The sequence below is a fragment of the Zootoca vivipara genome, chromosome 3 (assembly GCF_965207765.1).
Source record: "Zootoca vivipara chromosome 3, rZooViv2.hap1.1, whole genome shotgun sequence".
Lineage (NCBI taxonomy): Eukaryota > Metazoa > Chordata > Lepidosauria > Squamata > Lacertidae > Zootoca > Zootoca vivipara.
This window is the reverse complement of record NC_142586.1, coordinates 59410210-59482298: the sequence shown is the minus strand read 5'-3', so window position 1 is coordinate 59482298 and position 72089 is coordinate 59410210. Positions and strand designations below refer to the sequence as shown.

The 72089-nt window shown below is 42.5% G+C and overlaps 2 protein-coding genes and 1 long non-coding RNA gene across 3 annotated transcripts; 2 read left to right on the top strand and 1 right to left on the bottom strand.

Moving 5' to 3' along the window:
* Nucleotides 1-20255: 20255 nt before the first annotated feature.
* Nucleotides 20256-27359, bottom strand: LOC148686268 (uncharacterized). The gene is made up of 2 exons (XR_015948979.1): nucleotides 27089-27359; nucleotides 20256-20385 (listed from the first exon to the last, which is right to left on the bottom strand). It is a non-coding gene; the product is annotated as an uncharacterized LOC148686268 (long non-coding RNA).
* On the top strand, nucleotides 26454-30437 carry CITED2 (Cbp/p300 interacting transactivator with ED-rich tail 2). Its single transcript, XM_035108859.3, has 2 exons — nucleotides 26454-27784; nucleotides 28457-30437. Exon 2 carries the CDS (start codon nucleotides 28464-28466, stop codon nucleotides 29172-29174), a length of 711 nt encoding a protein of 236 aa, XP_034964750.3. The 5' UTR covers nucleotides 26454-27784; nucleotides 28457-28463; the 3' UTR covers nucleotides 29175-30437.
* A 12575-nt stretch (nucleotides 30438-43012) lies between these two features.
* TXLNB (taxilin beta) lies at nucleotides 43013-70893 on the top strand. The gene is given in 12 exon segments (XM_035108860.3): nucleotides 43013-43439; nucleotides 47538-47993; nucleotides 49004-49095; nucleotides 53140-53310; nucleotides 58563-58757; nucleotides 60462-60581; nucleotides 63916-63990; nucleotides 65061-65153; nucleotides 67346-67441; nucleotides 69099-69143; nucleotides 69145-69202; nucleotides 69205-70893. Coding segments are annotated over 11 exon segments (1869 nt in total). The 5' UTR covers nucleotides 43013-43439; nucleotides 47538-47551; the 3' UTR covers nucleotides 69687-70893.
* The last annotated feature ends 1196 nt before the right edge of the window (nucleotides 70894-72089 follow it).

Sequence of the window (72089 nt, the reverse complement as noted above, 5' to 3'; positions counted from 1 at the left end):
GAAGTTGGGTGGCTATGTGTCATGGATGTTTTAGTTGAGATTCCTGCATTGCAGGGCATTGGACTAGATGATCCTCAAAGTCCTTTCCAACTCTACAATTCTGTGATTCTGTGAATATGAATACATCAACCCAGAGTGTTCCCACAACACAGCTGCCTAGTATTCTTATGTGGCATGATGAGCGGTTGTCAACAATGCTGTTTCAATGCGAACTGAAGTGCATGGATATGGTTTTTAAAAAAACAATACTTACCTGTCATATGTTTAAACCAGACCCTAGTATAATCTATGTTCTTAAAAGTACTCTACAAATGACTGCTCACTAGACGTTAGAATAAATAAATGAAGTTAAAGAAGCTGTTGTAAAAATATTAATACAAAAGTCTATTTCAATGAGAACTGGTTCTCTCTGTTGTTTCTTTGTGTCATGTTAATAGGTGTTTAAACTGAGGATGTTAAATTAAATGAATTCAAGTGAAAAAATCTAGCTATTTGAACATCTCATTAAACTACATCTTGAAGGTGCTATTTCATCTGAATAACAGACAGAACTTACATTGTACCAAAATAGAAATACAGCAGCCAAAGCTACCTTCTGATTTATCAATCTTTTCTATAGCTCTGTTGATGTGGGCATGACACTTTTTTAAAAAAGCTCTGGATAAGGACTGTTGCTGGGAGAGGTGAAGGTCAAGAAGGAGCCAGACAGTGGCTCCTTCTCAAAGAGAAATAGGTGTCCTGCTTCTGAACTTTTTATTCATGGGAATGTTGCCAGAGTAGAGTCTGCTCCACTTCTTCCCAGCATATTAACTTAACAAGACAGTGTGAGGAAAAGCCTTAGTTCAAGTTTCACCTCAACAACAAACTTTTAATCAGTAGATAAGATGTGAAACCCCTGTGGTGTCCATAGAAACAGAACCTTGCAGAACACCTTTCCCCATATGAGATCTGATCATCTCCTATGTCCAGCAATCCAAAGGATGGCTATTAGAGAACAGCCTTTTCAGGAGTAGCCCTTCTGTCTATAGAAGCTCTCCTGCAGTTGACCTGGACGTATTTTTGGTGTCATGCAAAATTCTTCTTCTCCCAGGTGTTTGAAGGTATTTCAAGGGTCCTTGGTGCTTCAGTTTATGTTGGAGAGTGAGTAAAGGGATTGGTTTTATAGTTAGACCAGCTTCTCATCTGTATTGTATCAGTTTTAAACATCGTACTGATGTTGAGAGAAATTTACACTAAAATGCTGGTGCATTTTCATGAAGATTTGTTTTTTTTTTAAAAAAAAGCATTGCAAGCTGAAGTGGAAATGTGAACAACTGAGCTTATGATTGGAAAAATGAGAGTGACAGAAGCTGAAAGTGACAGATTTGCCCACCCCTACACAGGACCAGAAATCCTCTTCTAGACTGGGAATGAAGAACCAGTACCAACTATAATGACATGTTTAGCCGTGTAGCCTCTGACCACAATACTGTACAGCTCCCTCCTTTCTTTCTAGGTCATCGCTTACTAGTACTGGCACATAGGCAGCTTTATGAAATGGAAGCAAACAGTGTGAGAAGGGCAAATTGGTCAAGGGAGTTAAAGTTCATTTTTACTTAACCTTATGTAATGTGTTGTCCATTGAATACAAAATATTGGATTTGGATGTGGGCAATACAGGCTCAGATTCCAAATCAGTCACAGCTTCACAGGTTAGGAAAATGACTGACACTTATTTAAAAAAAAATACAAATCATTTTTTTAACAGATCTATCAGGGAGGAAAACTCTAAAAAAACTCTGGTACAGCAATCTCCTTCTGGCATAATACTTGCTTTCGGATGTGACCATAGATCTAATAATTTAAAACAATGCAATGTGAGAATCAGCTCTTGAACTAACCTAGCCATGCAACTGTAGCAGACTGAATCTATATCTCAGAGGGAAAGTATTTTGATGCAGTAGCCTCTTGATTAACCAGGAAGAATAGTTCTAAGAAAAGCAATCTTTTGTTAAAGACTTCAATTTGTGATAGTTATGAACTGTTGTTTTCCATGCCAGACTATCTGTTCTAGACACGATAGATATGAGAGGATTATTTTCAAAAGGGTTGTGTTGAGAGAGAGGGGGGGGAGTCTTTCCTTATTGAGACTAGTAGTATTTTTGTATTCAGGCAGAACAGTACAGGAGTGGTTATAGCTGATTTGTGAATATTAAAAATAGAGGCACATGGATGTTGGTACAGATACATTTTGATTTTCTGCAGTTCTAAATCAAAAAAATGCAGCAACTTTTTTTAAACTTCACATACTTAGGTTGCTATATTTTTAATCATTAAGAAACTGGCATTCATATGACACATAACCCAATATTCCACTGACCTTGGCAGCATTCTAGAGCAATCAGTCAAGAGATAAGCATGCAATGTTCTTGAACAATTGCCTTAGGCACTGAACATACTTTCTTCAATAGCAGGCTAAAGCATATTTTTGTTCCTTCCCTTATTTTGAACATGGACTTTTTCTAGCTTAGTGGAAAATGCCATGCTTTAAGTTCTACCAGAAAAAGAAAAAAAAAGAATCGGGTCTCCAGTTATTTAATAATATTCTGCAAAGGTGGTATCTCTACTCCTGTTTTAGCTGGTTGTGTCTTTTAAAGCATGTGGAGAATCTATAGACCTCCATATGTTGCTGGTCTACAAGTCCCATCAACCCTGACCAACCATGAACCAAGCTGAATGGGACTGATGGGAACTGGAGTCCAACAACATCTGAAGGGCTTCATGTTCCCCACTCCTGCTGCAAAAGCTATAAAAGGGGTAATTTCCCATATTTCCTGCTTCTTCCATGACACCCAGGAAAGGTCAAACAATTTGTCCATCTAGCCTGGTATGCTGAGTAGCAGCAGGGTATTTGGCAGAGCTGTTTCCCATCCCCTGCTATCTGAACCCTTTAAATTGGACATGATTAAATGAGGGACCTTCTAAATGCAAAGCTGCAGTCCCTACCATAGGGCAGGGCTTCAAGGGTTGACTCAAACAGTTTCACATCACCAGGAGCACTTTTCTTCCCACGAGAAGTAATTCTTGTGTTCAGCTGCTAACATCTAGTGGTTAGACATTTAGGGCAGGCATCCCCAAACTGCGGCCCTCCAGATGTTTTGGCCTACAACTCCCATGATCCCTAGCTAACAGGACCAGTGGTCGGGGAAGTTGGGAATTGTAGTCCAAAACATCTGGATGGCCGAAGTTTGGAGATACCTGATCTAGGGTAAAATGTAACAGAGAACTAAGGCAACCATTCTGTCAGTGCTTGGCTCAACAAAATATTTTTCCCCTCTCCTCCTGCTGCATGCCCTCTAAATTTGTTCTAGGGGTTCCCCCAACCCTCTGGAGCAGATTTGGTGAGGGCATGGATAGGCTTGGGGACAGGGAGGAAGTCCCATTGCACAGGCAGAAATCCTTGCATTGGCAGGATGAATTAGAATGCTGCTCATAATAATGTAGACAGGTATATCAACCTACCCCATAGTCATTTCTGTCCGTTACTATTTTTGTCCATGTGAATGCACATAACTTCTAGTAAAGTCACTGGAACCTATGTATGCAACACAAACAAGTAAAGTTCTGTTCCCTAAAATTCATGACATACTTATGAAGGACATACATATGAAACAAACATTGTTAAAGGGCATTACAGATTAAACCAGTATGTTCAAAGACAGCACAAAACTTGGAATGAAGCTGAAGCAGACATTTGTCATTTTGTCATTTCACTCACTACATCATACTTACCTCTCCATTAAAGTGTGGAGGACTCTAGCTCAAGTCATCACACTTGTCCGCATTTGCTGGGTGGGCTTATTTTTCCTGCCTTGATGTAAACACCAAATGGTCCCAAAACTCTGTTCAGAGTGTGAAAGGGAAACAAAGTTTGCTTGTTTGTTAAGAGGAAGCCACATCATTTGCTGCTCTTTTGTTACTTCCTTCATTCCCTCAGGATTATGTAAATGCCACACATGTAGTAGCACTGACTTATGTATCATATCAAGCACGACTAGATCCCTATCCATGCAGTCTAGTGTATAGGGCGCTCCAGCATAGAAGGAGTGGGACTGTGACAGTGATCCCACCCCAGATATCATGTGGCAAGGCTAGACACCTTCGATGAGTTTATTTATTACTTCCATAATTTATATACCACTTAGCACAGTGGTGGCCAAACTCGGTCCTCCAGATGTTTTGGGACTACAATTCCCATCATCCCTGACCACTGGTCCTATTAGCTAGGGATCATGGGAGTTGTAGTCCCAAAACATCTGGAGGGTCGAGTTTGGCCACCACTGACTTAGCACCTTAGTTTCTAAGTCAACAAACCTTGATTTCCCAATCATGGTTTGTTTGAGAGAAACCAGCAGCTCTGTTTTGCACATAATAAAAAGTCAGCCTGTATTATATAAGCTGTTATTCCCCACTTCCCTTATTTTCATGGAAAAGAAATAATATATCACCCTTTGGTTCGGATAAGGTCACATTCATGTCTGTTGATTGAACCAACAAAACTTGCATTTTGAACACTACTCTTTATAGTCATTACTTGCTCAGAACTGAAATATCACTATTCAAAATACAGTATGGTGTATTTTGAACACACAATGGGTGTTTTTTAAAAATGAAATATGTAGCAGGCATGAACAGGCACAATTCTGACCTTAGGAAACATCCCACTGGGTTGTCTTCAATAGGAGTCAACACTAATTTACTCATTATAATACTTCTGTAATTATTAACACAGCATTCCTTCGACATAACATTGCTTCTAAGCTGCTAAAAAGTGCACAAAAACCTTGCCCAGAGTGGTTCATTCATATTATACCCAATTATCAAAACAATGTGAGAGCCAACCATAGTGCAATAGTGCAGTGGCAGCAACTAGCCCACTAAAATATATAAATTGGCCCTTATATTGGGATATAAGCAAAATAATTCTCACGATAAGGCGCTGACCAAAGCCATATCTAGGTGTTTTCTATAACATATCCCAATGATGACTCCAACAGCCCCATGGAAGGTGATGCACTGGGGTGAAAATCGTCTGCACTGTAGTACTATTCCATGTGCCGAGTCTCTTAAATATAGAACTAGTGCACTAGTTTTGTCATGCTGAAGTGGTTTCTAAACAGCAACCCAGTTAAGCATATGGAATATATACTTGTTCCTTTAACCTTTCCCCATATAATATGGCTTAGGCCCAGGCTCTCTGGAGGACCATATTCTCCCATATGAACCTGCCTGTGCTCTGAGATCTTCAGGCCAGCCCTACCACTCTCACAGGGTCATTGGGTGGGGACGCAGGACAGGGCCTTCTGGGTGGCTTTGGAACTCCCTTCCTAGAGAAACTGGACTGCCTCCCACATTGTGGGCCATCAGAGGAAGACTGTTTCATTCTGGCCAGCTTTGGAGAACTGACTACTAATAAGGATAGGGCTTTTAATAGTGCTGTGCTGTTTTCACTACCTGCATCTTCATAAATTTGTTTCTACATTATCTTAATTCTATTATAGTTTAATTACTTTTTAACTACATGTTTTTAGCTATCTGTGTTTTATCCATATTTGCTTTAATTTTCCTTGAGTCCCGGTTCTGGAGAAAAAGGTGGGACAACAACAACAAAACCACAGCTTGCCTTCAGGAACTTGATTCCTCGGAGCTTTCTTTTATCAACAATTTAAGTATTTATTGATCATGGCCATAAAATATATTCCCCACTGAGGCCAATAGGACACTCAAGGACTTGTTCACATCAACATTAGCAATGGGCAGCAAGGTAAAGTGTCTCATTAACATCTCATTACATCCCTGCTGCTGCAATAGATTGTGTAACTGGAGAAGCTATAGTTTAATTTCATAATTGCTTCTAAGGGAAAGAATAACTTTCACTCAAACCTGGAATTATTTGCTATGGAGCAAATTGACCCACAGCAAGTTATACTTACATACTTCATCTTCAGAAGCAAGAATGATATGAGACTAACAAAATATTTCTCCCTTAGTAGGTAAATCAGATATTGTCAAGGTTTGTACAAATGAGAAGAGTGTCTTTTTCTAACCATGTTTACCAAGAGGTGCTAGTCTGCATTGTGCTCTAGCAATTATTATTATTATTATTATTATTATTATTATTATTATTATTATTATTCTATACCTATACCTAGGGGTCTCAGGGCAATCCACCTGCAAAATAATTGTAATAGGAATATAATGCAAAAAAGGTTTGAATCTACATATATTAAGGCAGCAATCTTCAACACATGCACCCCAAATAAGAACTCTCCTTCAATGGGACTACTTTATAGATACTAAATGGCCTATAATAACCCAGTGTTCATATATCAAGGAACTAAAAATGCAATAATTTCTTACTATATAATAAAAACATAAGAAGTGTGTCACGCTGCTTGACCACAGAGAGGGGCTGCTGTAAGCTAAAGTGTGACGACAGTCTTGGGAGAGCTGCTGGGCCATCTCAGCAACAATGGAGGACAGAAGCAGGCAGCCCAGGCAACCCATGAAAGAACAGTCAAGATAGTTCTTCAGCAATCATCCTGCTCTGCTGCGGCCACCATGACTACATGCCTCATTGTTGTTTCCAATTTCCCCCACAAGGAGGACTGTTGCTGAGGAGCCCCCCCCACCTGTTCACAGGCCCGGCTCTAGGGGTAGTCTCGGTGGCGCAGGGCGCTGGGCCGGCAGGAGGGCGCGCTGCGCCCGCCCACCAGGGCGGGGGCGTCGGAGCGATCTCTGTGCCACGGTGCCAGGGCGCCCGACCGGCTTGAGATGGCCCTGCCTGTTCACCAGGCCACCCACCACTACCTTCCTCTTTCTCACTGGAGAAGGTCTAAAGGGAGTGGGATGGTTCCTCCACTGCTCACCCGGGCTTCTGCCACCTGCCTCCCCCTCTCAAAAGGTTTAAAGAGAGTCAGGTGAGAGCCAGTGTGGTGTAGTGGTTAAGAGCGGTAGACTTATAATCTGGTGAACCGGGTTCGCTTCCCCGCTCCTCCATATGCAGCTGCTGGGTGGCCTTGGGCTAGTCACACTTCTCTGAAGTCTCTCAGCCTCACTCACCTCACAGAGTGTTTGTTGTGGGGGAGGAAGGGAAAGGAGAACGTTTGCTGCTTTGAGACTCCTTAGGGTAGTGATAAAGCGGGATATCAAATCCAAATTCTTATTCTTATTCTCTACAGACTGCATGTGCACCGCCTCCCACTTCCTCCTGGGAAGATCTAATGGATTACTGTGGGGGGAGATACATACAGAGTATGGGGAGGTAGGAATCAGGAGGGGAGTATGTGGGAATAGTGAGTAAAGTGAGCAGGGCACAGCACCTAGTAAATATTATATCAATTTCAAAAGTAACATTACCTTTTCTCAATAGTAAACCCAAATCTTTTCCCTTCCACCCATTCATGATGAAAAATACAATCATCTTTTGTATGGCAGGAAACTAAATCAAATATTTCAGTCAGAAACCTTCTAGTCACTCAGAAAAGATGGTATTATCTTTTTCCCCACTTTTGTCCTTCATAAATAATATGTTCCTTGTGAGACTTTTCCCCCTCCTCTGAAAGACACACATACCACACACAAAACTCTAGAAGCAAAAGAGGAAGATAAGAGCTCAGAACGAAGCAAGATAGAATATTAGCATGAGGAGATAACTACAGTAAAAGCATTTATTCCCATTGCATGGGGATATTCAGGTGATCAGACAAGAATTTTGCCCATGAATGCAGACCCACTGCAGCACAAGAAATTAAAATGGGCACACTTCTATTAACTATAGCTCCCCACTTCATCCGAACCAGTTGTTTCCATAGCCTGCTTTCTTCCAGAGTTTGGTAACCATAGTATACTGGGTGCTGATTATCAAGAACTCAACATGCAACATCTTTGGGAAACAATACAGTAAAAGAAAAAATGTATTTATTTTACAGGAGCAAAGTCAAATTTGGAGATTTTCACATTTGTTTTGCATTATAAATTAGTACCATTGCTTCCTACACCCTGATCTATGATGGACACCTTAATTGTATAATCCTTTCTGCGGGTGGCGCTGTGGGTTAAACCACAGAGCTTAGGGCTTGCCAACCAGAAAGTTGATGGTTCAAATCCCCGTGACGGGGTGAGCTTCCATTGCTTGATCCCTGCTCCTGCCAACCTTGCAGTTCAAAAGCATGAAGTGCAAGTAGATAAATAAGTACCGCTCTGGTGGGAAGGTAAACGGCATTTCCTTGTGCTGTTCTGGTTCGCCAGAAGCGGCTTAATCATGCTGGCCACATGACCCAGAAGGTGTACGCCTGCTCCCTCGGCCAGTAAAGCGAGACGAGCGCCGCAACCCCAGAGTCGTCCACGACTGGACCTAACAGTCAGGGATCCCTTTACCTTTCCCTTTATCTGCTCAGAAATCAAATCACATTGGGTTCAATGGAGCTTATTCTTAGATAAGTTGGTATAGAACTGGACATTCTTCCCTAGCAAATTCATGTCACTGAAAACAGTAGCATAGGCAGTGTAAGAGTACAGAACATGCCAACCTGTGGGCAGAACTGATTTGAGGGTCTCCCCAGGACATTACAGTAACTTCCCATCCCAGAGAAAAACAAGCAGAGAGATCACCTGATGGGAAAAGAGTCTTTAATCACTCACTTTCTACCCCAAACAAGTATTCTGAACAGCCTGGCCATGTCATGAGTCAGGCTAGGTGTGCAAGATGTTGAATCGCTGCCTCTCCTGCAGGTCAGAGCAGCTTTTTGGTTTGTCTTCATGATAAATTCAACAACTGAGCCTTTTCCCAGCAGGAAAAAGATCCACCATTGGGAATTCCTGCGTGCAGTGTATTAATAAAAGGCAAGAGGAGCCTCACTTAGAAGCGGGTGCTCCCCTTCTACTTCAAACATGGGCGAAGAATTGTTATAAGAAGGGGCACACAGCAATCGAGGCTGTGAATGCAAACTATATATTCAGGATTCATGGATTTGGCAAATGAGGACCAAACAACATGCACTTTGCATATATTACATGTGTGCCTGAATCGGATTAACGACCTGTTCTCCCCTGCTCCACACACACTCCAGTAAATCATGGGGAACTTTTCTCTTCCCCGCCCCCCTTTTTGCCCTGTGCAGGGAGGAGAAGTGAGCAGCTTTTCTCTTTTTGCTCAGAGACCATTTGGCCTGCCACCCCTTCCTCAAGCAAGCGCTCTTCGACCGCGGTTGCCTGCAGACTCGACGTGTCCTACGTGTCCTCTGCACAGCGGTGCTTTTCCTCCTGCCATTAGCAAGGATGCTGATTGCTGCCGCCGCTGCTGCTACTGCGAACATCTGCTACTGTTACACAACGAGTCAACAAGGGAGCGAGCAAAGGGCGGGTGGCAATTGCATTGCCGCCCAGGAGCAGTTGCTCACAGTTCTTGCTGATATCTTTCTCGGCAGAGAGAGAGCGCGCGCGCTAGTTTAAGAAAAAGGAAAGCGCCCCCCAAAGTGTAATATGGTGCAAATCCCACCCTACTCACAGGGAGCCTTCTAGTGAAGGCAAGATAAAGAGCAGAAGGAAGTTATGGGAAGAAGGAGGGCTGATGAGCATAGCTGTGACCACTTTCAGACTCAGGGAAAAGCTGCACGTTTGGGAAAGGGAGGCTAATGGGGGTAAAAGCCTACCAGCAATTTTTTTCTGAGTGAAGGAAACGGTGTGTATAGGAACTCTTGGCAGAGCTGCAGTTGAAAGAGGGAGAGATTATCTGCAGGTTTTTAATAAGGGTATGCAGTGCCGGAGTTAGGTATAATAAGCTAAACAAGCTATAGCTTAGGGCCCCACTCTCTTGCCCCCCCCCAAAAGGAAAAAAAACTGGATGTACATTTCCAAAATATAATACTTCTTCTTAATTGTATTTCAGTTCAACAATTACTTTGATAAAATACATATTTTGTTATGTGCAAATGGCTTTAGATACCTATTAGGTCCATAAATTGCCATATAGCATATATTCAACACAAAAAAAAACAGTGACAATTTGTTGTTGACAAAGGACAGCTGGACATATAAAGGGCCCCATTACCTGGGGCCTAATCAAACCTTAATCCAGCCCTGGGTATGAGAAAGGAGTTTCTGCTCAAAAGAACTATTATTTCTTATTAGATAATTAGGGCTTCTCAGAGCATTTTAATGCTCAAACTTTAAGGGGGAAACCTTCAATCGCATTCCCAGCCAGGTATTCAGAAGCAGCTCTTCCTGTTTAACGTGACATGTGATGTTATAGCATCAAAACATATCATCTCATTTGGCCCTAAGCCAGGGTGCATTTTAGAAACATTCAGTGCCAATCTTCACTTTACCAATCAGGATCAATTTAAAAAAGTGCCTGTTAATTTGAGCCAAATGCAAAGTAAAAACTGGAGCCCTGTCGGGGTTACCTAGCAAAATAGTCCAACTGAATTCAGTGGGACTTGAAGTAGTATCTACCTACATGGAAATCAAGCACCGTTGAAAAATGTTTGCAGTATTTAGGGGAAAGGTGTAGGAAAGTTTGATTGGGATCTTGTGGATAAAGGAGGGAAATAAATTGTTAGATAAACTGATACGCTTAAATGCCATGTATTTGTCATACTGCAAGAAACTGCCGTATACTAAGTTGGCCCTTCTTGCTACTGTTGATGGCTTTTTAAATTTTACACATCTTGATGGTGATATCACATTGTTTTTATTGTGTTTCCAAGATACAGTATGTTCATATTTCTAACTCACCGCTATATTTTAGTATTGGGAAGCTACATTAGTGTACAATCTTAAATAAATAAATGGCATTTAATTGTTGGTTTTCAGCCCACCTCTTTAGCCATAAGACCAATTTTTCATCCTTTCTTACATCCTAATCCTAAATACCATAAACCTGTTGATTTTTAGCAATAATTTAAATATGCCTTCGTGAGAACTCATTCACATAAACAGTGTGATCATTCTACAAGGATTTGCATTTAAATTTAAAAGAAGTGTTTCCCTCATCATATACTCAGAAAACTATATTCTTCCTTTAAAAAACATTTGTGTTACCAAGAAAAGCATCTTTTGTGTTACTTTTTAATTTAAATTTTATTGAAGGGATTTCAGTAGAGTGGTATGCCAAACAAAACAATTATAGCAATGCAGCTACAGTGATGAATCTTAACTATGAAGTAAGCAAGGATTCCAGACATGCCCATCCTTCCCTACTCAATTTCCCATTCCTTTTTGCTTCCTACCCCTTCTTCAAAGCAGAAGGGGGGGAAATGTTTAAAAAAGAAGACGATGGGGGAGAAAGGGAATGAGGAAATTAAAAAGAGTGGAATTAATTAACTTTCTTGTCAAGTTTGCCTGAATAAAATCTTGTTAAAGTTCAGAAATGTTAGCCAGTTACCTGTCGCAAAAATATTAACCTATTTACTTTAATTATGTAGTTGAATGTTCTCAGTAATCATCCTAGCATTAAAAGAGATGAATGGCAGTTCTTAAATAACTGGGTAAGCTTTCTTATTAAAGACAAACTGTCCAGTGGTTAAAGAAAGAGACAAGGTGACAAAGTCAAAAATTAGGGTAGTGTGTTGCATTGAGAGCATCTCAAATGCAATTTGCTTCTCACTAGAACAAGCAGAGCTAATTGCCCACCTCTCACTGATGATGGAGAAATTAAAATGCTTGTTCATCTCTTAATGTTTGCTTCCAGGCAAGAGCAAAAATCGATCACATGAGTAGCTCTTGTAAATTGTAAATGGTGAATCCTATCTTTTCCCACTTCTTAATTGAATGACACTTGTGAATATTATCTCTGGGACAGATACACAATTAATTCATGCTCACTGAGAACCACTTGGTACACATAAAGGATGTGCAAGTGAGTTGTGCATGTTATTTCCTTGTTTTTGTAGTGTCATGTGAAGGAAAATCTCATGCCTAGAATGGATGCAGCTCATTTATCTCCCCAGTGGGGAAGATACACAAATTTCCCTTTAACATGAGAGTCTGAGTGTGGAAAGGAGATGATGTACATATTCTTTTTCCACATCATAAGCAAACATGATCATAAAGGCTTGTGATATAATGTGTCAGGTAGGGACTCTGTTAAGATCCTTTAGCTTTTGGGTGAAAATGTGACATCTTTTAGAGCAGCAGAGATTCTCTGTGTCCCATCCAAATGTACCTATTTCTTTCCAGATCTGAGCTTGGGGAAAAATATATATTCTAAAATATCAAGGAGATACTAGCAGTGCATAGTTCTAATTGACTTTCCTTCCTCACTCCAAATGTTGCAGTAACCCAACACCCAATCCTCATAGCAGGCTTGCAGTTCTAAAAAGTTTCCTTTCTTAGATGTTAATGTGATGAACAAATATATAAACCTTTATAAATTAAGGTTAAAGTTTTTAAAAAGCAAAGGCAGGTAGTCTTTGAGGCATAGAGGGAAGGGCTAGATTGAACTACAGTGGTACCTCGGTTTATGAACACAATTGGTTCAGGAAGTCTGTTCATAAACTGAAGCGTTCATAAACTGAAGCGAACTTTCCCATTGAAAGTAATGGAAAGTGGATTAATCCGTTCCAGACGGTCCATGGAGTACTTAAACTGAAGCGTTCATAAACTGAAGCGAACTTTCCCATTAAAAGTAATGGAAAGTGGATTAATCCGTTCCAGACGGGTCCGCGGAGTACTTAAACTGAAATGTTCATAAACTGAAGCATGGGTGTAATTGGTTCCGGAAGTCTGTTCATAAACTGAAGCATTCATAAACTGAAGCGAACTTTCCCATTGAATGTAATGGAAAATGAATTAATCCGTTCCAGATGGGTCCGCGGCGTTCATAAACCGAAAATTCATAAACCGAGGTGTTCATAAACCGAGGTTCCACTGTAGAGGTTATTTCAGTTGCAAAGCCAGGAGAAACAGGCTCATTATTCCTGGATCTCAGGGATGATATATTTTTTAAAATTAATGTGTTTTATCACATAAAATGATTTGTGGATTTTGCAGAAGCTTAGGTGCTCAAGTTCCTCTTCATAATTTTATTATTGTTTATTTATTACATTCCATCCCACCCTTCTTCCCAAAGGAATCCAGCATGGTATCACAGCTTCTTCTTTTTCTTTGGTGATCACTCATAGCCGAGTAAGATTGTCTTCCATGAACACGGTTTTAACAATGAATCCCTAAGTGACTGTGGAGGCCAATTCTGGATCCCCACGTCCTTCCACAGTGGCGGCATTGGTTTCCAGGCAGGAGTTGATCACAGGGAGGGTTTGCCAAGAGTGCTTTTCTTGTACCATGTTTCTCCCTTTCGTCCTGAGTTCGAGTATCTTCAAAGTCCAGGACACCTTTGGTAAAGGCTGTTCTTCAATTGGAGCACTCGCAGGCAACTTTTTTTTTAGATTTGCCTTGAAAGCGTCTTTAAACCTCTTTTGTTGACCACCAGCATTATGCTTTCCATTTTTAAGTTTGGAATAGAGTAGTATTATCCTCATCCTCAGTAATGTATTAACAAATATAAGCAATTCAGGGTTTCTGATAGTCCATAGCTGCCAAGTTATCCCTTTTTTTAAGGGATTTTCCCTTATGCTGAATAGGCTTCCTCGCGAGAAAAGGGAAAACTTGGCAGCTATGATAGTCCAAGAGTTCTCAAACTTTCTACCTCAAAGTCCCACTTTAGAGGGCTAAACATTACAGTTACATTCCTGTTCCGTCAGGTCTTTGGCTAATTAAACCATGTGTGACCTTTTAAACTGGGGGTGGGTGGGTATTGCCTTTGTTTGTTATGTACTTTTGTATTTTATATTGTAAACCCCTGTTATCCTCCAATGAAGGGCAGTATAGAAATGTTCAATGAATGAATGAATGAATGAATGAATGAATGAATGAATGAATGAATGAATGTTGGCCAAAGCAGCAATTTATAGAAGAGTCCTAAGCCCAATCCACTGTGTGGGAAATGTTTAGGCTCCAGTGGGAATGAGGAGGGGAATAAGTCCTCTGCTGCCAGAGAAGCAGCAATATTTAACGCAGCTGCTGAAAGCCTAGGTGGAAGCTATTGCTGGTGATAATCCCACCTGCAAAACAAAAAAACCCTAAAACAAGGCAGAGGGCAGGGGTTGAAGGAGAAGGATCCTACGCCAGTCTGTCTACCAGCCATGACTCCAATGTGGACCTGGCACAGCAAATATGGACAGTTTCTTTTTATGCTTCTTGGCCTTGGCCTGCCATTAGTGGCAGGGCTTCAGCGATGCAGCTATGGCTCCTCCTCTCCATTAAGTCCCGATGCTCCTGGTGAGGAGTTAAGATTGCAGCCCTGGAGATTTTCTATAAACAAGGACAGCCTGTTCAATACCACAGTGAGTACCATAATAACACGATTTCACTTGACATCCAGATCACAGATGAACTGGCCCATGTTAATTAAACCTGTATCAAGTTATTTTTTTAACGTCTGGGGGCCAAGGTTGATGGAATGACATGGAATCCAGTGTCTCTCTTCAGCGGGATTTTAAAAAATGAAAAGCAGCCTCAGTTGGCTGTGACTCGGAGCAAAAAAGAGTTGTCTGCGTAAAAATCCCTACCAAACTGGGGGGCAGGGAGCGTAGAGAGAGGTAAGGGGGGAAAGTATACAAATAATGTTCAAACCACACACTAAACAGAATTTAACAGGAAATACCCTGAGGATCAATGAAAATAATTTGTTTGATAGGCTTATTAAAGAACTTCAAGACAAAGTGAATAATGAGGCAATGAAATCTTGTGGCTACAGCAGAATAAGACAATACAGAGAGATGATAAGGCAAGAAATAAATCTACCAAAATGTTAGATAAGATTTCAAGCAGACAAATGGATTCAAATCCACATTGGGTGAGAGCTATTTAAATTACACATAGGTTTTGAATCCATAGTCAATATTTAAGAAAAGTTTCTGTCCAAGTAAGTCCAACTCAGTGTAGATACATTGAAATAAGTGGGCTTCTCAGTCAGTCATGTTCGTTGATTTCCTTGGGTATGGCTTGAGTATGACTTAGCTGGATATAACCTAAAAAAAACCCACAAATCATGCAGTGTTTAAAAACTTTCATTCATATTCTATTAAATATAAGATATCCTAAATAAAATTTATTGCATGAATAAACAAAAGCAGCCCAAAGCATCAGCATCCAGTGTGATGACAAAGACTAACAGTGTTATGTTATTACTGAGCCACAGCATGTTTTGGATTTGTGCAGACATGAGGATTAATGCAGAAGTTCTTGCTTCTGGTTTTCATTAACCAGTTTCATAAATTGTGTGGACCACAAACTGTAGTTAAAGTTAACTACGGTTTGCTTTAAACAAGCCAGCATCACAATGCATGGTGGGAATTCTGCTTCTTTCAGAAAAACCATAGTAAATATTAACCACATTTTGTCATGTTCCGATGACACAGCAATCTACATTCAATCTCACCCAGAACAGAGCTGCTGCACACATAACACTAATTAAATTATGACTAGTATGAACAGACTAAAGAGCTGTTCATCAGTGGAACGAACTCCCTTGGGAGACTGTGGACTCTCCTTCCTTGGAGGTTTATAAGCAGAGGTTGGAAGGCCATCTGTCTTGGATGCTTTAGTTGAGATTCCTGCATGGCAGGGGGTTGGACTAGATGACCCATGGCATCCCTTCCAACTCTACAATTCTGTGATTATATGACTTAACATAAATATGCAAGTGTGTGTGTGTTCCAGGAAAGGAAATTAGTCACTTTGCTGCTCTGGCCCTGCTACTAAGCTCCTCTGAGCAAAGTTATAGTTTGACTTAAAATGTTCTCTGAACTTGGACTCACACTTTTTCTCCCTCCAGATCAACCACAAGCTACAACCAACATCTGATCTTGGATATACAGTTTTTGACAAGCTGCAGGCCCAGGTTTGGACAACGCACTAAGCCAATTCATCACTTAGGTCACTTAGAGAGCAGCGGTAGAAGAACCGAAGGTAGGGAGTGCAGTGGCAGCCATTTCCTCCTCAGGAACCCTTATGCTCACATTTTTGTGCTATGCCTTTCTTTGACTTAGTGTTATGTGTGAAGCAGCTCCCGGTCCTACTGGAGGACAGAGGGAGGGCGCAGTCCAAGGCTTGCTTTCATCATGCTGAACTGTTGTTTAGCATGGCATCTGAACATGGCCCTTGCCAGTTGAGTTAAGCCAGAAATGACCCCAACATGCATTTCTGTCACTCTACGTATACAACATACCTTTCTTCATAATATATTTGGGTGATTTCAGCATGATAAAGGCATTTTTTCTGGTTTGAAACTGGTAATTATGTTATGGAAGACATGGCCTGTTTTTATTATTTGCTGTTTATGTGATAGTACTGCAAGTAAGCCAGAGTAAACTGGCAATTTAGGAAGACATTTTCGATAAGAGCTTTCTAGGTAAAACCTGAGGACACTGCAGTCAGTGCTGGCAGGGAGAATTGATTCTGGAAACTTAAAGGGAAGCAGGGGGGCCTCAAGGGATAACAGCACAGATCATTTAAGAAGAATCTGGGTGTCAGGAATCTGAAAACAGAGAAGAATAGGAGAGAGTTAGTGTGGGGAGGAATTACTGGCAAGGGTTTGGAAGTGATAAATTAATTGTAGAAAGTATTTAACCAACTAATCTTCAATAAAGCTGGAAGACCAATATAGTCTTAATACTTTTGCACCTCCTGCTGCTAATTATTATTAACATCTACTGCATTTCATCAACTTAGGGTATACTGAACACTCCTGTATGTCAAATGATCATGGAGAAGATTTACATTAAACTAATGTATCTTTCATCCAGAAATAGCAACAGTACTCAAAACATTTTGGGTGCAATCTTATCCATTGTATTTATTACAATGATCATTTTTAGTTGCAATTTGAACTTAGAAAAATATATACAATTTAAAAGAAGCTAACAGGAGCTATATAATGGAGGTAAAACCCATAGAATGCCCCCTGTATATGACACTCTGTTTCTCTTAATTTTCTCTGGATTATACTGAATATACAAGTCAAAGCGAGGATGTACAAGAACAAATATGTTCGTTGAAATAAGAGAGTATGGAGAATGTTCCTCTCAGTCTCCACTTTTCTAGACTAAATATATAAAACTCCCTCAACCATCCCTTATAAGGTTTGGTTTCCAGACCCATTGTCATCTTGGTCACCCTCCTCTGCACACATTCCAGTTTGTCACTATCCTTCTTAAACTGTGGCGCCCTTCATCTCATTCAGGCCTTAAAAAGCAATGATAGTGCATACACACACATACTTGAAAAGAGTTAGCAATCTCTGACATAAATAGTCATAGCTGCCAAGTTTTCGCTTTTCTCGCGAGGAAGCCTATTCAGCATAAGGGAAAATCCCTGTAAAAAAGGGATAACTTGGCAGCTATGATAAATAGTATATGCTAAGGATTCCATTTTGCTTGATCTAGTTTGATGCTTTATATAGTCCTAAATGTTCTGCCCATGTAGATATCAAACATGTTAAATAAATCTGGATGAGGTTTTTTTTTTAATGATTTTCCCATTTTAATTTTGATTGCATTTAGAAATATGACTGGTCATGATTGGGGTCTTTTGTTTGCTAGTTCTAAATTTGGTTGAATTGAATATACAACTCATAAACAGTGATCTTTCTTTCAAATCTCCTTCACTGTGAGAAAAGCTGTTCCCAGTCTCCAATTTCATAAGGGAGAAGCTCTGGAATAGGGTAATGATGGCTAACCTCCAGAGGCATGAAATTAATCCTTTTAACTTTAAAGGAAGATGAAGCATTTCAAGTGTGCTGGAACAAAACTGAAGGAAACAAATGGTGCAAACAGCAATGTTCACTCTGTGGTTTAAAATCAAATGTGTGCTCTGCTTAACAAAAATTATAATCCAGATTCATTCTCTTTCCAGTTCATGACTGTTTACTTAAGTTTTTATCTTAGGCCAGATATCTGCTTTAATTTGGTTCAGGTTAGGTCCAAACTAAACATAACATGGCATTTCCGTTCCTCCTGCATTTTTTGTGGTTTTAAAACAGCTGCTGAGGGGGTGGGGACAATTGGACCTGGGCCACAGTATTGGAGAAGAAAAGGGTAGCCCTTTTTGGTGTGTCAATTGGCTGGCTGACATCACACACACACACACACCCTAATTGCCACAGGGACAGGCGGGGAGAAGGTGAGTACAGTACAGTGGTAACCTCTGGTTAAGTACTTAATTGGTTCCGGAAGTCCATATTTAACCTGAAGCATACTTAACCTGAAGCGAACTTTCCCATTGAAAGTAATGGAAAGTGGATAAATCCGTTCCAGACGATGAAAAACACCCCCTAAAACAGCAATTTAACACGAATTTTACTAATGAGACCATTGATCCATAAAATGAAAGCAATAATCAATGTACTTTATTATAAAATAAAGACAGTATTTTAGATGGAAAAAAATAAAAAAAAATTCTTATGTGCACTGATGATAGTCAGTTTGGATGGGGGGCTTTTATCCATTTCTGCAGTCACACAATCAACCAGTAGCTGAACTGGGTTCCACACAGTCACAAAAACAAGTCACAAAAATGAAGTCACAAGCCACAGTCACAAAAGCGAACCAGATGATGAAAAGCGACCCCTAACACAGCAAATTTACAGTGGTACCTCGGGTTAAGTACTTAATTGGTTCCGGGGTGCCATTCACACCCCAAAAAGTACTTAATCCAAGTGGAGATAGCGCGTGTGCACAAAACATCAATAGATTGCTTCTGCGCATGCGCGCGTGGCAGAACCCGGGTCCGCGGAGTACTTAAACTGAAAGTACTCAAACTGAAGCGTACTTAACCCGAGGTATGACTGTAAAGGTTTCTATCTCCCTGCTTTATGATGGGGGGGGAATTATATAATATTTTTCTTTAAAAAAATTTTATAAATAAAACAATAATACAGAACAAAGAAAAAAGAGAAAAAAGAAAAGACAAAAAGCAGATACATATTAAGCATACATATTCTTTTGTTTGTTCACATTGTATATTGGGACCTCCTCGGGTTCCCTTCCCCTGTGGTTCTTTGGCTCATTTATACTTAGCAAATTCTAAACCGTTTTAATCACCTTGTATAATCTTATTTTCTCCCTTTCACATAACATATTCGTAAAATTCCACAGTTTATTTACAACTTAATTTCTGATCTTAATATATCACTTTTGCATATTTCTTTAAATACAGCTTAAAATCTTTGCATTCTTCTTCCATCGCTTCCTCTCCCTGGTTGCGGATTCTTCCGGTCATCTCAGCCAGTTCCATAAACTCCATCATCTTCATATGCCAGTCATCAATCGTTGGTAGTACTTGTAATTTCCAGTTCTTAGCGATCAGCAGTCTAGCCGCGGTTACAGTTTTCCTTAGGTATCTCTTTTCCGACAATGCCCACTAGAAATGCTTCTGGTTTCTTAACAAATGTGTTTTTCAACACTTTCTTAAGTTCATTATAAATCTTATTCCAGAAGTCACTTACTAGTGGACACGTCCACCACATGTGGTAAAAGGAACCTTCTTCTTTCTTACATCTCCAACATTTATTATCATGGTTGTGGTATATTTTTGCTAGTTTTACTGGTGTAAGATACCACCTATACATCATTTTCATTATGTTTTCTCTTAGTAAACTACACGCAGTCAATTTAATATTGCCATGCCACAATTTTTCCCATTCCATGATGGGGAAAATTTTAGTCAGGGAAATGCTGTAAATGAAGAACAGGTGCCAAGTCCACCAGTACCCCCCCCCATCCAATTTGTGGGCCCTACAGTTGCTTTTTAACAAAGATTACAAACATTGGGAGATGCAGTCGCAGATGTGAAGTTTGGCCCCTAGTTAAAACGATGCAGTTACACACAACACATTCCTGTTCATCTCTCAGTGACAATATCACATGGGCACTTGTAGCTGCAAAAGAGCCCTCACCGTGCAACAGTACATACGACTTTCACATCAGCTCATACACAGTATTTTTCATTGCAGGCAATGTATATGTATGGTGAACCAGCTCTTTTTTCATTTTTGCTGCTTTTGAAATTTTAATAATGTTTTCCATTTTAGTTTGATGCTATTCCATTTATTAATTTTATTGTCGGGAGCTGCTTCGAGTTCTTTTTGAAGAGAAACTGTGGTACAGATCCCTGGAATAAATGTATGTATGCATGAGGATATAACAGGGAAGCAATTGGGAAAAGATGGACCATTTATTAGAAATTATGTTTGTGCGTTGATAGTCAGAAGGTTTTTTGAGTGACAGTGAAGGCTCTTCTCTGTTCCAACTATATTTTGAGAAATGATAGCTCCCAGTGATTCATCTGTGAAAAAGAAGAATAGAAGAGATTGGTGGACATACCTAGGCCTGGTAATCCTTTTGCTGCTCAAGTAGAGCTTTGCCCTGCCAGCCACTCACAGGCTGATGTCCATCAAAGAAGTCTTCCGTGTAGAAGATTCCTGAAGTGATGCTGGAAGTGTCCGTGTTTCCCTGTCACTGCAGTTTTTACTTGCTGCCATTCTATCACTTACGTTCTGATTTTGCTCAGAAATGTTCTTGGCTACTTGAAACAAAAGTTAGACCCCTCTTCTCCTCAAAGCATGTGAGAAGACTAAGAAGGAAACAACACTCAGGGTTGAATCCAACAAAGTAGCAAGATTAGTAGACACACCAAAATCAAGTTCATTGACTTCAAAGTAGCCAAACTGTTTATGTCAAAGGGTGCATCTGCATTATACATTTAAAGCCGTATCATGCCACTTTAAATAGTCACAACTTCCCTCAAAGCATCCTGGTAAGTGAAGTTTCTTAACGGGGCTGATCATTGTTAGGGAACCCCAGCTACAATTCCCAGAGCTCTGAGAGGAGAATGGGGATCTCTTAGCACCCTTGACAAAACTGCAACCCTGGGGATTCTTTGGGCGATTGTTTAAAGCGAAATGATACGGCTTTAAATGTATAGTACATGAGTAGGCAAACTAAGGCCCAGGGGCCGGATCTGGCCCAATCGCCTTCTAAATCCGGCCCTCGGACGGTCTTGGAATCAGCGTGTTTTCACATAAGTAGAGTGTGTCCTTTTATTTAAAATGCATCTCTGGGTTATTTGTGGGGCATAGGAGTTGGTTCGTGTGGTTTGTTGTTGTTTTCCAAAATATAGTCCATCCCCCTACAAGGTCTGAGGGACAGTGTACCGGCCCCCTGCTGAAAAAGTTTGCTGACCCCTGGTATAGTGCAATTGGTAGCTAAATTGGTTCAGCCCTTGATCAAGAAAGTCTGCAACACATTGATTCTTTCCTGGAATCGATTTGTTTACAGGCTTCTTCTAAAAAACAAAACAACAGCAACACACAAAATATTCAGTATTCAGAGAAAACCAAACGCAGAATTGCACTAGTTAGCAATATAAGTATTTGCAGCTCCTGTTACAAAAGAGTGGAAAGAGCCTGTCCTGGCTTTAAATTCATTCTGCAACATCAGTTATCCAATGTGACTGGCAGAATTCCAGAGAATGTAATATTTGTGTGAGTAAATGCAGGCAACCCCCGATTTGTGCTGGAGCTGCGTTCCTGGCCTCTGTGCATGTCAGTGGAGTGCAAATAGCCCATTATTGGCCCGCCCCCTTTCTACCTTCCTCCAAGTCCAAAAGGACCCCCATGTGGGTGGTCGTGCATCAATCAAATGTGCACAAAAATCACCACCTGTACGTTTTTAAAAAAATATATACCCTCTAATCCCATTTTACTTTCAACAATATGGTTAATGCTTTCTTTCTGTGTGTGTGTGTTTTGTTCTGTTGCATGTATTTTGTTTGTGAAAGCTCTTAAAAATAAAAAAGCAGTTTTTAAAAATCCTCAATAGTTATCATTATATTAATTTTTCAAATTATGCTACAAGTTTGATTTTGTTCTGCAGAAAATAGGTCTAAACTGATTCAAAGTTTCTGGATCAGTAGTGTCTGGATCAGTTACCACATTACTTTTTAAAGCAAGTAATGTGTTTAATTTAAAAAAAAAGAACTAAATCCATATTTTAAACTTTAGATTGAACTTTTGATTTATATGCAATCTCCCTACACAATATTCATGTTGAAGTTGGTTTACAGTATAGAAAACAACAATGCATCGACAAACACCAACGAGCATTTCAATAATAATATTAACAACGTAACAATTCATAATAATAATAATAATAATAATAATAATAATAACAATAACAATAATTTATTATTTATACCCCACCCATCTGGCTGGGTTCCCCAGCCACTCTGGGCGGCTTCCAACAAAAATATTAAAACACACTAATTTCTTAAAGATTAAAAGCTTCCCTAAACAGGGCTGCCTTCAGATGTGCTCTAAAAGTCTGGTAGTTATTTTTCTTTTTGACATCTGGTGGGAGGGCATTCCACAGGGCGGGTGCCACTACCGAGAAGGCCCTCTGCCTGGTTCCCTGTAACTTGGCTTCTCGCAGTGAGGGAACCACCAGAAGGCCCTCGGAGCTGGACCTCAGTGTCCGGGTAGAACGATGGGGGTGGAGACGCTCCTTCAGGTATACTGGACCGAGGCCGTTTAGGGCTTTAAAGGTCAGCACCAACACTTTGAATTGTGCTCAGAAACGTACTGGGAGCCATACTTCACTTCAAAATAAGCAGTGGTTGGACTCCCTGCTCCTCACCGCTTTAAATATAAATAACTCCACTGTTCTGAACTGAGCAGATGCAATAGTGGTGAACAATTAATATTCTTTGCCACCCTCAAATGGACTCTAGATCAGGCATAGGCAACCTTGGCTCTCCAGATGTTTTGGAACTACAATTTCCATGATCCCTAGCTAACAGGGCCAGTGGTCAGGGATCACGGGAGTTGTAGTTCCAAAACATCTGGAGAGCCAAGGTTGCCTATGCCTGATCTAGATCATGCTGAATTAGATTTACCATGAGTTTCCTTCCACTATGGCCCCATGCACTACATTGCCTTGTAGCTCTGTGGTATACCATGGGGTTATATGAGCCCCGTGTAGACATGGTACCTTTCAAGCATATTTGAAGCACATTTTCACCCTCAAAGAATTCTGGGCAGTGTGGTTTGCCACTCACAGAGTTACAGTGCTCAGCAACCCTCAACAAAATACTGCACTGTGCCCAGAATTCTCTGAGGGGTGAAATGTGCTTTGAATGTGCTTTAGTCCAGCTATCTGAGGCAGCTGTCACCCGTTATAATGAAACACTGCAAGTCCCCATAGAAGCAACAGGATCTGATGATACGCCGTCATGTGCAAGAGGTGGGGAACATGGCTGGATTGTCTTTTTTTAAAAAAAATTAAAAGCAGAGGCCAGTTAGCAATGTAGTCATCGGGTCTGCTCTGAAGAACTGATCTGGTTCATGAGTGGATCAAATCAGGTGAATTCAGGATTTGTCCCCGGTCCCTAGTAAAAACCTAAGTCAAGACGTGAGTGACTAGGAAACCAGGAGCCCCAAGCTGTTGAAAGCATCACCTTTCCCATCCTGTTTCTGAAGTGGCTCCCTGCTGGTGCAACCTTTATATCAAGAGAGCAGCCTCGCAGAAAGAACCACAGTTTAAATTGGCCAGATTATGTTTCCTGCTGCCAGTGACTAACAAGGGACGCCACAGCATCAATGTTGATTTCTCACAGGATCACCAACCTTGATGTCCCCAACACCATAACCCCAAGCCACCTCTTGTGCAAGGAGACTGTTAGGCAATGTGACGGAATTCCTGTCTGGTACACCCAAGACCAGATAACATACAGTATACCCAAAATTGGCAGATTGCTGGGCACAATACCGGAAAAGAAAGGTGGAATCATGATAGACCCCACTGGATCTGTGATACTGTTGCCAAAACAAAAACCCAAAAAACAAAAAGCCAGCTAATGTAACAGGAAGAGTTAAACTACACACCCTCCTACCCTCCTCCATCAGTGATTCATGCAAGGTCAGCATACTAATTCAAGATTAAATTCCGGAGGGCCCATTGTTTTCCTGTTTAGCAACAGTAATAACACCAAATAACCACCCACATAATTTAGCTCTCAGCATCCCCTGGGACCAAGTGTCCCGTTTCACTGCAGTTTAATCCCCCGCAACTCACGGTGTGTTCAGATGAATTCCCATATGAATACCAGAAAAGAAGGAAGGTCAAATAAAAATAAACCTTCTTCCAGGACAAGACTCCACACTGTCAGCTTCACCCTGATCTTGGCAAAGCTCCACACAAGGAGACTCCCTGCACTCAGGACTGCTTCACGCATGGCGTTTTCCTCTAAAGATGGACAGGATGGAGGAGAGTATGCACACCTGATATCAGAGACCTGAGTATCTGTAACTTTGATCTGGCGATTATGCACAATATGTCATTTCTGTTCTATTACTTTGTAGTTGTAAAGTCAAGTCGACTTCCTTACTTTAGCCAATAAGGTACTTTTTTTGTTGTTAGCACAGCTTTCTCTGCTTGCCCAACTCTAATTTAGTGATAATGGTATCCATTCTCATCAGAATCTTCTCATTCCAGCAGCCAAGTAGATTGGGGCAGCCAATGGGATACCTTACATTTGATGTTACGCTTCAACTCTCATCATTCCCAGCCCTCATGGCTGATGGTCAGGGTTGGTGGGAGCTGTAGACTGTCAACATCTGGAAGGTACAACTTTTGCTACGCCTGATGTAGCAATGTAGAGCATTAACAGAGCAATCCTATGCATGTCTACTCCCAAGTAAGCCTCGCAGAATTCAGTGAGACTTAACTGTCACCTTTGTGAATGGCTACCTCACAGACTAGATTTGGGCTCTCCAAGACCCCAATAATTTGGCAATTAAAAAAACACATTATTTATATAAAAAACTGTTCTGCTGGGTTGTTGTGAAGGACTCACCAGCCCTCCAAAAATCAGATGCATCTGCCTTGAGTCACCTTGCAGCAGCACCTATATTATTATATTATATTATATTATATTATATTATATTATATTATAATTATATTATATATTATAATTTTCTTTATTACATTTATATCCCACCTTTTCATTCCCCCTTTCCCTATGTCATCTTTAAAACACTCCTGCTAGGTAGGTGAGGCTGAAAGACAGTCGCCCAGTGAGCTTGAACCAGGGTCTCCCAGGTCCTTGTCCAGCACTCTAACCATTTGGCCACACTGCTTTGAAGGCCATAAAGCACAGGAAACAGGAAAGAACACTTATTCCTAAGACTGTTTTGCGGCTGCACCCTTGGCATGGGAAAAATACAACACTGTAATAGGAAGCAAAATGCTGGAAGCTCACCCTCACCCCTGGGGTGTGTGTGTGTGTGTGTGTGTGTGTGTGTGTGTGTGTGTGTGTTAGCTGACCCTTGTATATAAGATGACAGCCCAAGAAGGCAACATGCCTAGGTCCACCTTGCTTCAAATCCCTACTCAAACATGAAGCTCACCTTGACTCAGTTACTGCCTCCCAGCCTAACCGACTCTACAGGCTTGTTGTGAGGATACAATGGGTAGGAAATAGGCAGGATGTGCAGCAGTTGCATTAAACAAACAAATGCAGTATTAAATAGGGAGGCGCGTGGTGCCTTGAAGCACGTCCTTTGCTAACTGCCACAATACTTGAGGGTGCATTTATTTATTATTATTTATTAAATTTGTATACCAACCTTCATCCATAGAGCTCAGGGCAGTTCACAGCATTAAAACACCGAGATAAAAATGAAAAATGCATAATAAAATCAAGAACAAAACAATAACATCCCCCCTCCAGGAAAGTACACAAAATAAGAATATTCCAATACTCTTGTGGATGAATGATTGTGCACCTCATTACTTTTGGATAATCCAAAGGGAACCAGTACCGGACTTTGCTCCCCATTCTGTCCTCCTACTTAGTATTCAAGAAGCTACAAAAACATCAGTACACTATGGATTGTTTGTACCAATACTTTAAGTCAAAGTCACTACTACCCTATCAAGGATCTGACCCAAACGAACCCAGACCATTGTGAGCCATCCTCAGCTCTAGAGTTGTATTTGTGGGGTAATGTGCAGACATGCTGCCCATGGGGAAAAGTGGTAAAGTTTCGAACTTGCGGGTTAATATTTAAAGTTCACTCGTGTGTGTGTGTGTGTGTGTGTGTGTGTGTGTGTGTGTGAGAGAGAGAGAGAGAGAGAGAGAGAGAGAGAGAGAGAGAGAGAGAGAGAGAGAGAGAGAGATGCACAAGGTTGGCTGCCAGAGAGGGGCTTCCGTCCCTGTATTATCAACTGGCTTGACCCTGCTAAGCAACGCTTCCAAGGGGCGCGAGCAGCACAGATGTAGAAAACATGCGGGCGGGTGGGGCGTGCTTTATTCACAGAGCAATTATCGCGTAGCCTCCTTTTTACAGCCATATAAACCTGCCATGGGTGTTTGCTTACTGCAAAACCGATTGCCTCCGTAGATACCGGGAGGCCGGTCAATCCTGCAGAGCCGCCTTTAGCCCCAAGCTCCTGAAGTAAGGGCAAGTATGCACTGCTGTGGCTCATGTTTGTTTACTAAAAAAAAAAAAAAGCGAGGAGAGGGAGGGGGATGCCTGGGCCGAGGATCGCTGGATTTGTTTGCAGAGCAGAGACGCCTCCGTTTGACTGCCAAAGCTACCAGCAAAATGTGCACGGAGAAGCCGCGCGCCACCTCGAAAGCGTGGCTTGGATCTGAGTGTGCGTACCCTGGAAGACGCGCTTCTCCAGGAATCTTGCAGGCTCTTTTTGTGTGTGTGTGTGCAGTCGGCTGAGAGCAGAGGCTTGCTCCAAAGTAGCCCTACTGAAGAGCCCTCCCTGTTACCACGTGCTGAAAGGGAGCGCAGCCATTGTGGGAAGATAAAGGGGGCCAGCTTTCCTGAAATCGCTTTCTGTGAAAATCAAAGGGCTTCAGAGCTGCCTCTCTCCAGGACTGGGAAAGGACGGTGACATTATATACAGATATAGATACCCTGGGGGTTAGCTAATAATAATAATAATAATAATAATAATAATAATAATAATAATAATACCCATATCGAATAACCCTGCAATAAACGTCCACGCTGGGAGTGTACGACAGTCAGCACCCTAATAGCGTGATGGATCAGGGCAGGGGAGGGATGTAAACAGATCACGGCTGAACACGAAGTGCCGCTCCATCCATAATGGTGAGCGATGGCTCTCGCCGCGGCCAGGGTTCCTGTTCCCTCTCATTGCTCTTGCCCCCCGGCAGCCTCCCGATCCATTTCCGAGATCTGTGAAATGGAGGTCCTTAGCAAAGCGCGCCGACCGGAGGACATCAGCAAACCCACGTGTCACTCGGGCAGAAGGAACAGGATTCTTTGGATTCCTTCCAGTTCCGCCTGGCTTGTTGGGTTTTCTCCCCCCCCTTCTTTGCCTGCTCCAGGTTTTACTTCTGGTTGCCTGTGAAGGCTTTCGCTCCTCCCTTTTGAAATCCTATATTAGCTGTGGCCAAAGCTGGGTAGGAAATACAGCTCATTGTTGGCAAGTGCTGATGAGAAACGCGCCGAGGAGGGAGAGCAGCGGCTTTGAGACTGGTTTATGCAGCAGCAGCAGCAGGAGGAGGAATAGCAATAATATAAAGATTATACTCCACTTACGCGAGCACAGAGGAGGGGAAAAGACAACCGCTTGCTCTATGCTGGGAGATCTTTACTGACTGATTTTAGCAACACGTTTGGAGCAAACAGGAGAGAGGGCGTGAGGTGAGTAGCGCGCAAAGTGGGGGTCTCTTTTTTGACCGGGGGGGGCTTCTTCCTGCAGTGCGATCAATGGGGATGTTTGGAGGGCAAGGGGGGTCAAGGAGTGCATTTTCAGCAGGACCCTTCAATCCACTTCTTCTCGGATTGCAAACAACCCTTGCAGACTTTAAATTCGCAAAGTTGTTCTTGACAAGGAGAAAGGGAGAAGGTCGCGCGCCGCTCTGCCTTTCTTATGTAAGCCGTTTTGTGCAAGGGCATGCTAAAAAAATTAAAATAAAAGAAACGTACGCGGTTGGAGGCAAATGAATTCGGGTTGGGAGGAAGGGGGACTGTTGATGGTGTGCACGCTCATTTAGCTCCGGGGTGTGCACGAGTTGCGGTGGGAGGGCTAGGCGGCTGTATCCTTCCCCTTTGCACAAGGTGCCTTCCTGCCTATTGCAGGCTGGAGAAAAGAAACCCAGAGCCGCCTGAGAACTGCAAGGAAACATTGCTGTCAGGAGGGAAGGACCTGTCCGGGGCAGAATTCGTGCCGCGAGGCGTGATCATCCTGCAGGCGGTTTCCTAAGGAGAAAGGCAGTTCAGTGAGAAAAGCGGCGCTGGTTGCTGGCAAGCGCGCACGCACACACAATGTTTATCTCTTTCTTTCTCTCTCTCTGTAAACATTAACTTTTAAAGGCTGGAAATGGCAGACCACATGATGGCCATGAACCACGGGCGCTTCCCCGACGGAACCAATGGGCTTCATCACCACCCAGCGCATCGAATGGGAATGGGTCAGTTTCCCACCCACCACCACCAGCAGCAGCAGCAGCAACATGCCTTCAGTGCCTTGATGAGCGACCATATACATTACGGAGGTGGAAATATGAATGCAAACAGTGGGATCCGGCACGCCATGGGGCCGGGGAATGTGAACGGGGGCCACCCTCCCAGCACCCTGCCTCCGACGGCGAGGTTTAACAATTCCCAGTTCATGGCTCCTACGGTTGCCACCCAGGGGGGGCCCTTGACAGCCAGCATGCAGCTGCAGAAGCTCAACAACCAGTACTTCAGCCACCACCCGTACCCTCACAACCACTACATGCCGGACTTGCACCCTGCCAGCCACCAGCTCAACGGAGCCACCCAGCATTTCAGAGACTGCAACCCAAAGCACGGCGGAGGCAGCGGAGGCAGCGGCGTGCCGGCCTCTGTGCCCCACGTCCCTGCAGCAATGCTGCCTCCCAATGTCATAGACACTGACTTCATTGACGAGGAGGTGCTTATGTCCTTAGTCATAGAAATGGGCTTGGATCGCATCAAGGAGCTTCCTGAGCTGTGGTTGGGACAGAACGAGTTTGATTTCATGACGGACTTCGTTTGCAAACAGCAGTCCAGCAGAGTGAGCTGCTGACTTCTTGCCAAACAAGATGACTTTTTTTATCTGTATGAATGAAAACATTCCCTCTAGACACAGTATTTCAAAGGCTTTTAAGAGCTCAAGTATCTGGGAAGCAGAGTAAACTATAAGCTTGTATAATTGTTTCCCCCTTTTAAATTTGCTGCCACTTTTTTTTTTCTTAAACGTGGACACTCCATTAAGCCCTCCCCTTCCCTATAATAATTTTATCTGATTCATTCTTTTTTAGTAATTCCTCAGCTATAATTTCTTCACTGGCAACATACCAATTATGTCAACTGTTAGATATGAATATTGGCAAAGTGCTTAATATTGTGGATTTTCTATAGGCTATCATTTCAGATGACTGAAAACTGCATTCAAATTCTAAGTTGAAGGACAAAAATATTGCATTAGTTGGTTGCATGAACTTCAGGGTAGATTCCTGCACAAATACTGCCCTCTTGCTTTGTTTTTAACTATGCATTTGCAGTGAAACTTTTTTTTTTAGTCTGCTGAACTGGAAGCTTAACAAATGTGGGCCAAACCCTCTCTGATCAGGAAAAATAGTACTGTTACTTAAGCTCTGCTGTCTGCTCTCTTTCCTCCCCCCCATCTGTACAGACAATAATATAGTGTGAATGGAATGGTGTCTAGTTGTTGGGGAAAGCATTTCATAGGATTTTATTTTATTCTGGTTCTATCGTCAACATATTTTCATTTTGGCATTGTGCTTACATAGTTTATTCAGTACGGGGGGCAAACTACTGTGTTGAAAGCTTTTTAGGAAATTTGACAGTATTTTTGTACAATTTTTTGAGAACATACTTGTTAATTTATTCTATTTTAATTTGCCAATGTCAATAAAAAGTTACATGCTTTAATTTTTTCTAGATACCAGTTACCATTTTTTTTTCTTTAAATTTTAATTTTTTTCTCTTCTCCACCTCACAAATGTTTGATACATATAACCCATTTAACTTGTTGAACTGTTGGGTTGTGTGAAACATTCTGAAAGAAAATCTACATGACACCATTGTATGCTATATGTCATGATCAGTGCAGAAAGTTTTTTTTAAAAAGGATTTAAGCCTAATTATGACACCAGTCTCATGAATAACATTGTAACATGCCTGTGTGATTTTATCTAAAGTGAAATTGCCAAGAGGCAACAACTTTGTGATTTGCCAATTTACTTGCTTTAAATGTAGTCGTCCAGAATTATGATGCATAAAAGTATTTATTCTATTTATCTATTAAACTTTAATTTTATAAATACTCTCACTTATCTTATCCATAAGAATTGATTCCTCACGTAAATATATTTGCTGTCATGCAGAAGGGTTCAACCAACGACAGATTTTGTTCCCTCTTAAGCATCTAATGCTGTTAGCAAATGATAACCAAAAAAACCTTGCATTCCATGAGTTTTCATTGTGCAGAAGGCAGAAAGAAGAGAAGGAGAACTTTGGTAGGAAATGTTTTCATTGGGCAAAGTTGAACTAGTCTTACTCTCTAGAAGTTGAATCCTGACACCAAAAATGAGTGACTTCCACATTTTGGCATAGAAGAGCAGAAACCGTGTACTGTATATACATTAAGGCAAGAGTAGGCACTATTTGCCCCCAACAATGTCATTTCAATACTAATATGAGTAAAGGAGGTGGTGGCTTTGACAATTGATTTAATCACTTTTTTTTAACAAGGTCACAGCAATTGAATGCGCTGACCTGACCCCTCGTTCACCAAATTCTCTTGTAGAATAAAACTGAAATATATGCAACAAGTTTAGACCTGTCCCCCTGTCTCATAGTAACTTCCAAGGCAGATGTGGTGGCATGTCATGCTTCAAGACTCCCATGTGGGAAAACCACCTGAGAACAGAAGAATTCTTGGGTTTGAACTCTCTTGTACTGCATATGGATTTATAAAATAGAAAAGGTTAGCTGGCCAACCATTCTTATTACTGCATCTGGATCTGTGGCAGTGAGCTTGGGTGTGTGTCTTGGTTTCTGTACTTTTTCTGTTGTAACACAAGGCTTGCCTTTTGTCGCCCATCAACATTTTTTTTCTTTCAAGGCGCACTGCACCTGTTCTCTGCCATGTGGCCTATAGAGGGGGGGAAGTGGTGATGGAGGATCAGGTGTTTGTGCCTTGAGAGAGAGAACAACTGGACTAGAACTTATTTTGGTTCTTCTAAGTCTTCCATAATAAGATAATTCAAAAATTCCCCAATGGTTTATCCTTGTGCATCAACAAAATCATTGAATATGGGGTGGCAAGGGCAACTTGAGAACAAGGGCATTGACAGAAGCAAATAATCAATATTTGGGGTTGTGCATGCTTGGTTTCAAGCAGTAATTGCAGAGGCTTCCAGCCACCTTACCATTACATTAGGATTTTATATCTTTGTCTGCATGTACTATTTACAGGAAAACAGGTATAGCTGTGTTGAAACCTTGCATCAGTTTATTTTAAGGCTCTCTAATCTGCATCTTTGGCTTAGACTTAACAGAGGTCAAGTTTTGACCGGGGTGGCTTGAGGTATTTGGCTAGGAAAGTGTGTGGATCCAAGATGGCTGACATTCTATACTTCTAAAAAATAGTTGCCTGGCTAATAAAGCAACTTAGGGGTCTAACATTACTTAACATGTTTTAAACTAGATGGAGTACTCTTGGAATTTAAATACTCTGCATAAACCTCATGGGATAGTTCTGCTTTCTTTGGTGATTGATAGAGCAACTATAAAGTTATAGTCTAGGTATTCCTTTAGGTAGGAGATCCTTCAAAAATTGGCATCTCTTGATCATACAAGGAAGAACTTCTTGTTTACATGCACCAAGTTGCATAATAAGTTTCAGTTTATCAGGTACTACAAAGTTGTCAAACTGCTATCAAGTGTTCTTTTTAAAATATATATATATTTAGGGTTTTTGTAAACTTATTTAAAGGGAGAGCAATTTCATGTATTACATGGCCACAAGCTCAGATTTTTCCAGTGAGTGTACATTTGATAGGGAGTTCTAGCCAATATTGAGTTTCCATATGATATATGCCAGTTCAAAGGTACACCTACAGCAGAATCCTGTGTACAATTACTTGGTAGTATTCCATTCACTGCTTTTAGAATTGCAACCTTCACGGATCTTTCCATATAAAGCAGCCCTAAGCGCCTAGAGAAGCTTAAAATATACTGGGAGTTGGATTACTCTAGTGTTTGTTTTGTAACAGTATATAAAGTCACAACACCGGTTCACATACAGCTGAAAAGCAATGTTTTGCAAACATTTTCATGAACCCTGTCTCTTAACTGAATTTTGGGAAGCGTCGTCAAAGCTTGAATCCTCAACTTCTGGCAGAATAGATGAGGTCCAAGCTGCTCCATAATATTTGCTGTAACATTCTCTAAATAATAATAAAACAATAACTTTAAACCACTTATTTACACTAGACCAAAGTGTATAATTATGATGTGAGCAGTGACCTAGTTTGCCAGCCATTGCCAGATTATTTTGCAAACTAGGCTAGGGGAAAGAGTGTTACGTTCCTGTTTTAAGTTGCTTATAGCACAGGAAACTTGACCTCTGTACTTTGGCCCTTTTTCAAAAAGTTCTCATATGGTACATGAGCTCTACTGTTCTTTAAGCCTTGGCCATAAATAGACACGGCGCTTTATTTGCAATGGAGATCAACGATAGGCCGTGCGCAGAAGCGGCACAAGAGACACTTGTTAAGAAAATAGGTGCTGATGAATAATAAAACGGCGTCGCTCTCTTGCGGCTGGAGGGAAACGAGCGGTGACAGCCACTTGCTGGTGCTGAGAAAGGCGTCTGCGATGCATGCAGCAAGAACAGTTAGCTCCTCACAGCTGTTTATGAGGTGCTCAAGGGAGGCAGACTTAGAATAAGGTGACATCTATTGTGCAGTTTATAGTCTGGATGACTTTTACAACTGCAAAAGCCTACGCGGCACATAAATTGATGTCAACAGTAAAGGCCAGATCCTTTAGAGCAAAATATTAATCCGCTAATCTGTTACGGGTGGTCAGCTTTGAAATGTAAACACTCTTCTGAATATATTAGGCGTTGGTGCCACCTTGTGGAATGTAGATCAGAATTCATGAAAACAGTAATTCCTTTCTCCCCATCCTCCACACAAAAGAGATGTTAGGCAAATACCTAACTGGACTACGGTAATTGTGTGGAAAACGGCCTGAGAGAGAAGAAATGATGATTCCGGCCAATGTGGCATTTACCTTTTGACATACTCCTGGGTTAGTTGATCCCTATAGTAAATTGTTAACAAGTTCCAGTTCTATTGGTGCAATAGATTTAGCCCATAGCACTTTGAATCTGGAAATTGGGATTTATATTCTAACTCAAAGCCAAATAGTGCAGTAATCGCATGCTTAGGAGCGACCATGCTTCTCACTTACTTTTTTTTTAACAAAAGCAACTGTGATCTAGTTTTGGGACTGCAGCACAGAAGCAGGGTTGTTGTTTTTTACAACCCTTTTTCTCCCTGGGCCAGGCTCCCAATCTGCATCAAGGTCCCCATGCTAGGGATTATCAGAAAAGGAACTGAAAATAAAACTGCCCATCTCATACTGCCGTTATGCAAATCTATGACCTGACCTCATTTGGAATACCGTTTATATCTCTGGATGCCTCACATCGAAAAGGATGTTGTAAAGTTGGAGAAAAGGTCGAGAAACGGGCAGATGAAAGAATCAAGTAGATGGATCAACTCCCCCCTATGAAGAAAGGTGGCAACATTGAGGACTTTTCAGTTTAGATAAATGGTGAGTTGGAGGTAATGTGATATAAGTTTATAAAATTATGCATGGCATGGAGAAAGCGGACAGAGAAAAGTCCCCCCCCCAATAAGGCTAGAATTGGTGGACATCCATTGAAGCTAAATATTGGAAGATTCAGGATGGTATGCCTTCACCCCTTGCATAGTTAAACTATGGCGCTCGCTCACACATGAGGTAATAATAATAATAATAATAATAATAATAATAATAATAATAATAATAATAATTTATTATTTATACCCCGCCCATCTGGCCGGGTCTCCCCAGCCACTCTGGGCGGCTTCCAACAGAAGAATAAAACACAATAATCTATTAAACATTAAAAGCCTCCCTGAACAGGGCTGCCTTCAGATGTCTTCTAAAAGTCTGGTAGTTGTTTTCCTTTTTGGCATCTGTTGGGAGGGCGTTCCACAGGGCAGGCGCCACCACTGATAGCCACCAACGTGGATAACTAAAAAATGAATTAAGCAAATCCACGCAGGATGTGTCAGTCAATGGCTACTAGCCATGATGAAGGCGATGCTCTGTCTCCATGGTCAGAGGCAGTCATTCTTCTGAATACCAGTTGCTGGAAACTGCAGGAGGGGAGAGAGCCCTTTTGCTTGCGAGTTTATCCCAGGAATCTGGCTGGCTCCTTTGATGCTGGAGTAGATGGGCCATTGGCTTCATCCAGCAGGCCCTTCGTATGCTCTTAAGAGGTGTGGCCAGTCCTAAACATGGTGTTAATGTAAACATGTTATTTGGCCTCTAGGGCTTATTATACTGATGTAAAATGAGCCAAGTGGGGGCCCTCTCCAGAATGGCCCATGTTGGAGGCCTGCATCTGTTTCTTGCTGAGAAGCAACTTTCCCCACTGCTATCTGGCCTCAAAGGGCACCTCTGAGGCAAATATCAACTGGGGATGAGATTTTCAGCAGGAAACCAATGTGAGGGCTCCATTTAGGTAAGGAGCCTGTTTTGGATTTGGGGTCCCATGTGATTGCTCTTTTGTTAGTGTTAAAGCTAACCAAGTTTGCGCACACTGGATTCATTAATCTTATCTCTTATATTCATTCACCTGTTGAACCAACCATCCTTTTCTGTGTAATGCCAAACACTTCCATGACCAAGAACATGCCCTGGCTGGGGCAAGCCTATGTAAATGAAGGGATATGATTTACAAGGGTTAGCTCAGTTTTTAGTGGCTCTAACTGCTTTTCTTAACATCTGTCATTTTTGAAAGATGAATCCTATTGCTGCAGTATAGCTTTTTCTTTCACCACATCGAAGACAGGCACAACATCATATTTTAAACAGGATATTTTACTTAGCAGTACCAGGAGTTTCTAGATATAACAGAAACAAGCAAGGAAGTGAAAGAGAAACTAGGCAGGCAACCCTGGATGCCCTTAGCTTTTTGTTCATTTGGTATATTAACCATTCGGTAGCTGGTTTTCTCTCACTGCAGTGGATGTTCATTAATAGCTGTGGCTTTTCCCAACAGCTGCCAAAGCTGTCAGTCAAGCACGACCCCTTTTAAAATAGAGCCTAAAGAATCATACACATATGTCGAGGAGATTTCATGAGTTCTTGGGACATTAAATCCAGAGTATCTTTGATCTCAAGTTGAGTTTTACATAGTTCAAACGAAATAGGAGTAATTTGACATGATAGATGACAGCCCATGGCTAGGCCTGTGGGAAATTTGCAGTAACCTACCTGCAGCCACTAGATGTAGCTGGCACTCTGTGGACTTTGGATTGTAGCTTGGTTGTAGGTTGATTTCTAATACAAGCCTCAGTTTTGTGCTGCAATGTCCTGCTCTGCCCAATTTCACCTGTGCTATTTAAAAATGCCTTTCAGCCTCTTCCACTGTTAGTGGAACCCTTGTGTCAGGTTTCTAAAATGAACCGATGGTCAGAAAGGCCGGTGGATTCGCAATCAAATTTAGTCTTCTGCCAGTAATTCCACCCCCCTCCCCTCATTTGGGAATGGCTTTAAAAGAAACCCGCGACCATTTTAACCTTTCCTCTCTGCATAGAAGTGACTCTTTGGTGACAGGTGTGCTGTTGGAACTGCCCAGAACAATGGTTCTGGATGATTCCAACAGCCAGGCTGAGGCCGCCTTTAGTGTTCTAGCTCGGGGCTTCAAGGCATCCATGATGGATGGCCATGGGGCTGCCTCAAGTTGTCGCTGGTCTGACACACAGGCAGAGGCACCAGTTTCTCCGGTTGAGTGAGGGCACTGAACACAACATCCTGTTGTGTGGAGCCCTCTGAATATTAAAGTGCACAGCCCCCTCAATAAATAAATAAATTGAGCCCCTAGTGTCTCGGCCCCTAGGAGTTGATGCCCTTGCACACAGGGCAGGGCATCCGTGGCTAGGTAAAGGGACCCCTGACCATTAGGTCCAGTTGTGTGCGATTCTGGGGTTGCGGCACTCATCTCGCATTATTGACTGAGTGAGCCGGCGTACAGCTTCCAGGGCATGTGGCCAGCATGACAAAGCCGCTTCTGGCGAACCAGAGCAGCACATGGAAACGCCATTTACCTTCCCGCTTGGAGCTATTTATCTACTTGTACTTTGAGATGCTTTCAAACTGCTAGGTTGGCAGGAGCTGGGACCGAGCAATGGGAGCTCGCCCCATTGCAGGGATTCGAACCACTGACCTTCTGATTGGCAAGCCCTAGGCTCTTGGTTTAACCCACAGCGCCACCTGCGTCCCGCTAGTGGCTAGGAGTGCCTTTTATCAGCTTTGACCAGTAATACAGCCATTTCTGGACCAGGGTAGCCATGCATGGGCTATCTCCAGATTGGATTACTGCAATGCACGCTGTGTGGGGCTGCCCTTGTGGGAGATCCAGAAACTGCAGCTAGTGCAAAATGCAGGGACTTGACCGTTCACCAGTGCAGGGTATTACTACCATGTTACACTGCTGCTGCTGCTACTGCTGCTGCTGCTGCTGCTGCTGCTGCTGCTGCTGCTGCTGCTGCTGCTGCTGCTGCAAGAATCGCATAGGCTCCCTGTTAGCTACAGGGCTACGTTCAAGGTGTTGGTTCTGGTGTATAAAGCCCTATACTGCTTTCAACCAGGATATCAAAAAGCTTATCTTTCCTCTTATACGGCTAATCCATCACTGTGCACTGCATGTGAGCACCTTATCAGGACATCCATTCCACGCAAGATTAGAATTGGGTTTTTAGTGTTGGAATCTCCTTCCCTTAAATATTAGACAGGTGCCGTTTCTGTTGCCTTTTCAGCACCTTCCGGAAACCTTCCTCTTCCAAACAGCCTTCTAAGTAAAGATCTTTCCCACTTTGCATCTGTATCAGAATCACTTTTAGATGTATCCCTTGTGTGTTCCCTCCCCACCTGAGCTGCTTTGGGGGGAAAGACGGGTTATAAATCTAACAAATAAATAAATATTAGAAATCCTTCTGTTTTAAAAGTTGGAAAATTCCACTCCTTCACCAGTCTATAGCCCAGGTTTGTTCTTAGCTGCAGATCATGATTAAGGAGGAGAGAAATTCCACATTCGGAATCTAACTATACTAACTAACCATCATAAAAAAAATTCCACATTTTAAACCACAAAAATCAATAAATGACTCCAAACAATGTAGGTGACACTTATACAACCCTTCTATTATCTGATTTCTTTTGAAAACCTCTGCTGCGTTTAGGGCGCAAAATTATTCCTAATTCTGAATAAAATACAATCTAGCACGGGTGTCAAACACAAGGCCCGGGGGCCAAATCCGGCCCGCCAGACCTCGTCATGTGGCCCGCCGAGCGCCCCAGCCAGCGGGACCCAGCAGCGGGACCTTGCTGCTGAAGCGCCGCGCCGACAAAGCGCCGACAAAGAGCTGGGGCTGGGGGGGGGGTAGAAAGGCGGCCGGAGCAGCGCTGCGTGGAGCGCCCCGAGCCACAGCAGGAGGAGGAGGCAGCTTGCCGGGTCAGCGCCCGGCAGCGCCACACGGAGAGTCCCGAGCCTCTGCGACGCAGCAGTGCTCTGTAGCACTTTGAATCCTCCTCCTCCTGCCACGGCTCAGCGCCTGGAAACGGCTGCTGCTGCTGCTGCTGCTGCTGCTGCTGCTGCTGCTGCTGCTGCTGCTGCTGAAGCACAGACAAAGCACCCAGCAGCGCCACGTGGAGGAGGAGGAGGATTCAAAGTGCTACAGAGCACTGCTGCGTCCCAGAGGCTCGGCACTCTCCGTACGGTGCTGCCGGACACCGACCTGACAAGCCGCCTCCTCCTCCTCTTGCCTCACCTCCTCCTCCTCCTGCCGCGGCTCAGCCTCATGAACGTGAGCTCAGAAGCGGCTCAGCCTCATGAACGTGCAACTCTGAGGCTTTACGCACTTCTCCTAAAACGGACACCCGCTGCCTCACGCTGCACGGGAAATGCTTTTTGCCCCTGGGTCCCTTCGCGCTCTTTTCTGGCGCTGAATCAAGGCGGCGACACCCCCCCTTCCCTTTCTTTCTTCCTCTCTCTCGTTCTTATTCTTTCTTTCCCTCTCCTTCCTTCCTTCTTTATCTCTGTCTTCTCTCCCTCTTTCTTTTTCTTTCCTTCTTTATTCCTTCTTTCCTACTCTTCTTTCTCTCACCTCTTTCCTTCCTCTCTCCCTCCTGCTCCCTCTTTTCTTTCTTTCTTCCTTCCTTTCTTCCTTCCGTCATTCCCATCTTTCTTCCTCTCCCTCATTCTTATTCTTTCTTTCCCTCTACTTTCTTCCTTCTTTCTCCCTTTCCGTCTTCTCTCCCTCTTTCTTTTTCTTTCCTTCTTTATTCCCTTCCTTATTTCCTACTCTTCTTTCTCTCCCCTCTTTCCTTCCTCTCTCCCTCCCACTCCCTCTTTTCTTCCTTCCTTCCTCCCTCCCTCCCTCCCCTCCCTCTCCCTCTCCTCAGAAACATAGGGTGCTGCTTTATACTTCTGGCCCTTAAACCCTGGAACCAGGAGAGCAGCTCCAGTGAGTCAACCTCAGCCAGTCCCTTTGGTGAAGGGTGGTGGCTCACTGGCAGAACATCTGTCCTGCATGCAGAAGGACCCCAGCATCTCCAGGTACTAGTAGCTCTGCAAAGGTCCTGCATGAAACCCTAGCGAGCCTCCACCACCCAGTGCAGTTACCAAAAATCATTTTTCAATAAATTGTACAATAATTGTACATTTGAATATCTTCTTGCCATTATTCTGACTATGTTTCTGCTTTCAGAGCTAGTTATTACTTACATTATTACAAAAAACAGTAATAATAGAATGCAGTGACAATAATTTATGATAATAAAGAGTGGACACATAGTCCTACAGATACAACCGGACCTTTGAGGGTGACCAAACTGCTGATGCGGACCCCGATGAATTTGAGTTTGATACCCCTGATCTACAGTGTCTCTTGTATCGGTAATTATCATAGGTTATGGCTTGGAATAGGCTTGGAAATCTAGGTTTAAATCCCTGCTAATTCATCAAGTGACCTTTCAGATTGCCCAACGCATGTGGCTGTTTTGAGATACTTAAAAATCAAATAATCCCACATAGGCCACACTGAGAAAGGTTGCACTAGAAATGTAGATGGGTGGATTTGCTTTCACCGGGTCTGAATTTGGCTCCTTCAGCTTTGACTGATGATATACACCAGGCATCCCCAACCTTCGGCCCTCCAGATGTTTTGGACTACAGTTCCCATCATCCTTGACCACTGGTCCTGTTAGCTAAGGATCATGGGAGTTGTAGGCTAAAACATATCTGGATGCCTGATATACACTGAAATTACCCTCAGTAAGTGTATGCAGATCTACTTAGAAGAAGGTCCTACTGAGCTTACTAGGGATTACTAACAGTTTAAAAGAGTATATAGGATTACAATTTAAAACTCATGTTTTGATTTATTTACATAGTATAAAGCCATAGTAACTCTTGGTCAATCCTTAGTCAGTTCAAGGCTTATTTCCTAGATTTTTCATAATAATAATATCAGTGCATCTGTGGGTTGTATCTGTGACTTAATGTCTGATTACATGCCTTACCCAAGGGATACACTCACATATTCACTCACTCACTTCCTACAGACTCACTCGCTAACTTACTTGGATAGCGCAGAGTGCTGCATAAATGAAACCATAATAATTAATCCCCACCCACCTTGAAAGACTTGGGAAATTTCAGGACTCTTAAATCCAGAGCCAGTGGGGAATTCCTCCAGATCCTTGGAGCAGCTTTCCTACACAAATCCAACTTTACACATGGGTTTAGAATTACATTATTTGCCATAAATCTGTCATATTTAAAAGGTTTTCTGTGTCACGTAATTGGTTCTGCAATAGTTGGCTTCCACCACCTGGGTACTGAAGAAGAAGACCAACAAACCAAAGAAACTGTTCAGCTCATTAAAACCTTTTCAGTAATTTGATTGTGGAAAACTGGGGAAATAGCTGTTATAAAAGAAACCTGATTGGAACAATCAAAAGATGCATATTATCAAAACCTCACTTAGCAAAATGTACTGGTTCCTATTGATGACCAAGTCAGATTAACACTACATTCAGAATTTTGTAGGAAAAGATCTGTGGCCCTTGATATGGGACAACCTCGTGATGTTGTCTTGTCCTCCAGAGCTTCTGGGTTGGAAGATCCTTGGTCGTATCCCACTTTCTCTTTCCTTTAGTGTTTTCTAGAAGGGACTGGTGCCCATTTTGACTGGTGAGAAGGCAGTCATAAGTGGAGTCAGAGACAATGGATGGTGAAGCCCACCAATTCTACTTTTGTCCTCATCTTCCTACTGCCATAGCTGTCAAGTTATCCCTTTTTTACAGGGATTTTCCCTTATGCTGAATAGGCTTCCTCACGAGAAAAGTGAAAACTTGGCAGCTATGCCTATTGCTCTGTTCTATAAGAGTAACTGCAAGGGTGGATGAGTTTTTGTCAATAGTATCTCTTAGAGTGGCAAATGGCACTATTTAGCAGGGCAGGGAGAAATTTCAATGAAAATAACCGTTATTACATATTTTACATGGCTGTTTATTTGTATATATTTTTGAACATTTTATATGGGTGCTTTATGATTGCCTATACTGTACTTGCAATGCCTAATAAAGGTTTGGCGAAGAAGAAGAGTAACACTGATGCTAAGGAGAAGGAAGCTGATGGACAGCACCACCCCCTGGTCAGTAGGCAGGTTGGTGGAGATAGGGTTGCCATATATCCAGAATTTCCCTGACATAGCCGGAATGTGGCAGTCGGAAACAGTGTCCAGGCAAAAATCGCCAAAATGTCCAGGAAAATCCAGACGTATGGCAAACCCATGTCAGAAGTCTATATTTGGTGGATTTCCTTAAGAAAAGCTCAATTTAATGTGTTGTGTTTTTTTTTAGATTTTGGAAAAAATGTTCAACAACTTTGGGCAAAACTCAACAACTTTTGTATCCAGATTTTCACTTTGTGAAATATGACAACCCTAGTGGAGACCAACTATTACTAACAGGTAAAAGAGTATAGGATAGGACATGGGTAGGCAAACTAAGGCACGGGAGCCAGATCCGGCCCAATCGCCTTCTAAATCTAGCCCGCAGACAGTCCAGGAATCAGCATGTTTTTACATGAGTAGAATGTGTGCTTTTATTTAAAATGCATCTCTGGGTTATTTGTGGGCATAGGAATTCGTTCATCCCCCCCAAAAAAAATAATATAGTCCAGCTCCCCACAAGGTCTGAGGGACAGTGGACCGGCCCACTGCTAAAAAAGTTTGCTGACCCCTGGTATAGGATTACATTTTAAAACACCTGTTTTGATTTTATTTACCATATTTTTCGATCCATAAGAGACACTTTTTTCCTCCTAAAAAGTAAGAGGAAATTCTGTGCGTCTTATGGAGCGAGTGCGTGGTCCCTGGAGACGAATTGCCCGGGGGCTAAAGGCAGATCCCTGGAGACGAATTGCCCAGGGGCTAAAGGCAGAACGTGCTTTTTTAAAAAAAGAAAAGAAAGAGTTAAAGGCTAACAAGAGGGAAAGAGTGTGTTGAAAGGAACCCACTCAGCAGCTGATTGCAAGAGATTGGGGAGGGAGATAAGGGAGCTAGCTCCCTTTCTGGCCCCGCCCAGGCCCCTTGCCCAGGCCTCAATTGTTGTCTGCAAAGGAAGGCTGTTTGTTTCCCCAGCGACATGTGATTGGCTGATTAGATTATCTGTCTGGAAACTGGGAGAATGGGTCCCTTTCCTTTCCTAGAGAAGCTGCAGAACTGTGAGTTGAACCCCATAAAAACAGGATTTTCCCCTTTGCAAGGTAAGCTCAACAACTTTGAGCTGATCCTAAAAAATGGAGCTTTCCCCCTTTGCAAAAGAAGCTTCCTCAAATATTTGGGGGGGGGGGGCGGCAAAGGCACCTAGGCCTCTAGGAGTTGGCTGCTATGCCTAGGACAATTCAAGAAAGCAAAAAAAAATTCTTGTTTTCCTCCTCTCAAAACTAGATGCGTCCTATGGTCAGGTACGTCCTATGGGGCGAAAAATACGGTATATAGCATAAAAAGCCATAGTAATTCTTGGTCAATCCTTAGTTCAAGGCTTATTTCCTAGATTTCTCATCTTATTTAGAAGGAGAAAGCATCAGTGGAGGCTTATCCAGAAATTGGATGCTCTCCCCACCATCCCCAGGCGGCACTATGCAAGCAACATCATAGCACTTTAAACAGTGGCCACTTCCCCCAAAGAATCATGGGAACTTTGGTTCCTTAAGGGGGCTGAGAGCTGTTAGGAAACCCCCTTGTTCACCTCACAGGGCTACAATTTCTAGAGTTCCCTGGGAAAGAGGGATTGATGGTGAAAGCATTTAAAGATTAGCAGCTCTGTGGGGGGAAATAGGGGTCTCCAAAGCAGAGGCGGAGCTAGCTACTCCACCCCCGAAGCGGCGCACCTGCTGTGCACCCGGGGGCAGGCTGAGCGTCCCAGGGGGGTGGTGCAGTGATGTCACCCCCCCTCAGGGATGACACCCAGGGCACACCGCCCCTCTCGCACCTCCCTTCCTCTGCCAGTGCTCCTAATAAGTCTCAGCACCCTTAACTTCCTGCTGCCATTTGGAAACAGCATTCTGGAGAAAGGGCAAGCGGAGGACAAGGGGCTTCTCCCTTGGTTGCCGGGAAGAAGGCAGTCCTCACAATTCTTGGGAGCATGGGAGCATGCTTTAAATGTACGGTGTGTGCAGAGTGCAACTTTTCCCTGCCTGTGTGTTGAGCTGCACCTGCTGAAATTCCTTCATCATTCCACACAGCTGTTAAAGGCCCAAGAGCTCTGTTCTATTTGGCATTTGGTCTTGGGAGCTTGCAGCCAAACTCTGGAGAGGAGTATTCTTGCCTGCTGTGTCATCCACTCCTCCAGCCCTCTGTGGCAGGAACAGAGGGAAAGTTTCCTATTGCTGTTGGTTCTTCCTCTCTTGTCGTTCTTTTGGGGCTCCTCCTGCCATCTTCTTCTCTTCTGCTCCTTTTTCTCTCCCCAGGTAAGTGTGACAAAGTCGCTAGCTGGCAGCATGGTTGAGAGACAACTATGGAAGTTTTTAAACAATATTTTGGTGCACGAGCTTTAAATAGTGTGACTGTGTGATTGCGACTATGGGGGAAAGAAACTACAGCTGCAAGCCCGTATCCACTAACCTGGGAATAAGCCCCACTCAATTCAGTGGGCCTTACATTTGAGTAGTCACATACTGTATAGGATTGCATTGTAAGGTAAACCCCGGAGCTTCCAGTGAAGGAGACCAATGTGAAGTTGATGTTTTTGGAGGAGGGAAATTTAAACCAGGATTAGGCTAAGACTGTGCGGTATGAGGAAACTCTTGTGTTTTTGTTGCAAAAATAAATAATGGTGGTTAAGATTTAAGCACAAAGCAGAGCAACCTATATGTGTTTCTAGACCAGTTTTGGCTTGGGGACTATTTTGAAACTCTGGCACTATGGATTTCACATCTCTGTGAATTCATTGTGCATCAGAGTGCCTTTCCGAGGTCCGTTTTGACAAACTACAGTGCTTAAAGCCTTACAGAAATTGCACAACTATAATTCTGTATACAGAGGAACCATGCAACAAAAGCAACACTGGACACTTGACAGGTGTTGTTATTTAGCTTTCGATAACAAACAATAACAGATGCGCACTGCTTGCTTTTCTCTGCGATGCTTAACTTTTAAATAATCTGCACTCAGCGGCTGGCAGTGTAAGCCTCTACCTGCTTACTTAGGGAGTAATTCCCACAGAACGTAGTGGGACTTGTTTCCAAGCACATAGGATTTGGGCTGTGAAATATACCTATGGTGAGCTGGCATGGTAGAATTCTTTATTTGTTGGGTGAATGTGAGGAATAAAGGCAGTTATCTAGGATCATCACTGTCATCCTTTTTTTAGACGGGCTTAAAATAACTTATGACTTCAGAGCAGGTGCCATGTGTCTTTCTGTTGGATTTGAGGGGAGGGGGGCGGGAAGCTAAAAATAGGCAAGTCCTGCAAACTTTTGAACTCCTCTACTCGGAGAAAAAGACCTTGTGACAAGGAAAGTGGCACTTTCTGTAATTCATCCCTACAATAAAGAGGAAGAACCAAAACACATTTTTTTAAGGCAGCTTGCTTTTTGTTGGTTGATCAGAATCTATTTTAACACGAGTGCCAAGCGTAATGAATTGCTGAGAGAAGCTTAGAAAGGGAGCTCCCTCTTAGAAAGGGAGAAAACCTTTGCTCCGACTGTTAACAAGAAGACCATTGGAAAGGAATGTGTCAGAGAACTGCTGTGTTTTTAGTGGTAAACAAATTGGGTTCAGCCCCAACCTCCTGAAGTGGGTCAACACAGGTTAACAGCACAGGGCTTCCCCCTGTATAAGTGTGCTCTTTCCACATCAGTATACCTGTGTATGGGATACACTACTATCAAGCTGTGGTTAGCAAGTGGACATAGGTGCCTAGATTAACGCTGCACATGGCTTGCTTATTTTATAAACTAAATCAGTTTCCTTTCTGCCACAAAAGCGATATATTCTTGCATGCTATCCCAATCTCTGAGCAGCATGAGATTCCAGGGATTCCAGACGCATACCCAGAGTTCCTTTTGGAAATGAGGCACAGGGCAGACTGTGGTGTCTTTAGGATATATGGTTTATTTACACATTTATACAACCTGAGCCTACGATGGAGGCGTTCACAGCATTAACACCCCAAAGGGGTCTTGTTTCTCCCATAGCTCAAGCCTTGGATTCAAACAGAAATCAAGCATCACTCTCAAACATTGCTCTGACTCTCTCTCTAGCTTGCTACTTTACTTCTTGATTACAAAACTCTGTCTTTGTCTACTAACTAACTGTGAATGGTCAGCAGGTCTTGAGGCAGATACGGAGATTATGCCCATGACTGGGGTGGGTAGCAGTTTTGCAGTCTATCGTGTCTAAAATGGCATTTTTATTTATTTATTGTTTGCATGGGCCCTACATGGGCCCACCACTTAGCAAGGAGCCTGCAGCCTTTTATTTCAGCTTCAGCCCTGACAGCCACCATTGATCCTGAGACTAAATAACAATATGAGGATTCTTCTTCTGCATTGAGCTGCCCTCGGAGGCTGCTTGGTATTTGCATCTGTTGTAGCACATGGCGGACTGTCTTCTTAAAGACTTGTGCCCACTATACCGAAAGCCTGGTGCCCTCTAGATGTTTTGGGTTACATGTCCCATCAACTCAAGGCAGTATTGCAAATAGTTGAGAATAATGGGAGTTGTAGTCTAACAAGAAGATTGGGGAAAGCTGCTCTATAATAATAATAATAATAATAATAATAATAATAATAATAATAAAAAATAAATAAATAAAAAATAATTTTTTATTATTTATACCCCGCCCATCTGCCTGGGTTTCCCCCAGCCACTCTGGGCAGCTTCCAACAGAAAAATGAAATAAAACAATCTATTAAACATTAAAAGCCTCCCTAAACAGGGCTGCCTTCAGATGTCTTCTAAAAATCTGGTAGCTGTTTTTCTCTTTGACATCTGATGGGAGGGCGTTCCACAGGGTGAGCGCCACCACCGAGAAGGCCCTCTGCCTGGTTCCTTGTAACCTGGCTTCTCGCAATGAGGGAACTGCCAGAAGGCCCTCGGTACTGGACCTCAGTGTCCAGGCAGAACGATGGGGGTGGAGACACTCCTTCAGGTATACTGGACCGAGGCCATTTAGGGCTTTAAAGGTCAGCACCAACACTTTGAACTGTGCTCGGAAACATACTGGGAGCCAAACTATGATATGTTGATCCCAGTTTCTCCTTCCTTATGTTCCAATCACAAAGTCTGTGATTTTCTACCAGCAGTTTCTTGATGATGCCCTCTGTCAAAGATAAAATTGCCACAGTAAATCAAAGAGGTGTTTTTTTATACTAACGTGTGCTAAAAAGAGATTGAGTCAACACTGGGCAAAATAATGGGGCATGGCTTTTTGTTCTGCAAAAAAATAATCTTTTGGGGATAAAGGGTTTGGTTTACTAATGGGAAATGATTTCTTACATAGCAATTCACAGCAAATTACTGGGAAGAAATTCCCCTTGGTTTGAGTACTTTCAAGTTAGATCATGCATACAGTAATACGTTGGATCAAATTGGCAGACAAGACATGTGACAGAATTTGAACCACAGTAATTATGAAGATCAAGAAACATATGTCTGCAAAAATACATCGCCTGCTTAATGCAGATGACACAGAACCAGAGCAAATAAAAGACTAGATGACAAAATGGGCTCAAACTATTGGAGAAAACATACCACTGGTTACCTAGGATATTCTGTGGTAAAAGGCATATTGGTTCTCCTTAAATATGGGAATAAGAGGAAATTCCTTTACCACCCTGGTTCAAATACAAAATATATAAATAAAAATTATCCCCCCCATACGTTGGAAGTGCCAAAAGGAAAGAGGTGATTACTTTCATATATGATGTAACAAAAATATATCTCAGGAAAAAAGAATGAGACAATTTAAAAAAATCTTAAGGTGTGAAATTCCTCTTCATCCTTTTTTCTTGTTGAACTATGGAAAGTTTGGCTACGCCAGAACATAGAGAATTAGCTGTAATAAGAATAAATGTGCTGGCTGAAGGAAAATTTCTCTCTTTTTTCTGCAACAAAATGTTGTGATTTCTTGATTAAGGAAATTACTCTTTTCAGCTTCCCATTTCTTGTAAAATGAAACAGTCCTCTGAAAAGCCTTTAGGCAAAGCTGAAACGAAACAATGAATACAATGACTATGACGAATGAATCTTGTTTAGATAAATCTATTGGTGCTAAAAGAAAGACTTTGGCCAAGTAGCTTCTGATTAATCGCCATTAATTGGGACAAATGCACAAAACCTACAGCTTTTCCAGAGGGCTGCAGTGAATGGCAAAACTGTTTGAATGTATGTGGAAGGAAGATACATAAAAGGGCTAAATAAATATTTAGGATGTCTAAGATGCCAATTAAGCTTGTGCAAAATACAGTCTTTACTACTACCAACAGGCATGGCCTTCTTTGGCAGTTTCTACTCTATTTTTGATTGCTGGTGTAGATAAAAGCCTAACTTTGTCTCACACCCAGGTGATATCCCAAGAATGGAGCATGACCAAAATGGAGCTGGCCCTCAGCCTGACCAGCAACCACCACCTCCCATAAGCAGCTCTGAAGCGCTGCCTACTGAGAACGGTTTAGAGAAACAAAGTGAAAAGTCGCCTCCGAGGCCTCTGTCCCCTGAGAACGCAGCGCATTCTCAGCCTGAAATAAAGCTGTGCGATATATCTGAGGAGCTGAGCCGACAGCTGGAGGACATTATTAAAACCTACGGGTCAGCTGCCAGCCTGGTGGAGGAGAGGAATGCTAAAGCGACAACAGACAGACCTGAGAAAGGAGAATCCTTTAATAATGAGGATGGAGAATATGAAGATGCCCATGACGAGGCTGAGAAGGAACAGGCAGCTTCTGGGGATGCGCCTGGATCAAAGGAATCCAGCAGCCAGAAAGAGCAGAAGCTGGAAAAGAAAATCCTGAAGGGACTAGGCAAGTAGCTCCTTGTGTAACTGAAAGGCAGAACTTATTGGCTATGTTGTAAAAGGTGCCACAGTGGTCGTCTCCATAACATTTAATTGTTTGGTACCAAAAGTACACATTTTCTTCTTGCCCCTGGCAAGAAACCAATTTTTATTTTTTATTTTTAATATGTGACGCAATAATGCACATACATGGCAATTAACTGATGGTACAATTCTGTACATCACACCTAGACTTGTATATTTTGTGGATGCAATAATACAAAGCAGCATTTAGGCTATTATTATTATTATTTATTTATTTATTTATTTATTTATTTATTACAATTGTAACTTGGAAGTTGAATGGAATCTGTCCAGAAGTCCATTCGACTTCCAAAGCGTTCGAAAACCAAATCGCAGCTTCTGATTGGCTGCAGGAAGCTCCTGCAGCCATATCGGAAGCCCCGTCAGACATTCGGCTTCCAAAAGAACATTCGAAAACCAGAACAGTCACTTCCAAGTTTCAGTCGTTTGGGAGCCAAAACATTCGAGAACGAGGCTGTTCGAAAACCAAGCTATGACTGTATTGGATTTATATACCGCTTGATTGGTAAAGTGTCTTCTTCAGTGAGTGTTTCATTCATCTTGAACTTGCACTAAACATCATACTAAAAATTAGTCTGGCTGTCTGGCAAAAATGTGGAAATAGAACCACTGCAAAAAGGATCACCAACCTTTTGGAGCCCATGAGCCCATTTGCCAACCAGAAAGCATGTGTAGCACATGGGTAATGTGTAACCAGTGTAGCACAAGTGACAACCCCTACGCTACTACCATACTTAAAAGAAGGTCACCTAAAGTTGCTTCAGAAGCACCTGGCAGAAATCTAAAGAGAAATGTTCCACACACAAACTGCTGCTAACATTTCTGAATATAGAAGCCAAAACCAATCCAAAATGCAGCTTCCAGTTGTTACACATTCTTGTATTTTGCATGAAGTGCTCTCTGTGAGAATGTCCTTTTTAAAAATTACTTCAGGAAAAGAAGCTACCCTGCTGAGGCAACATTTGAACAAGCTGAATACCCCAGAAGAGAAGCTGGAGATCCTGTTTAAGAAGTATGCTGAACTGGTCAGTATAGCAGCTACGGAGAAAGGATAGAGACAGGCCCACTTTAAAGTGTAATAATATTGTAGAGCTGGTGAAAGTGCAGAAAAGGGACAGCTAAAATCAGGGGTCCTGAAATAACTTTTCCTCATGTTTCAACCCTGAGGGCCTTTTAGCAAGCGAGGAAGGACATGATAAGTGTTTTAAATGATGCATGGTGTGAAGAAAGTAGATAGAAAGAAGTTTTCTCCATTTCTCATAGAATGCAGCCCAGGATCATCCAATGAGGATGAGATGTAGTAATGGCCAGCAGCACGGACAGCTATAAAAGGGAATTAGGCAATATATTATTCACAGAATACCAGTTGCTTGGGTGCAACTTGTCCTCATGTCGTACTTGAGAACTTCCTTTAGGCACCTGGTTGGCCACTGTGGGAACATTAGGAAGGGCCATAGCACCGTGGCAGGAAACCCCAGGTTCAATCTCCAGGTGGGGCTGGGGAAAGCTCCTGGCCGAAACCCTGGAGAGCCACTATTGAGCTAAATGGGCCAGTGGTCTGATTTAGTACCATATGCCTTTATATGTTCTTAGCATATTCCTGGACTTGGTCTTATCCAGCAGGCAGGGCACTTTCTCGCCTTGATCTGGCCACAGTGATCCATTTGACGGTCACCTCCAGGCTTGATTATTGTAACGCGCTCTACGTGGGACTGCCCTTGAAGCTGACCCAGAAACTCCAGCGGGTGCAGAATGCTGTGGCGAGGCTCCTTACAGGGTCCTTGCCGCGGGATGACATTCATCCAGTGCTTTACCAGCTGCACAGGCTCCCAGTGGAGTACAGGGTTAGGTTTAAGGTGCTGGTTTTGACCTTTAAAGCCCTATGTGGCCTAGGACCCTCGTACCTACAGGACCACCTCTCCTGCCTTAAGGTCCATAAATAACAACACTTTGGAGGTCCTGAGCCTCAAAGAGGTTAGATTGGTTTCAACTAGGGCCAGGGCCTTTTCAGCACTGGCCCTGACGTGGTGAAACGCTCTGTCACAAGAGACTAGGGCCCTGCGGGATTTGACATCTTTCCACAGGGCCTGCAAGACGGAGCTGTTCCGCCTGGCCTTCGGCTTAGACTCACTCTGACCACTTATATGGGATTTGGTATATAAATTTTTCCTTGGCTTTTTTGCTGGCCCATGTAGGACCAGCCTGGATAGGTGGCTCAGGTGAATATCTGATGTTTTCTCCCTTTATGGTCTTGATTTATGGGCTACTACTAAAATGAGGCTGCATTTTAAGCTGTATTTTAAGACATATTTTAAGACATATTTTAATTAACTGTTTGTTTGTTTGTTTGTTGTTTTCTATTACATTTTATTGTAATTTATATTTGGTATTAGCCACCCTGAGCCCTGCTCTGGACGGGGAGGGTGGGCTATAAATAAATATTATTATTATTATTAGTGTGCTCTTATATGTGATGCGATGTTGGGTTCATGGGTTACAACTTGGGGACTGATATTATGCTTCTAAGAGCCCTGCTGAAGCAATAAGAAGAGAGAATTCCCACACACAGAGACATACATATGGTTTTCCCTTGGACCTCTCATTTGACCCCTCTAAGGTCTGATGTTAGGGTCCTGCTTGAGGCAGCATGTAGAGGTGAGGGGTGAGGATGAAAGAGCAGGACATATATAAGGAATAGACCAGCATACCGTACCTTCAGCTCCATCATGTCCTGCTCTTGCTTTATCAGGGTTGCAACTTGGCAAGGTTAGTTTTGAGACATTATATTGTTAGAGGTTTGTGAGTGCTAAATGCCTTGGTTTAGTACTGTAGTTGGAATTTAATTAGAGCTTGTGTGTTAGAACCAGGGGGACGCTGGACTCTGTGTGTTTTAAGATAGATTCATGTGTGTATTTCACCTGTGTGCTAGACACTTCTAGTCATTTCATTAACATGTGAGAAAGTTGCCGTAATTATGCTGGGCAAGCTTCCTAAGTTGTGTCTTAAAAAGGTAAAGGGACCCCTGACCATTAGGTCCAGTCGTGGCCGACTCTAGGGTTGCGGCACTCATCTCGCATTATTGGCCGAGGGAGGCGGAAACGCCGATTGCCTTCCTGCCGGAGCGGTACCTATTTATCTACTTGCACTTTGACGTGCTTTCAAACTGCTAGGTTGGCAGGAGCAGGGACCGAGCAACGGGAGCTCACCCTGTCGCAGGGATTCGAACCACCGACCTTCTGATCGGCAAGCCCTAGGCTCTGTGGTTTAACCCACAGCACCAAGATGATTCTTAATCCTTGGAAATCAACAGGAGTTGAAAAGTAATGGAGTCAGCCTAATTTCCTTTGAGGGGATGGCCTGGGGATAAAGAGCCAATAGCACATCAAAAGGGCAGGGCCTCTCCCTAAGTTAGAAAAGGCAGAGACAATAAATGCTAAGGGGGAACAGTTTGAAGGGAGGAAGTTAGGGGTCAGAGAGAGACATGACTGGTTGCTGCTGGCTGCAAGGCTGCAGTTGTGAGAGGAACAGAAACTTACTGGAAACTGATGCTACAGAACCTCTCAATCTGCACTCAGGTTGTATATATGTGCAAATAAACCATATATCATAAAGACACCACAGTCTCTGCTGTGCCTCATTGTCCAAAAGAAAACACAGACCCTGTTAAGTGCACCTGGTATCCCCAGAATCTCATGCCACTCAGAGATTGGGGTAGCATGTAACTTCATGCTATACTTCATTTCATTTCTCTCTCAACTAACAGCCAAGAGTTTTCTGGGAAACGAAACAAGTTAAAAACAAGTCACAGTTTAACAAAGTATCAGTCAATAGGCACAAAACCCCTATAAAAACAGAACATTATAAAAAGCAGTGATCTGGTTCAACAGACACCATATAATACAAAGAGTCTGATACTACAGTATAGAGAGATACGGAATAAGCCATAAGATATTAAAATCAAAACTTTAAAAAAGCATTTTGCAGAATATTTTTCAGGAGCAAATTGGGCTGTCGGAGGGGAAACAGCATTTTGGTTAAAAATGTTTTTAAAGGAGACTGTAAAAGTTGATATGGCAGAATATTTGGTATTGAAGTGTCCATCCTTCTTTAATAAACTTGGACAGGAATGACTAAAAAAAGCCTGCTTTCACCACCAATGCAAAGCCTTCCAGTTTCTCCGGGGGGGGGGGGAGGTGACCACAAGTCAGATAATTGTTTTCCTTTCAGCAAGTGTTAAAATTACTTTATCATTTTTTTAAAAATGAAAAAGGCCAGCTACAAACCTCAAACCACCTATTCTGAAGTGAACAGTTACAGCTTCAGGTTTCAGGAACCAGACTTTGGTCTGACCTCATATTTCCTTTGGCCATCATCTATTTAATTTGGAACAATTTCTGTTGGAGCTATCCACCTTTAAGTAATGCTTATTGAAATCTTGGTTTTTCAGCCACTTTCTTTTATCATTGTCTTGTGTTGTGTCCAAGGGGGGTGACAGCTTAGCAAAATCTATGCCTGGGCTGAGATGTGTGAGGTCAAGGAAGGTGCTGAAAGGTCTCACTTGATGTCATGGGTAAAATTGCAACTTTTAAAGTGAATTTTAGCCTTGTGCCTCTTTACCGGCTATGCAGCCATTAGTAGGTGGTGATGCTTATCTCAGTTCTATAAAAAAGCTTTGCCTGGTGATTTCTGCATAGCAAGCTGCTGTTAAAAGGTGCAAGCTCAGGCAGCCAGGACAATTCCCTCCATTCCCAGGGCAGATGCAAATGCCGGTCATGGCCACCATCCAAGAGTTCTGCTTTCTAAAGGTAAAAACCACGATACAGCTAGCGGCCTGATTTGCTGGGAAAGTGGTTTATTAGGAACAGGATCGTTGTTCCAGCAACTTATCAATCAATTAAGCACAACTCTCATTTTATCTCTTCGCTGTAAAAACAAAACAAGAAAAGTTTTCCAGCAGTCATGGGAAGTAGATGATTTAATGGTTCCCTGCAGCAAACCAGAACTCCCACTCAAATAAATATTAGTTTCTGTTTCTGTCCTCCCTTTACCCCCCCCCCTTTATTTTTTAGTTGGAGGAACATCGTACTGAACAGAAGAAGCTAAAGTATCTGCAGAAAAGGCAGGCACAGCTCACAAAGGAGAAGGACCAGTTGCAGAGTGAACACAGCAGAGCAGTACTTGCCCGAAGCAAACTGGAAAGTCTCTGCAGAGAGCTACAAAGACACAACAAAACCCTGAAGGTAAAACAGAGGGCTTATCCACACTACCTCTTCTCCCGCTGCTTCCCCCCTGGGAAAGCCACTCTTAAACCGCTCAGAGCCATGCGTTCTAGGCATGGGGCAAGCGGAAGTGTGGACAAGGCCTGAGAAGAGCACACTGACAACCCCACTAACTTGTTTATTCCCAACCCAGAAAGTCTGGCAATTTGTAGTCCTGTGATTTAGTGGAGCTGTCTTTGGCAAGGAATTTTAAGCATTCTCGAATCTCAGGTCTTCGGAAGTTGACCATGACACTATTTCAAATCAGTTTAAATGTATTGTGGCTGATGGCCAAGGATTCTCTTGTGCAGTAGATTCGTTGTTCAATGGCGGTCAATGTTTGGGAGTCAACTGGCAAACTCTGACAGGTTTGGAGTGTGTCTGTGTGGAGAAACGGCAGCTTTTACGTTTTTGGAATGGAGAAAAAAGAGGGCTGTGAATTAGATGAAGTCTGGAAAATGTCTGAAAGTACAGAACCACTTTTTGAGTACCTTGGTAGCAGCACACTGCCTCAGTTTTTGCTCATATTTGTGTATTTGCAAGCAAAGTAACTGTAGGTTTCCATTGCTCCAAACCCATTTTGTGCTGCCCAGGCAACTTTACAATAGTATAATGTAGATGTGCTCCTGATTAATGTTTTTTTGAGTGACAAGCATGCTGATTGGAGTGCACCTTATTCTAAGGTTACCAGATTTTTTTCAATGAATCCAGGGACACTTTTCAACTTCAGTTGGAATGGATGGATTTTGTCAGGGGACTGATTTGTAAATCTAGGGACTGTCCTTGGGAAACAGGGATGTCTGGTAACCTTACCTTATTCCCACCTCTCACACTAGGAACAATGACCATCTCCTAGTTATAGATTCAAGTAGGTAGCTGTGTTGGTCTGACACAGTCAAAATATATGAACATTAATAAATAAAATTGTCCAATAGCACCTTAGAGAACAATTAAGTTACCGTTCTTGGTATAAGCTTTCGTGTGCATGCACACTTCTTCAGATACACTGAAATAGAAGTCACCAGACCCTTATATATAGTGGGAGGGTGGGGTGGTGATTGACTCAATGGGTATGGTAAACCTGTTGACGACTGTTAACAACTGCAATTAGTCCTACAGGAAAAAGCAAGGGATAGTATGCAGATGATTAGCATATGTAATGAGACAGGAATCCAATATCTCTATTAACACCAAGTCTCTCCATAGTTTTCAGTTTAGTGATAAATTGTAATTCAGCAACTTCTCTTACAAGTCTGTTTCTGAAATTCTTTTGTAATAAGACAGCTGCTTTGAGATCCTGTATTGGATGTCCTGGGAGATTGAAGTGTTCTCCTACTGGCTTCTCTGTCTTGTGATTCCTGATGTCAGATTTATGTCCATCTCCTAGTTAGTTATTGTTTTTAATACTCGATTGGGAGCCGCCCAGAGTGGCTGGGGAAACTCAGCCAGATGGGCAGGGTATAAATAATAAATTGTTGTTGTTCTTGATGATGATGATGTGCCATAATTGCAATTTTTGGGCTGTGCTATTGTTTCCAGGATTTACAGTTTTATGCTAAAATGACTGAACCGTAAGCATAGGGATATGGCCCAGATTGAGCATATGGTAAATGTACCCAGCATCTCTCTGAATTGCATTATGGGATCCCTGTTGATTTATGTATGACAGATATGGGGAACCTTCCAGATGTTGATGGACCACAACTCTATCATCCTCAATCATTGGCTATGCTGCCTGGGATTGATGGGAATTATAGTCCAACAGTATCTGGAAGGCCACAGATGCCCATCCCTTATTGTTTGGAAACCAGTGTCATGTTAACAGTGCTTTTGATTGCACCTGGAGCGAAAGAAGAGAGTTTTGCTCCCTGTTAAGGAAACAAATTGCAAGGCATTGAGGTGGGCACTTTGTGCTTTGCTCAGTTGGGTTGCACCAGTGGAGCAAACAACAGAATTATTTGTACTGCCAGGCCAAAGTGCTTTTTAGATACTTGTGTCCTTCTTGCCAGCAGCGTTTTAGCACTGAGGCACTTCTGCAAGTATCTGTTGCAACACAAGCCACAGAATGTATATCCAGTCATTCAGTAAGGTTGCATGCCTGTCTCTCCATGCTAACTGGGATCTAATAAGTGTAGCCAATGCGTTTAATTTTGATAAACCAATTAGGCACCGGGAAAGACCTTTTACTTGACCCACCTCTTGGGGTTTGTTTGGTTTTTTTTGTATTTCCCATGTCTCTCTGACGTAACATGCACATGTTCAAATGGGAAGATGTGGAAACAGTGGCAATGGGGACCTATATGCCATAAATTTATGCTATGCTGACACTGTAATGTTTTAAACGGCCGGCCAGCACATGGGTGCATAGCCTGATAACTGCTCCCAATCCCAGCTAGAGAACAAACAAACAAATAATATAGCTTCAGCGTATTATATCAACAATCCTTCTAGTGTGTTGCAGCAGCGGAAGTGGGGAGGCAATCATTCTGAATCCTGTGTATGCTGACTACAAAGGAAGGGCCGCTAAATTCAATAGAACTTCATCCCAATTAAGTGTGCATAGCATTGGAGTCTCGGCAACATTTTTTGCAGTCCACGTTTGCACCTTTTGGATTAAATGAGTTGCAGTCAAAGACTGCTTCCTCAATGTACTTTTTGTCTGTTGAGGGTACCTGATACCACGGCAGGGGGACTACCTTCAGTTTAAAAGTACTCTGCTAGAAACCTTAGGCTTAATTCAGTTACTATATCTTCTGTAACAATAAATCTTTCTTTGTGTTGGTCTGCCCAGATGTAACTCCTTGCTCTTTTCAAAGCTGCTATCTCATTAGTGGATGTTTTTATGCTCATTATCTGGCATCTACAGTGCACTCATTTTTTGCAGGATACACTGGTGACAACTCCCATTTGTTCTGCAGCAAAAGTGAACCGTATAAGCAGCTGCCCTGCTGTTTTTGATCTTGTAAACTGAATTAAAGTGGCATCTTAAGTCTGACAAGTGAGATGGAGCCATGCAGCTCTATCCCTGTCTACTGGCCAACTGTTGTCTTGAGTACAATACAGGGCCCAGCTCCACAACCCTGCCAGTATTATATCAATGGCCAGGAGCCCTGCCAGGCACCGTGATACAAGTTCATTGCTCAGATTCAACCCACCAGCACACAGCCAGCAGTTTCTCGTAGGAAATCCTTTGTTCCCAAACCCCATGAATCCTGAGAATAAAATGCCAGCTACAGACATGGGATGTTAGTTACTGCCTTCTTGGTCAATGTACTACTGTCAGCTTTTGCCTGATTTTTGGCAGAATGTGACTGAAATTAATTGTGTGCCTCCGCCTTGCTTCCAGAATAGGGCCAGGGAGGCTGCATAACATGAGAGGGTTGCTGCTTAACAGGAGAATCCCTGAAAGACATACACCCACATAGATACACACATGCTCCTGCACACACAAAATCTAGTGGAATAAAACAGATACACCCACACACTCCCAAACCCCTTAAATACAGGAGAACCCTTAAATACAGGTATAGTGGCGTACCATGGTGAAAGTGTTAAATTTCGAAGTGCAGAAGCTCATCAAGAAAGCTCTCAAAGGCATATTCCCAAGAAGAGTCACAGGCATTCCCATAGTACCCAGATTATTAGGAACACCGGAAGAACAATCCTATATAAAATTTCCAGGGAGTGGTTTCCACTGAACTCAGTGATTCTAACTGCTTGCATTCAACTTGGAAGACACAGTGAGTCTTAACAAAAGATCACCAGCCTGTTGAAATGAAGCCTATGGCTTTTTCCTGAGAAATGCAAAAGATCTTGCTAAAAAGTGTTCCTGCTGAAACTGCTAGCATGAAGCCTACCAGAGGACAGAACTATCCAGCCTCTCTTTGATTGGTTGATTGGTTGATTGATTGATTGATTGCTTTTTCCAAATCTGCCACGAATGAACTTGTCAGCTTTATCACCTCATTTATGTGACAGGGCAAGGATGGTCCATTGGTCTAGTACCGTATATGAGAGTGGAGAGTTGTGGTTTTATTAATTTGTGAATTGCCTTTTATATAACTCTCCAAGTGATTTGCATCCAAGAATAAGAATCAACTAAAAAGGTTTTAAAACTATACAAAACAACTGGAGGTGGGATTAAAAGCACCATAAATAAACACCCAATTTTTTCATATAGCTGGAACATTTTGTAGAAACATAGAATCATAGAATCATAGAGTTGGAAGAGACCACAAGGGCCATCCAGTCCAACCCCCTGCCAAGCAGGAAACACCATCATAGCATTCCTGACATATGGCTGTCAAGCCTCTGCTTAAAGACCTCCAAAGAAGGAGACTCCACCACACTCCTTGGCAGCAAATTCCACTGCCGAACAGTTCTTACTGTCTTGTTTCTAGAAAGTATAAGTAGTGCACACCTGTACAAAGGGTGGGTGCTTGTCATATCTCTACAGTCTCTGAGGTAGGAATGGGGAACCTGTGGCCCTCTAGATGCTGTCGACTCCAATCCCCATCATTGTGCTGGTTAGAGATGATGGTAGCTGGGACTGCAGCAACATCTGGAATGCCACAAGTTCTCCATCCCTGCTGTGTGTCTACGAAGTTGACTTCATGGATCAGAAAGGGGATGTGTGTGGGGGAAAGAGGGTGAAGAAAGGAAGACAAATGTTGTCTTTTATGCATGTGTTCACATATGTTTACCCCGTTTTTTGACCTTCGTCCTGAAGGTCGCCTTCAAAGATTTACCACACTTACCATAAAATAAAACCATCAGTATTTTAAATTCAGCAAAACATAACTTGGAAACTTGCATAGTGGTACAATCCTGTGCATGTTTCCTTGGAAAGAAATCCCACTGTGTTCTGTGGTGCTTACTCCCAATGAAAGAAATAAAATTTAAGAAAACTTTCCCCTTCCTTTTTACATACACAGAGACAACAAGGGAGGGAAACCAGTTTGTAATGTTTATTTAATTGCTGTTGCACATTCTAAGCCCTCAAATCAGAGCAAGAAACATTTCAATCTCTGGATCATAAATGTGGCGCAATAATGTATGTGCCCCCAAAAGTCATTATTTTGTCTGCCCTCCCATTCCTGTCTGAAGGGCACCCAAATTCCCCACCTGCAAAAGGATGCATCTCTTACTCATTCACTACAATAACAAAAATCTGGATGGTAATTTTCTCCTAGGGAAACAATATCATTTGCTTTTATTGGAACATTGCATTACAGGAGGAGACCCTTCAGCGAGCAAGAGAGGATGAGGAAAAAAGGAAGGAGATCACTACTCATTTCCAAGGCACCTTGAACGATATCCAGGGACAGATTGAGCAGCAAAGTGAAAGGAACATGAAGTTGTGCCAGGAGAACAGTGAGCTGGCAGAGAAATTGAAAAGTATCATAGATCAGTATGAAGTCAGAGAGGAGGTAAGAACAACATGGCACCATACATCCAAATACTGCACAAGGCTAACTTGTGCCAGATCTGTTGCCGTAATTTCTAGTCTTCTCTGTTCATTCCTCTTGCAAGTGCATTCAGCTTTTGGCAAAAAGCAGCATAACTATTTATTGTATATGCTCACCCACACGTTCATTGCAGGTAAGTTTCAAAAAGCATCTCTAAAGAAATATGCAAACCAAGAATCCTCCTCCCCTTACATGCCCAGCTTTGGAGCACAAATTAGTAGCTTATTAATTTGATTACAGTGGTACCTCTACTTACGAATGTTTCTACTTACGAATGGAGCTCTGTCCGCCATCTTGGATGCGGTTTAGATAGGATTTTTTCTACTTAAGAATTTTTAGATAGGGTTGCTTCTACTTACGAATTTTTTCTCCCAATGCATTCCTATGGGATTCGACTTACAAATTTTTTCAACTTACAAATGTGCGTTCGGAACGCATTAAATTCATAAGTAGAGGTACCACTGTATTTATTGGAGTATGCTCCATACTTTGTATACACAGAGCATCTAATCTAAATTTTAAATATCTAAATTAGATGCCTTGTTTTTAAAAACTAAATCACCAGGTTTCATTTCCACTGGCATTGTCTGCACGCAAAACATTAATAATTTTTTAAATAGCTTTACCTTACTATAAAATATGTGCCTTTGGCTGTTGTCACGCTGGTGACTGAGTGCGCATGTGCAGTTAAGTTTAAACAGGGCGAGGGAAGCCTGTGAAACCCCGAGCAGAGCAGTCAACCCAAGCAGGTCTTCCAATGACCTTCCTGTTGTCATTCTTGCCACTGGTGGAATGAAGGGAAGAAACGTCCTTCTTGTTGCCGCTACTGAGAGAAGCCCCAAAAGGAGGTGGCAGGGACTGAAGGGAAGAAAGCCTTTCTGCCCTTCATTCCCACCCTGGCAGCTAGTGGCCCACGGTCCAAACAGGAAGAGCGAGTGAGGAGGCGAGCAGAGGAAGTGAGCTAGGCCCAGGCAGGCAGGAGGACTGAGTAGGTGGAGAAAGGGAGCATTCCTTTCCCAATATCACTGGCTGCTGCCCCTAACCAAGGGGGAAGGGAGGCTGATGCAGTAAGTGGCAGCAGGAGCATCAGATTGCCTCCACCTCTGTACTCCCATGACTCCCTCCTCCCCTTTCAGTAAGTGTCAATGACCCAAGAAGTCAGTAAACAGAGAGCCCCACCTGCATCATCTCAGCAGCCACAACCCTTGGGGTTTAAGATGCTGTGTAGGGAGGCTTCAGGGTGTGGTGGGTAGGCAGAGTTGGCGAGCAAAGTGAGCAGGGCCCCCAACATTTTATATATGTCATGTTTACTTGACTGTTAACCCTGCTATATTCAGTTAGGCCAACCTTAGATAAATGTGCATAAGGACTGCAATTCTATATGGAATTTTAAAAATCTAAAAATCCATTACAGTGGTACCTCGGTTTAAGTACACAATTGGTTCTGGAAGTCTGTACTTAACCTGAAGCGAACTTAACCTGAAGCAAACTTTCCCATTGAAAGTAATGGAAAGTGGATTAATCCGTTCCAGATGGGTCTGCAGAGTACTTAAACTGAAAGTACTCAAACCAAGGCGTACTTAAACCAAGGTATGATTGCATTTCTATAGGCAGGAAAATCACTACATCGACAAACAAAATGCTTTGCAATGTATTTTCTTCCAGCACCTAGATAAGATATTTAAGCACAGGGAGCTTCAGCAGAAACTGGTGGATGCCAAGCTGGAACAGTCGCAGGAAGTGATGAAAGAAGCTGAGGAGCGACATCAGCGAGAGAAGGAATATGTAAGTACTTTCCTTTAGCTTTCTTTTTCCCTTTGGGCCAAGCACAGGTCTGAAATACCATCTTCCCATGTTTAAGTGGTTGTTCCTGGTCTGAACTGAGACCAGTGGCTTCCTGTCTCAGCACTGAGTGGGATCCACCCTGGTTTATAACCTGTAGCAATACACAAGCCAGTGCCACTGGGCCTGGTAGGGCAGAAGGCAGGGAGGAAGAGTAGGGGGCGCCTGAGCCAATGGCAGACAGAGGCAGCTAACTCTAGTTTTGCTTCCATTCTCTTCCCTGTTCCACAAAGTTGACACTGAAGCGAAGGAAGGGGAAGCTGACAAGCAGTTTCACCGCTGGAGTGGTTGTAAGAGAGCAGGCAGGCGGGCTGAGGACAGACTGAGGCCGGTGCGGACAAGCCTACAGTTTCCTGAAGCATCTGATGCTCCCATGAGAAATTGTGTTTGTTTGCCATAGCAATATCCTACAGCTCTCTGGGTACACATGTTGTTATCCATGCTTCTGCTTACTTCAGTCTTGTGATGTCTATTAGACCAAGACATGAACTAGCCTGAGGGCACCCAGTGAGATCCATGACTGAGAGACAATTCTGAATCCAGATCTTCCCAGTCCCAGCATTCTTCACACTAGGCTACACTGGCTGTGTTATGTTTTTGTGCACTGGGGCACTTGGAAATTATAGCTATCTAAGCATGAAGCTTACCAAACACAAGACTCCTTTAACATCTCCGCTTCTGTGCAGTCGAGTACTCCCTGATGGAATTATAACCTACCCACAAACAAATCGGAGGAAATGGTCAGTAGCCAGCTGTGTCTAACCTCTCCACGCTGCTTCATTTTTTGCAAAGAAATCCTGATGACTGCTCAATAAACAGGTGATCTGGGAGCAGCCTTCTTTTTAGAGGACAAATTGAGAGCAAAAAGCAAAGGCTGAAAGCAAGCGCCATCAGACAATGGAATAGCTCTGCTGCCTCCCTGTGGCCTAGGGGAAGCCGTTCTCACTCATATGGCATAGTGGCTGTTTGTAAAACTAGTCGTGTTCATCATATTATTAAAAACTTAAATGTTCAATGCATGCTCTTATCCTTACAACTTAAAACACCTCTTAGGAAACATTTTCCAGGGATGCCCACCCCTTTTCCTAGTTATCATGAATTTCAAGAGCTCCCTAGACATTTTATCATTACACAATTGGCAACTACTCTTAGCTGCTGAGAGAAAGACACCCCTGCCCCAAGATACACCCAAATTTCCCAAGATAACCAGCTTAGTATCCATACAGAGGGGCTTGATCTAGCACTGATACAGCAGGTAGCCAGTTATCATCAGCATCATACTTCTGGTTGTTTAGTGACTCTGTCCTGGTAGAACTTTATGTCCAGAACCTTGAGGTTCTAAATTCAGTCTCAAACATGAGTGGAGGTTATAAATTCACGAGTGGGGTGTTTGCTAGCCTTCTGAATTCATCTAGGTCCCCAAAGCAGACTTGCATTGTGACAAGAGAAACTGTAGGTCGCCCCCCCCCCCATGTTGCTTATAATAATACGTATTTTTCCTCTGAGGCTCAAAGGCGCTAGATAGTCGCCACAGTTCAATGTTCCAGGCTCTTGGGGCAACCTTGTGATCGACAGGCTCTGCATGACCCATTGCTACCTACAACCGCAGCAACATTTGCTCTCAACACCAGTGGTGTCAGCTTATTAAATTGCAGATGAACTCCAGGTTCCGTTAACTAATTGGCAACTTCCCTCTATCCATGTCTTGTGAATTCCCATGTATTGAAATTAGGCCAGAGCGCCTTTCTAGAGCAATGAAAATTGTCTGTGGTCATAAGAGGTTTGGAGAAATTCTTCTCTGAAAGGGTTATTTACTATATCTTGTCTTTTAATTAGAGTGCCAGTTTAGACTGGAATGTTCAGGCAGAAGGGAATCAGAGCAGTCCCACTGAGGCTGTGCTAAGCCTAGCCTGGAGCAGTTCAACTTTAACAAGATTCTTCGGACGTTTCTATAATTCTAGGAGCGGGCGAGAGCTGAAGAACAAGCTTCATGCATGTAAACTGCATTCAATAGCACTGTACTGTACTGTATTCTTTACAAATTGATTCCTGCTTTGAGTCCTTCCTCGTTTCTGCTTCATGTTTTATTAATAAAAAAATACCAATATTTGTGTCTGGCTAAGCAGGTTGGCTTCTGAAGATTACCTCAGGCTGCATTTTTGATTTTGATTTTTTTTTATAAAAAAAAATCATGCTAATTTAAAACACTGCTTTGAACATTTTCTTTTATTGCAGGGTAACTCCTAGGTGTTTTTAAAAATAAATATTTAAGAATAACTTAAAATACATTGGCTACAGGACATCAATAAGACCAGAAAGGGGGGGAACTGTTTAGTGAGCCACAACAGATTACTAAGAAAAATGATTTCTGCCTCATCAGTTATGCTGGACTTTTTCAGCATCCCAGATGGAATATGTGACAGTGAAGGCTGATAAAATATTTAAGCAGTGTCAAAACCCAGACAGTTTGCAGGATAAATGACTATCCTGAAGCCCGACTTGGCCCTCAGGCTATTCAGCATTTTGTTTAAATACAACCAACCTGTAATTCTCCCAAAAGATTTTACTTTTATCTCGCCTTTTTTATTTTTTATTTACCTCTGGTGAAGGGGGTAAGAAAAACCCACACCCACCTATCATTTTGAAAGCCACACAAAAAGCCCTTGTGTATATTGCTTAGCTTCATTGCTCTAGGTTTTGCAGCAGTTGTTTAAAAAGTTAGAATGCTAACCATGGCGGACCTTGAGGTCTCAGATTTCAGCGCTGCCAAAATTTGATGCCCCCGCCCGCCTCTTTCCTTCTGTCCTACATCATAGTTGTGGCGCCCCCAAGACTCGGGGCCCAGTGAGACCGAACTGTCTCTGATAGTAATGTGTGCGGTGCTTTTTTTCCTTTAAAATAATGTTTAGGGGTACTCTCATTTTCCTACTCATATTGAAATACTGCCCCTCAATGAGGCCAAACTTAGATTCACAAAATGTTTAGGGGTATGCGTACCCCCAGGAAAAATGCACTCTGTGTGTGTGTGTGTGTGTGTGTGTGTGTGTGTGTGTGTGTAAGTTGAAAAATTTGTAAGTCGAAGCCAATTGGGGGGGGGGAGAGAAATCCTATCTAAACCGCATCCAAAATGGCGGACGGAACTCTGTTCGTAACTCGAAACATTCGTATGTCGAGTCATTTGTAAGTTGAGGTACACTGTAGATGAATGCTGGATTGTAAGGACTTTTGACTGAAAAGTCCCAGGATTCCACTGCTATTCTTTTTGTGTCAAACACAGCTACTTAACCAAGCTGCAGAGTGGAAACTACAAGCAAAAATGCTGAAGGAGCAAGAGACAGTTCTCCAGGCCCAGGTGAAGAACAGCTGCTGACTGTATGATGTGCCTCTTTATTTGAAGGGGGAGAAATGAATGTACTTAAGACAGGGAAGAGTTTAATATATGGTTGCGCTTCACGCTTCATTAAAACATATCCTCTGCAAGCAAAGGTCAGATGAGCACGCACTTGGGAAATATTTGCATTGATCCATCCATAATCTATGTCACATTTCAAGGGGCAGGAAGAATCAAAACATATGATGACCAGGGTCAGAGGAGAATTATTATTTTACTGTATTGGGTCATTTTCTCTTTAACTTTACACCAGCAATTATTGATTTAGTGCAGGAGGGGGGAACCTATGGCCTGCCAGATTTTATTGGACACCAGCTCCCATCAGACCCAGCCAGCATGCCCAGTGGTCCCTGCCCCGGCCTTGGTGGTTTCTTCCATTTTCCCATGTCAGGGGCTATTAATTATTTGTTCTCTTTTTTATTATTTTTGCAAGCTACTTTAGGTACGTTTCACTTCATGATTTATTTTATTTCTAATGGGTGGTTAGTCCACGGGCCAAATCCAGCCCTCACAATCATTTTTTTTGTGGTTTCCAAGCCACCCTTTCCCCCATTTTTTTTAAAGAAAAGTAATTATTTTTAATTGAAAATGCAAAAATATTTTTGACCTCCTCCTCCTCTCCAAATGTGCCCTTTAAAACAAACTAAAAATTAGCTATACTTCCTTTTATACTTTAAAATGCAAAAAGTCTTTTGCCCTGACCACTAGAGGTCCCTCCCTGACCTTATCAAGCTTCAGAGCATCCAGCACATCTTATTTAGCTTCGTACTTTGAGTGATGCTGGTGTTTTAGCCTAATAACATATGAGTTTTTTTGCTTCCAAGTGCCTTTTTCCTATTTTCAGTTTTTGGTACCCTCCTCTCAAAAGATCATTTGCCCCAAATAGATTAAAATATTCTGTAAGTATAACATAAATTATTTCTTAAGAATCGTAGTCTTTCATCTTGCTCTCTTGCTGCAGTAATTTGAAGGCTGTGAAACTATGAACAGAATTTGTGGAACTGACTTATGTTTCCTTTCTCTGAATGCAGCTTGCTCTCTATTCTGAACGATTTGAGGAGTTTCAGAAAACCTTGACAAAAAGCAATGAGGTGTTTGCCAGCTTCAAGCAAGAGATGGATAAGGTCAGTTAATGCATTTTGTCTCTCAGATCTGTTCTGGAGGGCTTGCCATTTTGGTAGCGGAGCCACTGAATTTTTTTCAGGTTCATATAAGACTTTTTCTGTTATGGAATCAATTAAAAACACGTTGACATTTTTTCTGTAAAGTGCAATGCATACCATTATGAGTCAAACTCAAACAATTGGATGAAAGGCAGTATTGAAATTTAATAAATAATAATAATTAACCCTGCATTGCTGTCACACAAGTGTGTATACCTTATCACCATTAAATATTGTTGGAGCACAGAAACTGCATTTAGTGGCCCAAATATGAATAAGACATTTCATCATCATCATCATCAATTTGTATGCCGCCTTTCCATAGTTAAAACAATGCTCAAGGCGGCTTACACATGACAAGATTTACATAATTACCAACATAACAAAAGTCATAAACAAAAATTAAACACATCAAAAAGTACACAACCAAATGGAAAACAGTTTCCATATAAAACATAAAATCTAAAACTAAGAATACAGCATTAATATCAATCACAGTTTAAAATGGCATAGATAAAAAATAAAAGCAATTTAAAAACAAAACAAAAACGGAGTACTCTCTGTCCAGCAGCAGCAGCAGCCTAGGGCTTGCCAACCAGAAGGTCAGCAGTTTGAATCCCCGCCAGCTCCTGCCCACCTAGCAGTTCGAAAGCACATCAAAGTGCAAGTAGATAAATAGGCACCGCTACAGCGGGAAGGTAAAAATTGTGTTTCCGTGTGCTGCTCTGGTTCACCAGAAGCGGCTTTGTCATGCTGGCCACATGACCTGGAAGCTGTACGCTGGCTCCCTCAGCCAATAATGCGAGATGAGCGCGCAACCCCAGAGTCGGTCACGACTGGACCTAATGGTCAGGGGTCCCTTTACCTTTAAGAGAGGGTAACTACTTTTTGAATGCTCTGCTGTGTATGGAAAGTGTGCTAGGGAGAAGAGATTTAGATCAACTTTCTTGACATACTAACTTTTCCACAGGTATTTACTTGCAGCGTGTCATTCTGAGCAGCCTGTCCTTCCTAAAACAGCAGCACAGATATCTCCTGCTGCATAAGTCGAGCATTTTATGAGCTGCCTTGCATCCTCTGCCAGTACCTGCTTGCACTGCCAAAGTGTCTGTGGCAGTGGCTCCATATGACTTAGTTGTTCTGCCAGTTATCATTCACTCAGCGATTATAAATATGGATCAGAACAACTGACCCTTTTATTTTATTTTTAAGAAGGTGTTCCATGCTGACACTGTTGCAGACTCTCATGGGACAGCTTGTAATTTGTGCAAAGCACTTAAAGATTGATTTCCAAGCAGTAAATTATTTCCTGTGTTAATTATCCACAAAACCACACTGCCAGTAAGGTGCTGTAACGTTTGTGTTCTTCATTTGAATTAAGTGACTAATTCATTGAAAGCAAGAACTAATAAAGTAAAAGAACTATAATGGATTGGCAGTGCTATAATGGATGCGGGTTGCTCTTGCAACAAACATTTTGTGAAATCACTGACTTGTTACTGCTTTGAGGCAAGAATGTGTTCCACATACATGAGATATTGCTGTGTGCACACCTTGATGTGTGGGCTTTCAATTGATCTCTGAAGAAAAGGAAACAGTAAATCTGACAGGCAAGTAGCACTTGGGGATCTAGTTGACTATGCATTTTTTATTCTAAGACCTTTATTCCCCCCCCCCCCATCAATTGTATTTTAACTTGGGCAGAGTAGTCAGAGATTTTTGTGAGCTGATCCCAAATTGATGTTCTCCCATTTTCATGGTATGATAAGTGATTACAGTCGTACCTTGGATCTCGAACGCCTTGGCTCCCGAACAAATCGGCTTCTGAATGCCACAAACCTGGAAGTGACTGTTCCGGTTTGTGAACTATTTTTGGAAGCCAAACATCTGATGGGGCTTCCACGGCTTCCGATTGGCTGCAGGAGCTTCCTGCAGCCAATCTGAAGCCGCACTTTGGTTTCTGAACATTTTGGAAGTCGAACAGACTTCCAGAATGGATTCCATTCGACTTCCAAGGTACGACAGTACTGCCATAAGTCAAACTAGAACCCTTGACTATTGCCAAGGTTGGGATCAGCACTTGTTCACATGGGATATGTGTACGGTAAATGCTGACTTGTTCCTGATGTCAACTGGATTTTTCCCTTCTGTAGATGACCAAGAAAATGAAAAAGTTGGAAAAGGATACAGCTACGTGGAAAGCAAGATTTGAGAACTGCAATAAAGCTTTATTGGACATGATTGAAGAGGTGAGAAACCATTCCTTGAACAATTTTTAATTAATTAAGCGTCAATGATACAATCTCATAAATTGTTCTTAATAAGAGCTCTCTAGGGGACCCAGTGGCGCTGTGGGTTAAACCACTGAGCCTAGGGCTTGCTGGTCAAAAGGTCAGCGGTTCGAATCCCTGTGACGGGGTGAGCTCCTGTTGCTCGGTCCCAGCTTCTGCCAACCTGGCAGTTCGAAAGCACGTCAAAATGCAAGTAGATAAATAGGAACCGCTACAGCGGGAAGGTAAACGGCGTTTCCATGTGCTGCTCTGGTTTGCCAGAAGCGGCTTTGTCATGCTGGCCACATGACCTGGAAGCTATACGCTGGCTCCCTCGGCCAATAATGCGAGATGAGCGTGCAACCCCAGAGTCGGTCACGACTGGACCTAATGGTCAGGGTCCCTTTACCTTTACCTTTTACCTTTTAAGAGCTCTCTGGCACAGCTTCCATTGTAAAGTTCATAGAGCATCCACAATCATAAAGGGGCCATAGTTCAGTTGCACAGCATCAGCTTTGTATGGAAACAGTCTCAGGTCTAATACACAGCATCTCCATGTTTGCCTGAAACTCTGGAGAGCTTGTACCTGTCAGTGGATGGATCAATTCAGTCTGACTTGATGTATGGCAACACGATGGAAAAAGCAGTGGGAAACAGCTCCAAAAGCTTAAAATCACTCTTTTGGGGGAGGTTTCCCCCAAAAGCTCGACAATTTTGGGGTCTTCCTAAACAGTTTTGCAGGTGTCAGGAATTTTACATATTTAAATATATCAGCAGAGGGTTGGGGTGGGTGTTTTTAAGAGTGGTTTAAAAAAGATGGTCACTTTCTTGCAGAATGTTTTGGGAAATTAAATTGTAATTTAGTTTTTGGCTAATTAGTGGCAGCTACTAAATGAAGCGAGGGCAAGTAGTTTATTGTATGTGGGACGCTTAAGCACCTGAATGAATGGGCAGGGTGCTTTCTTGACTGTTTTGTGGCCTCTGGGCTGTGGAAGTAACTAAAAATAAAGTATCACCTTTCTTTGCATAGATGATGTCGGGTGTGGAGAAAGCTATAACATTTTCTCTGAGCAAGATGGTTCGGGCAGGGAATTAAAACACACACACACACACCACACACACACACACACACACACATATATATATATATATAATATTATATATATTTATATATATACATAGATGTTTTAAATGACATTCTACTCCTTCTAAATTATCTGAACTTCACATTGCAGAAGAGAAAGTCTCTAACAGTATATATGCTATGTGTAGTTTGTACATCCTGACTTGACTCCCCCCCCCCCTCCCAGCATTCTGTCAGTAAATGTTTACTTCTGCATCATTTGGCCAGCTCCAAAGATTTACATAAACTATTATAAAGACCCCAGGGCCTGTAGAACCACCTCAGAGAACTGTAACACCTGCAGAAGTTGCAAGAAATAAGACTGTGTATCAGCAGGAAAACACTTTGCAGAAGTGGCCAGGCCACTTCTTGATTGGGGAGGTCACTTTCCAAGCCACGTTCTTTAACCATCTTCCTGATTTTTGCTTGATCTGTTAAAAACTGCCCCCTCTGGTTGTCCTGTGCCATTTGTCAACGCGGCAGCCTTCAAACGCTTTGTTTGCTCTATCGCAGAAAGCCATGCGAGCCAAGGAGTACGAGTGCTTTGTAGTGAAAATTTCAAAGGCTGGAGAATCTGTGCAGAGCTCTTCAGGATGAAAGGAATGTGCTGTACAAAAAATAAAAGATGCAAAATTCCCTGAGGAGAAAGAGGAGGAGGAGGAGGAGGAAGAGGAGGAGGCAGAACCACCACCACAACTGACTGGACAGGACGATGGTCTGAAAAATGAGGCTAGTGTGAGCTCCTCTGTTGCAGGCCAGGCTGCTGCTGAGCTACCTGCCACTAATGAGAATATTCTGAAGGATCTGGCTGCATCTTTCATGGTGACCCATCATGAGGGAATGCTCCCAATAACCGCTAATGTGGACGCACCTGAACCCCTGGGAGCCACTAATGTAGAAATGTCTGACAAACCGTGTAATCTGCAAGTTTGTCCCCCGGAGCCATTGCTCCCCATGCCTCAAGACACAGAGAATATCTCCATACAGCCAGCAGCATCCACACCCACGGCAGAAAAACATGAAGGGGACACGGCGAAACAACTTGCTCAGGGTCATCCAGTTCTGCAGTTGTTGGATGCTGACATGGAAGGAGTCGATTAGTATTAATGTGATTATATTTATTTCCCAACTGCCATCCTTTCATATATATATTTTTTTCCTAATTATGCGGCTTTAAAATCTTCAGAGATTTTCTCCTCAAAATCGTGGGACGTGTCTTGTGTCTGTGACATCGAGCCCCGTTGGTAGCAATGCATTTTCAGTTTGCCCACTTTTTCATCAAATCAAAGCAAAAAAAAGTGCTTTCCTGAAGTGTCACAAAATGCATGGCGTTTGCTCCCATCAACCTGTTTTGAAAATCCATTAAGACTCCCTACTTTAAGAACGACAGCACTTTAATTCAACGTGCTCTCACAAACACCTGAGTGTGTTAGTTTGGTCTGAGGTGCCACAATGTCACTTCTAAATATAGGAATAAATGTTGCATGGGGGAAGCATACTTGGGGAAGTAGAAGCTGGAAAAGCAATAAGGCGAGGGTCAAATCTTATTCCAAAGTAACTACTAATTAGTCTATGATCTTCAAAACATTTTTGTTTGGACAGATTCTCCTGACTTCAAGCAATTGTGTGTATCCCTGGGACCCTGATTCTTTTCTTTACCCCCAACACAATCCTTTTCTCACAAGGAAGAATAGTTGTCTATGATTCGCTAATGAAGTATTGGATACAGAGAGTGAGATATGAAAAATAGTTAATGAGATTATACTTTTTTTTTACTGTAGGCTAGCCTACAGGCCTCTCAGTGTTGTTGGACTCCCAACGTGCATCAGACTTGACCACTGGCCATATTGGTTGGAGCTGATGGGAGTTGGAGTCCTACAGTATCTGGAAGACCATAGGTTAGCTGCCTCAACTGAACTATTTACCTATGTGCCTTGCTTTAATACTTCACCCTATGTCACTTACACTGTCACTATTTCAACAAGTTTGGTCACAGCTGAGCAATTTGTCGTTAAGTCCCATTGAATTAAACTTGTAACTGTGCCCTGGGTGGGCTCATAGCTGCCAAGTTCTCCCTTTTTTAAAGGGAAATTTCCTTATGCTGAATAGGCTTCCTCGTGAGAAAAGGGAAAACTTGGCAGCTATGGGTGGGCTGCATAACATAGAAATTGAAGGGGTGGTTTTTTCCCCCCTTGTAGGGTTGAATTGATTAAATCTGTAGAATTCTAGCCTGAATTTGATAATTTAACTGTTTTGCTTGCTTATCAGTAGTTTAAACACGGAATTAATACAGTTTCAATACCTACTACTTTTCTGCTTTCCTTGTTTCCTCTTTTATTGCCCGATTGTCCATTTTCTAACATTCCGACAAAACTTGTATTATATATGGGGGTTCTGAACACACATTTGCTGTAGGCCTCCTAATGATCAACCTTGATTAAGTGGTTTAGAATGGAGAAGCCATAGGATACATTCAGAAATGAGAAAAACCAACCTGTTAAGGTGGGTACATTTTTTCCCCTTTGCATTGTAGGGGAGGGTGGCAATGACTGGGAATCCCCAGCATATAGGCGTCATAAAGCCCAGCAAGGGTCGTAATTAGGCCCATGAGACCATTTTCCTCAAACCACATAGGCCTGCGCAACACCTAACGTCACAGGTGACATCAGGGGCTGGGCAGGTACAAAACTTAGCTAGCATCTAATGCGCTAGGAAAGTTCCCCATCAGGAACTCCCTATTGCAGCCAGTGGGGCTGCTGCCAGGACCTATTGGCTGAGAAGCGCCGACAGCACACCTTCAAAGACACTTTCTGTCAGTGCCAGGGTCAGCTCCTTTGAAGTCATCAGGTGATTAATGGGTGAGTGGCTCTGCCCACTTGTCCAAGTTGGTCAAGTGAGAATAGGGCCCATGGTACCTGCCAGATCTCACCCTGATGGAGGCTCATCCATTTAGGCCAGGCATCCCCAAACTTCGGCCCTCCAGATGTTTTGGACTACAATTCCCATCTCCCCCAACCACTGGTCCTGTTAGCTAGGGATCATGGGAGTTGTAGGCCAAAACATCTGGAGGGCCGCAGTTTGGGGGTGCCTGATTTAGGCCATAACTGCAGAGGGATTTGAACCAGCGACCCCTCCCTGCCTCACAGCACAAATCCTTAGCCATTAAACTACACCAATTCACCTTTCAGTGCTGCTGGCTAGATTTGGGGTTCCTGGGAGCCGCCTAGCAGCTATAAATACGTTTGAGGACATGTCTCCTTTGTTGGCCTAAACTGGAGTAGACTTGTCCTTAGCATTGGGCAATGAATAAACCTGAAAGTTTCTCTGAGCAAATGTATCTGAATGACTAATTTATTTCAGAGGGCATTTCTGGGTGTGTGAGAATTGGCAAGTCTCCAAGACAGATTACAAAGGCTATAAAAGACTACAAAGCCAAAAAAGGAAGAAGTTTCATGTAGGCAGAGTAACATCAAACTTTTTGATCCTTCTCACATAATATCTGGG

What these genes read in the sequence shown, in the direction of transcription:
- CITED2 (XM_035108859.3), top strand. Translation starts at nt 28,464, where the DNA reads ATGGCAGACCACATGATGGCCATGAACCACGGGCGCTTCCCCGACGGA.